This window comes from Talpa europaea (assembly GCF_964194135.1).
Source record: "Talpa europaea genome assembly, chromosome: 1".
Taxonomy (NCBI): Eukaryota; Metazoa; Chordata; class Mammalia; order Eulipotyphla; family Talpidae; genus Talpa; species Talpa europaea.
Window position 1 is genome coordinate 35488927 of NC_140073.1, and position 71596 is coordinate 35560522.

Below are 71596 nucleotides of genomic sequence, written 5' to 3' on the forward strand. Positions count from 1 at the left end.
AACAGTAGAAGTTTAATCTTACAGGGACTCGTGAACTAGTGTGACCTTAATTCCAGATACGCCTCAAAAAAAGAAAAATTCCATCCTTCCTTATTTAGAGGTTACTTCTGGTGGCACTGAGGCTAGTGAGGAATAGTGAAGAGAGAACTGAACTTGGAGTCACACCTTGGTGAAATCCTGCTCTGGTCTTCACTAGCTGTGTGACTTGGGCTAGCAACTTGAGGTCTCTGAGCCTCAGAGATCCTCACCAGGCTGTGGTGAGAGCTTGAATCAGTCATGGACAGGAAACTGCTGCTCTGGCACAGAGGTAGGAGCTGAGCGACTGGTGGAAAGGATGGATGCATGTACCAAGCAGAACAGTTGAGCAGAACAGTACGTCTGCAGCAGCTGAAGGCACAGCTCGCTAGGCCTGGGAAGAACTGCCTGGAAACTTTGTTGCATTTTCCCCAGGTTTATGTTTGCAAAGCAGGGCACTCTTCTCATGTATGAGACTCAACATGATCCCAAAACCCACTATGGGGAAATTCTGCATCCTCTTCCCTCCCTGCATTCTCTTCTCCAGGCAGTAGAACAAAAGGAAATGTGCCATCTGCTAAGCAGTATAGGCAAAGTGCTAATACTTGGCCCAGTTTAGCAGCCCTGCTCTGCCTTCACCCTCCCACACCCCCGTGTGCCCCCAGGCACCAGGACTGTGATGTGTGGGGTACGGTCTGGGAGAGTTGGATGGGCACAGAGCATCTCAATTTGCTTCAAGCCAGAGGGGGTATAGTACTGGGAAGAGACCATGGAAAAAGCCTGGTGAACTCGCCCTTGGAGGCCACAGCTGGGGAAATAAATTAGCTGCTTCTATTGCACATCTACCCGCAGAAGAGCACGCCTCTAAATCTCTTCTTCTTCCAGCAGCCTGGAGGCCGCGCCGGGCTCCCCGAGCACCATTCCCATGGACAGGCTCCTCTCCAGGTCCTCCAGCTCCTGGCGCACCTCCTCAATGAAGCCCCCATCTTCGTACTCATCGGGGACCTCCCTGGGCACCAGGCTGTCTCCGTCCTCGTCACGGCTCCCGACAAAGGCTGGCTTGCACACGTACACCAGGCTGTGGCTGGGGAGAGACGGGACTGGGCTCAGTCAAGGACTGTGTCTCCCCATGGAGGCAAACTGGGCTCTAAGTAGGGGGCATGGGGTGCAGGCCTGAAGCATAAGCACTGTCTCACTGTCACGCCACTTCCTCTAACATCCAACAGAGCCTTAGCTTCATGTCTGCGTCCTACCTTAAAGGAGATGGCTGAGGGAGGGTCAGTTCTGGAGCATGTATTATAGTTGAGGGGCGCCCTCCTCCCCATCTGCAGGCCTGACTTCCCGTGACTGTCTCTCCAGCCCAGCATTCCAGGCACAGTCCCTGAGGACGCCGGGTCTGAAGCCCCCTGCCCATCCAGGTCTCCAGGCAGGAACAGCCCTGACCACAAGGTGAAACCTAACTCCCCATCTGCTGAGACTGGGGGGAGCTTTGGGACTCATGGGACCCACGGGGAGTTCTGTCTGTCTGCCCAGTCACCTGGATCCTGCGGGGGCAGAGGGCTGAGCGGTGGTCGCTGAGAGGTTCAGTACAATATGCTTGCAGTGATCGGCCAAGTCACAGCCCTGATGCTGCGCACTGTCTCAGTGGCTAGGGATGCCACGGGCAGTGTCTCCATCCTGCTTTCCTGCCACTGCCCTGATTTCCCTCCCGCCTCTGTGCCTGCTCGGTCGCCTCCGCCAGCTTCTTCTCTGCTTGGCCCTGGGTTCCCTCCACATGCTCCCTGGGACACTCCAGTGGACACTCATGAGGCATCTGCACCCCTGGCCATACCTCCTGATCCCCAGTCCTACAACCTGACTGCTAGTGGACCCTCCATCCCAGTGACGTGAGGCTATCTCAAATTCAACCTCTTCTAAGCTGAATGTACATCTCCCCCTACTCCTGCTCCCGAGTCCTGACTGGGTGGCACTTCATGGGATCTTCTCCCCTATAGGGCGGGCAGGTGAGTCCTCACCTGTGAGGCTGGCAGAGGAGGCCACTGGCACATGGGCATCGGTCCAAAGCTCCCTCAGGCTCTAGCTCCCAGGTGATGAGATCCAGAAGCCGACTGGCGGGGTCATGGCACAGCTCGCCCTCCACGGGCAGCGGTGTGCACACAGGAAACAATAGACCTGCGAATGGCCAAGAGTCACCCCTGTGTGCCCAGCGCCATGTAGGCAGGTACCAGGGAAGGGAGCAGAGAAAAGAGGTGCAGCCTCCCGCAGGTGGAATGAGAGGTAGCAAAATGGCAGCATGGGCTCAGGAGGGAGTGAACCAGGCGGGCTGGAGCAGTTAGGGAGGACTGCCTGGAAGAAGTGGTTTGTGCTGGCTTTTGAGGTCAAAGGCCTGGGGAAATTAAGGAGATCAGTGTAGGTGCACAGCAACAACAAAGGCCTGGGGCTAGGCACAGTGGGAGAAATTGAGGGAGTGAGGGTCCCAAAGAGCCAAGGAGTGGTAGACAAAGAGGAAAAAACAGCAGGAGCTGACAAGGGCCTTGGCAGGCAGACTGATGAGTCTAACTGAAGTGAGAGACCAGGAGGGACTGGAGCTCCCAGAGGAGGGATACCTGGAGGGCCATCTTGAAGAAACCTGCTGGGGCAGCAGGGGCTGGGGGAACTAGGAAGGTGGGGGAGGCAGAGGGAATGCTTTTCAGAAGCACCTGTGGGAGGGAGCCCGGGCCATCCTCAGCAGGGAGAAGACGACCATTCACAGGAGTCAGGACTGAGGTCAGGGCCTCCCTTGTGGCCTAGAGAAGGTGGAGTGGGGTTGGAAAGGGGCTGCTGGGGTCCCACCCATCTGGGGGTGGCCCTCCTTCCCTGGACCTGTGCAGCCTGAAGGAATTTGACTATTTTAGGCATCAGCAGGGTAGGGGTAGAGAGAAACGGACAGACCGAGTGACTTCCACCCCAGACAGGGCTGAGACACCTGAGTGAGCATTTAGGAGTCTGCCCAGGATGGGGGACCCTAAAAAATAGTCTGGTTGACATGAATAGGGCCCCAGGAGGCCAGTACGGTAGAGCTGGCCCTGCATCCAGCAGGAAGCCACCCACCTCTCTGGAAGGCACAGCACAGCCCGGGTTGGCAGTCCCTCTGGTTGTCGCAGATGGTCCCGTTGCCGCCTTTGGTGGCTGTTTTCGTGCAGTGACCCCAGACGCAGAGCTGATCCCCACAGCACTCGCTGTCCCGAGTGCAGAGCTGCGGAGAGGCGGGAGACACGCTAGCCCCCCAGCTCACAGGTCCCAGAGAGCCCAGCGAGTCCCTGCCCCCCACCCCTGCCTGGGAGGTGTGGAGACACAGGGCGCTAATCTCCGTCCCCGACTGCAGAGAGCTGGAAACTGAGACCCGAGGTTGCTGGCTTCCAGTGGGAGGCAAGAAGTGAGGGGATACTGGGCTTGGTAGGATGTGAAGGGGGAGAACCCTGAGAAACGGCATCGGGGGAGTCTTGCTTCTGAGTCTTCCTACCCAACTGGAGATTTTACAAAGGACGGTGGCCGGGCCGTGCTCAGCGATGGCCCCGGGTGGGGCAGGCCGGCTAGTAAGACGCCCTCTGCTGTCTCAACTGTCGTCTTGCCGTGTGTGCTTTTTTTTTTTTTTTATAGAGGCATGTTTTTTTTAATTAATTAATTTGCTTGTTTGTTTGTATTTGTTTATACAAGCACTGGGTACAGTCAGAAGCGCGGGAGGGTGAGAGAATTCACCAGAGCCAGAGCGGGGAGCAGAGCAGGCAGAAGGACCGAAGTACACTGCTGAGGGGAGCAGCGGGCGGCAGGAGAGGTCTGTGCGCCATGTGGGACCCTCCTCCGGTGGCCGGGGAGCAGCCGGGGATCGAACCGGCGCCGCAGAGGCCGCGGGCAGCCTCGCAACCCAGCGCTCAACCGCTGCGCCACCGGGGAGGCCTTGTGTGTGCTCTTAATGTTGAGGACGGACTAAGGAAAGTCTGTAAGCCCATCTGGCTGGGTCCAAACTTCTGTCTGGTGGAGGAAGTGCCCTCGCCCCTGGCTTCACGCTTCCCTGTGGAGTGTCCCTCAGGGATGTTCTCAGGCCTCCTCCTGGCCCGTGCTCTGCCTTTTCCCTTTGGGAAGATCGGGAGCAAGATCTGGGGGACAAGGGGTGCAGGCCAGGAAGGGGAGAGGCTACGCTCTTCCTTGCTGGGAGGCTGCAGCGGTCACTGGCCATGTCTCCCGGCCTGGTCTTGCCCAGAGGAAGCGATAGGAAGCAGGCCTCTGCCTTTGTGCTCCCTCCCCTTCTCTGCCAGCCGCGGGGCCAGGGCCAAGGGGCGGTGGGGTGGCAGCAGGCCTGAGGAGGGATTCCCAGGAGAGCTTCTCTCGAGTCAGCTCCCCTGGGTGTCATGCAGAGGCTCTTCCCAGCATGGACAAAGTAGCTCCCTGAAGGGGCTTCTGGAGCCAACTGGGAGCCCCAGATCCCCTTTTCTGGGCCCCCATGGCCTGGTGTGGCAGCCCAGAAGCGCGGGCACACTCACCGCCTGCTGCTCCCGGCACTGCTGGCAGGTGTACTCGAAGCTGGCAAACTGGCAGTACCTGGCGGGCCCACAGTCCTCATCGATGATGCACTCCTGGGAGGGAAGAGCAAGCGCTTCATCAGTGAAGGCAGATCATCAAACCCACAGAGTCCTGGAAGGGCAGGCCCCATTTCATCCCGCAGTTTCCCACGGGCTGAGGGTGCTCAGGAAGGCTCCCCAGTCTCCCCCACCCCCAAGTCCTGCCAGCTCCCGTTGTTCAGCATCTCCACTCCTCCGGGCCAGGCCTCACCCACACAGCCTCCAGGAGGCCACACCCAGTTCACACAATCACCGCCTGTGTGCAGGGCTCCTTGGCACTCACCCCGGGTGGGAGCACAGAGATGTGGGCCCAGTCGGCATTGCAGAGCAGATGGATTTAATAAAAAGAGCTAATGAGTTCCAGGCTGCTGCAGCTGCAGAGCAGGGGCTGGCAGCCGGGCCCCCGGGGGCCCTGCTGAAGGGAAAGGGCCACAAAGACATGCAACTGGTGGCCGCAGTCCCTCCTGGCAGGGAGCCTTCCTCAGGGCCCCGGGTCTGGGGTCCAGGCCTGCCAGGCAAAGGCAGCTCCCACCTTCCACAGAAGGAGGGGGTTTGCCACTGGCACTGGGCCGTGTGGCTGCCAGCTTTACAGCTAGAGAAATGGGGAGTCAGTCTCCATCCACCAGAGTCCTGGGTCCCGAAGAGCGAGGACATGGGATGCGAACATTATTGTCAGGAGAGAGCTCTTCAGCTCTGCACCGCCGTCAGGGTCAGACATGGTGTAGGGTAAATAAAAGGTATCAGGTGGGGCCTCCCCTGGTGGCGCAGCGGTTGAGCGCTGGGCTGAGAAGCTGCCTGCGGCCTTTGCGGCGCCGGTTCGATCCCCGGCTGCTCCCCGGCCACTGGAGGAGGGTCCCACATGGCGCGCAGACCCGTCCTGCCGCCCGCTGCTCCCCTCAGCAGTGTACTTCGGTCCTTCTGCCTGCTCTGCTCCCCGCTCTGGCTCTGGTGAATTCTCTCACCCTCCCGCGCTTCTGACTGTACCCAGTGCTTGTATAAACAAAACAAATAAATAAATAAATCTTTAAAAAAAAGTATCAGGCTTTTCTGCTGTCCCGCCACTAGGACTGATGATAGAACCCTGCGGGCCTGAAGGCATGCCTGAGGGTGGGCACCTGGAGTAGGGTGTGGGACTATATGTACATGGGATTCAGCTGGGCTCACACTGTGCTTATAAGGGCAGCGTCACGGGGACGCCAGCAGGATGGGAGGGCGAAATGAGCAGAGAAGCAGAGGCCACGAGAGAAGGCCGGAGAGCCCAGAGGAGTGAAGACTTGCTGGGGGCTGGGAGACCCTGCCTGCTGTGTGCCTGGTCAATCCCTATAAGAAGCCTGCAAAAGCCACTGAGGGCTCCAGGACTCCTCCTTCACCCCATCTGCTCAGGTCATAGAGATCCTGCCCTGAGCCTTCCGTCCACGGCACATGGGGACTGGCGACTTCAGAGGGAAAGAAGGGCAGGAGAAGTGGGGAAGTCAAGACAAGGACAATCACTGGTGGTTCCCTCGTGCCACCACCGCCATGGACTCCTTACGCCCTGTCTTCCTCAGGATCTTCTCAGGAGACAGCAGGTAGGAACCCCTTCCCCGTGCTGCCGACAGGGAAATGGCTCAGAGAGGCCAAGGTTGTAGCGCTAGTTCTGAGTAGAGGGACTCGTTCACCACCCCTGGGGAGACCCAGGGGTCCAGATGCAGTTCAGAGGCATGTGGATGAGAAAACTAAAGCAGGAACTCTGGGTCCCAAAGAACTTTCTAAAAGGGTGTGGAGAAGGGAAAGTCCAGGGCATGCTCATCCTGAAGGCGGATGTGAAGCCAGCCCTAGGAAGACCTGGGTGGGCAGCCTCAGTGAGCTGGGCTGGTCCCCACTTCTGCTCTGTGAACAGAGGCTAATGGGTGTGGACAGGGAGACTGGGAACTGGGCCTTCCTTCTAGGGGCCCTGCAGCCAGAGCGTGAGTGCAGCCTGGGGCTAGGCAGGGGCCCTGAGCAGACAGCCTAGAATATGGGGCTCTGTCCCTGGAAAGTGGATCCTCTGGTTGAGGGTGGTGTGTGCTCTGACCAGCATGGCAGGCTGGAGGGGATGGATATATAGCCCTGTTGCAACTCCAGCCTGGGACCGATGTCCTGCCTATCACCCTTTGGAGCAGAGGTCCTACTTTGTTTACCAAGCAAGGCACATCCTACCCGGAAGACCATCGGGCCCTCTGCACACCACCTTCTGCATCTCCTCTGAAAGGTAATGGGGAGGAGGCCCAAGTCTTCAGCTAACATTGTCAACAGGTTCTTAGGATCTGCAACTTTAAGTGAAACAACAAACAGGGAAACCAATTTTACCATGGGCTAATTGATATCAACAGGAGCCAAGGTCCTATTTCTGGTCACAGAAAATACCACCAAACTTCTAGATAAAGACCCAAAGCACTTCTAAATATTCAATAATTTGTATTCATTCATTCATTTTCCAACCTGCTTATTCCACTTCGGGGTCTCAGATGGTTGGAGCCTATCCCAGCAGCTCAGGACTCAAGGCAGAATGCAACCCTGGACGGGATGGAACACCCTTCCACGGCAGGACACACACACCTACTCACTCTGCCTGGGACAATGGAGACACACGCCAGTGCACCTGACACCAACACCTTTGGGAGGTGGGAGGAAACCAGAGAACCTAGAGAAAACCAACATGCCCGCAGACAGTGGCCCAACCCAGTGACTTTGCTCACTGTCAGTAGAGCAGAGTGGCACTGGATGAAGCAAGGGTATTTGAGCGCCTGCTGCCCAAGTCACTGCCACGAGCCAGGCCCTGTGTGCACCTGCACCAGCAGCTCCAGAGGAGACAGGGCTGACACCAGAAGAATTAAAGAGCAATTTAGCTTTTTATTGTCCTTTCTCAAAAAGTATTACAGCAGAGCACACTGCCTACCAGTCAGGAAAGCGACCTACAATTGCTCTTCTCTGTTCCTAGTGGCTCTGCCCCCCACGTGGCTCTACCCGCTGCTCCAAAGGCCGTGGCAAAGAGGGGCAGCTCAGCAAGGGGGCTTCTGTAGAGTAAATTAATTAATTCTTTTTGTTTTAGGTTTCTGGCCTCTGTGACTATCTTGGTGGCCTTATTTGGTGGGATCGTGGGCACAGGGCACGAGTACCTGACTGGGGACACCTGGGCATGTGTAAGTGTGCACACCTGAGCCTAGAGGTGGGGACAAAAGCAGCGGCAGCAGTGGCAGTGAGAGGACAAGTGGTGTGACTACAGGCGAGGTGAGATCAAGAGACAACACAAGAGAAAGAACCCAGAGAAAGAGCGCGAAGATTCACTGAGGGCTGGGAGGCTTGTTGCTGCCAGCCGCCCAAGCCCTGGCTCTCCTGCCAGACCCCTGCCTTGCCAACCTACAAGGTTGCCCTACACCACCTCCCTCTCAAAAAGCTGTGTTTCTATTCCCAGCAACCCTAAAATGCCTACATGACACCACTGCTGTTTTTCTGGGTGAGAAAATCAAGACTTAGGGTGGGCAAGTTAGGGCTGTGTTGGGGGTTGGGCACTGGTTCTGTTTGACCCCAGAGCCTCTAATGGCCTGGAAAGTCCATGGGCCTGTAAGCAAACCACAAGGCACTCTTTGTCTTGGCTACCACGCCCTCCTAGACACAGACTCAACTCAGTTTAGCAGGAAGTGTCCTGCTATTTCTTCCCAAGCAGAATAGCAAGAGAATAAATGGGGAGGGCTAGTAGGCACAAGCCCCCTCTCTGAATCCTGGCTGTATATGGAAGCACTGGGATGCCAATGTGAACATGAGAAGGTCCCTACCCTCAAGGAATTTATAACTTAACTGAAAACAAACAAAAAAGGCAATCCCATAGAAAGAGAGATAAGGGCAGGAAGAGATAATAGAGAGTAACAGAAATTGTTTTGCCTCTTCACACGAAAAAGATGTTCAGCCTCTCCAATAATCAAGAAAATGCAACTCACCTGAGCAGGATATCATGCTTTCACTTAGAATGGAAACAATTTAATAGGTGCTAATATATGTGGTAGACGGAGGTCTGGCCTCCAGATGTCCATATCCTGCTGGCTGGAACCTGTGGACAACACTTGTTACGCGGCCAGGGGAGACAAGGTTGCTAATCACTGCCCTGGTGAGAACGAGAGTAGCCTGGATTATCCGGGTGCAACCAGTATGATTGTAAGGGGCTCGGGAAAATGGAGCGGGGCGGGGGGTGGGGGCGGCGCAGAAGAAGGGTCAGTGTCAGAGGCCACGAGATAGCCCACCCTGGTCACGGGTCTTGGCTGGCTTGGGAGATGGGAGGGCAGAATCTCTCAGCGCCTCCAGAAGGCAGGCAGCACAATTTGATTTCAGCCCAGTAAGACTTGTGTGGGACTTCTGTCTCCAGCACTGTAAGATGTTAAAAACTGTTTTAAAACCACGTGATGTTAAGTTATCATAGCAGCGATAGGAAACCAATAGAATATGCAATGCTGGCAGGGATTTAAGGAAATGGGCATTGCCAGATCCTCTGGGACTCTAAAATGAAATAGAGGGTTTTGGCAGACAGTAGATCTGCAACTATCACATATTTAATTGCATATATCACTTCCAGGGGACCCTCAGAAACACTTGCCCTAAGTGCAAATATCTGAAGACAGAGGTGTTTAAGCCTACAGTGTTATATTATTTGTGATCCAGAAATAGTGGGAAGTCCAATAAGCGGAAACAGATTAAAGGATTGTATAGTCATTTCAGGGGAAATGCCACGTGGCAAACCTGAAAAAGAATGAGAGAGGTGTTTGCTTTGTGATGTCCACAACACAACTGTAATAGAAACAGTAAGTGGGGGTGTGGGAGAACCCCACTTTTGCAATGCAGGATGACAATATGCAAGACAAGTGTTTGTGCCCAACAGCATCTGACTCACGGGGGGCCTGTAGCAGATATTGCTCAATGGATGGAACCACTTGTAGCTACTGAGACGAACAAACTAACCGAATGTTGACCACGAGCAATGTCTTCAGAACTGATGCAAAACACATGCACATTCCATTAATTTGGCTTCTCATTTCCCAAGAATTCCGTAGACTTGCAATTTTCACTGTACACTTCCTCTTCCAGATCTTAAATTAAAAAAATATGAGTTTAGCCCCTTTCAGCAAGCATCTCTGTGGTTCTGGAGTTTACAATCTTCAGCAGGAAAAGTGCACATTTGTCCAGAGGACTAGCTTCCCTTTCCTAAACTGGCGCCTCCATATGACAAAGCATTCCTGCAAAGCCACAGTGAAGTAATTTATTTCATTCCTAGGTATGGAAAAATCTGAAGCATGAGATCTTGCCAAAACAGTTTTGAAAAATCTAAATCCACTAAAGCTACTGGGTTCCTATGCTGATGTATTTCTGCTACTTACAAGAGCTCTGGAGGGTTAATCCAGCCTGTCTCTCCTGAAGAAAGCTCGGTATTTTGCTCTAAGAATCTGTCTGTTGTGGATGTGTGTTCCCAGCAATCCCTAGAAATGCTTTTTAAGAACTGTGATCATAATGGAAACCTTGGGCCTCCAAAGTGTGAAGAAACCCTAGAGGCCCCAAGAGCACAAACTTTGAATACTGACTGGGTGATTTAATTGCAATGTCACCTTAGGTTATTGATTCAACCTCTACAGAAAAATGAGGTTGGGAACACGGCCTGCTGCACAGGGTGTTGTCAGTGCTCTATGAATGGTAGCCATGGCAACAGAAAGCTGTGCAGCCTCAGTCCATCCAGTGGATGGAGCTTTCTCCCTCCCAAAAGCCCCTTCCCAGAAGCACCCCTGCCAGGAGGCCAGCTTGAGAGCAGAAAGACAGGTCTAAACACAGGTCTCCACCTCTGATCTCTACTCCTCAACACTTGGGGAGTTCACATCTGACTTGTCTCCACTCAGAGCATCAGAGGCCTGTACTCCAATAGGAGTAGTTTCTGGGGCAGAGGAGCCACTTATTGTCTGGAGACCAGGTCAGCAGGGTGGTGAGTTTTGGGTCTCTCCTGAGGACCCCTTAGTACCAGAAGGTAGGATCCCACCTTTCTCATGTTAAAGTCCTGAGGAACCAGTCAGGTCCTCCCACCTTGAACAGCTGTGAGGACAGGATGCGGGTTGATGCCCTGCCTCCACTCCCCACAAGCAGTCAGACCCAGAGCTGAGAAACCCATGGTTTCATTCTCTTCAATAATTCCAGTTTTACTTTACCTGTGCTCCAGGGTTATGCTCACCTTTGGGCTGATGTCTTAAAGAAGCTCAGCACCCTGAGGGACCTGAGCTGAGGAGGTGAACTTGGAAGTAAGGGGCAAGGAGGAGAGAGAGAAAACCCCAGCTGCCTCCCTGTGCAAGGGACAATGAAGTTCTGGGCTTGAGGTACCTCTTAGGCCCAGCAGACTGGAAGGAAGACTCCATACTACACTGATACGAAATTAAAAATGCACACCAGTGCAGAATATGGGGGCTGCAGGGCCCCAGGGAGCAGGTAGGTGGGATGCCACCCTGAGCTCCCACCCTCCAGAGCCTGCAAATCGACCACCGACCCTGGCCCCGCAGAGCCACCACACCCACCACTTGGCACAGTTCTCTTTAATCTCCTTGATGTGGGTTTTAATATGCTCATTGCATATCATAGGAAAGTGAGACTGAAGGTGGAGGATCTGCCCAAAGCCGGCAGCTTAGAGGTGAAGAGGGGAGTCCAGAACAGGTAGTCTAGCCCCAAGCCCAGGCTCCCTTCATGGCCTCCTGGGAAAACGGTCATATTTCTCTTCCTTCCATCACAGCTTACAGCTTAACAGGGCCTGCCTGGGACAGGAACCCGGCTCCAGGCATCCCTGAGACAGAAGGCAGGACCTTTGGGCCCAGAGCACAGCCCCTGGGAGTCTGGGCCTCAGAGTCCCTTCTGACCTGATGACAAAAGTCAGCTCATCCCTAGTCCCAGCCACACCCCATCTGGCCCCATCTCTCCCTCCCAGTCTGGTGAGGAAGTCTGATGTCCTAGAAGTCAGCCATCAGGACTGAAGCCACTCCCAGGATCTGTCTTTGTTGTCCCGAGGACGGAGTTATATTTAGAAAGCTCTGGCCAGAGGCCCCCACATCACTCTGCTCAGATGGGGGAGTTGAAGGGGATGGGGGGAGAAATGGGGCTGATGGGGACACTGGAGACTTTATCTGGCAGTCTCCCCACCCCCCTCCACCCCCACAGGAATGCCCTCCAGTCTCCCCCAACTCCTGTGCTTCCTCGTTACCGAGAAATAGTGGAAAATGGCAAACGAGTTGTGCTGCATCTTTGATTTTCCAGTTCAGAGCTGATCAGAGGAGAGAGGCTCTGAGGAGGCAGAAGTCCAAAGCAGGGGCAGCAAGGGGGGTATAGGGGTGGGGGGACATCACACGGGAGGAATGGTTGCCTTGGCCTCTGGGTATGGGGCCAGTAGGGCGTGGCTTCTTCATGGCCCTTTTTTCTCACACTGCCTGGGGGCTCAAGAATCCAGATATTCTCTGATTTTGAGGCCAGAGGAAGAGGCTACCGGTGAGTGGGGCCTCGAGGGTCTCCTCTCAGCCTGAGTCTCGGGAAGGAAGATTCAGGGGAACATAGGGGCACATGGAAACACAAGCAGGGGCGCCTCCACCGACAGACTGCTGCTGCAGCTGGAGGAGAGGGGCAGTGTGCACTGACATTCAGAAGGCACCTACTGTGTGTCTGCACCTGCTAGGGCTGGAATGGGGTCTGATCCCCACAGCACTGGGTGAAGTCAGCTGCCCACTTCACACCCCCCAGCATGTAGGCAAGTCTCCGGCATTCGGCAAGAGTCCAGGAAAGAGTGAGCCGGTGGGAATCTCTATTCTGCAGGTCAGGAAATGGAGACTTAGGGCCTAAGGTCATGGCTGGAGTTTGAAAAGATGTAAACCCAGGCCCATTAGAACCCCCAAGCCAGGGATTTTTATCAGCACACTTTCTTGCCTCCACATGATCACTTAGGGCTTGAACTGAGGCCCCTCCCCTCAAATCCTAAGTTGAAAGCCAACTCCACACCCTCGGCATGTGACCTTGTTTGCAAATAAGAAAATCAATGGGAGAAGCTCCATTTTACAGGCGAGGAGGCTGAGAGGGTGAGACAGTGATGGCAGAGGCTATGACCATCATCACACGGTGCACCCTCGCCCAACAGCCTGGGCGCTTCCGACACAGAAGCAGATGAACGCAGAGGATAGACAGCGGGAAGAGCCACCGGCAAGCCAAGGAGACAGACTGGAGCAGCAACTCAACTCGCGGTCCTCTAAAGGCACCAACGCTGCTGAGACCTTCGTTTTGGACTCCTAGCTCCAAAGCCGTGACACAACAGGTTTCTGCTGAATTGCCTGCGTTGTGGTACTGTGTTACTGGAGCCTTAGGAATCTAATACACACCCCCAACCATCCCAGAGCCTCATCTCCACCTCCCAAGCTGGGTGACCTTGGTCAAATTACTGAGCCTCTCTGTGCCTCAGTTCCCTTCTCTCTAAAATGTGGGGCCTCACACGGTTGTTGGACAGGTTAAAAGAGATAACAGGGCCTCCCTGGTGGTGCAGGGGGTTAAACAGCGCACTATGAAGCAATCTGCAGCCTCTGCAGCACGAGTTTGATCCCTGGCAGGCCAGGGAGCTACCCACATGGCGCAGTAGACCTCTCCTGTCTCAGCCGCTGCTCCCCTCAGCAGTGTATTTCAGTCAGTCTGTCTGTCCTGTTCCCCACTCTGTCTCTGGTGAATCCTCTCACCACCACTCCCTCACATCTCTGGCCTGTACCCCAGCTCTTGTATGCATAAATAAATAAATCTTAAAAAAAAGTAAAAGAGATAGCATATACACTAGTTTAGAGCACTGCCTGCTCCCCAGGTTTTAGGCCTGGGGCACACCTCTATCTGCACTGCCTCACCCACGGAGGGAAGGTTGGGTGACCTTCTGAGCTTACACCTAGGACAGTAGATCAGATCTCATTCGGTTAAAGAAAACATTCTCGACTGAAAAGCTCAGAATGTCAGGTGGAACCACGACTCTCCATCTTCATCTGCTGCACCCCAGAGCCCTCTGCTAAGGAGGATGATAGTGGAAGGAAAAAGTCACACAGAGCTGCAAGGAGGCCAGGATTGTCTCTCTGACCAAGAGGGAGGAGCGAGCATGCAAGAGTTGAGGAAAAAAAGGGAATATGAGTTCATTGCCCTGGGTGCAATGTCATCCATCATCATGTCATCCTCACTGTCCTCCAAAATCAGAGGGAGAAGCTCCATTTTACAGGTGAGGAAGCTGAGACAGTGAGATAAATTCACGTGCAAAGTCCTGGTAACAAGTGCCAGGCCAGTGCTCAAGCCAAGGGGTTTCACTTAAGCCCAACCTGGTGTCCTATGGAGAGAAAGGCAGACCCTGGGGAGGGGGCTCAGGCAGACGCAGGGAGTCTCTGGGGGAAATAAGGGGCTCCTGGCTCTGCCACCGTGGGAGGGCAGGGTCCCCTCCCCTTAATGCAAGGTGCCCGGAAGATTAGGAGAGGTGCCAAGGGGGAGGGGGAGGCAGCCTCCCTTCATTCTTGGGGATTTCCAAGTCAGATTTTCCTGTTCCTGAGAGTCCTTTTTTGACTTTAAAACCAGGTCCATGGGCCTCCCCGGTGGTGCAGTGGTTGAGCGCTGGGTTGCGAAGCTGCCCGCGGCCTCTGTGGCGCCGGTTCGATCCCCGGCTGCTTCCTGGCCACCGGAGGAGGGTCCCACATGGCGCGCAGACCTCTCTTGCCGCCCGCTGCTCCCCTCAGCAGTGTACTTCGGTCCTTCTGCCTGCTCTGCTCCCCGCTCTGGCTCTGGTGAATTCTCTCACCCTCCCGCGCTTCTGACTGTACCCAGTGCGTGTATAAATAAATAAATAAATATTAAAAAAAAAAAAAAAAACAGGTCAAACACAGGAGCCGATAAAATTCACATTTGTCTCCAGCTCAGCAGGGCACCCCCAGCCTCTTCTGGACTCTGTGCTGGAAACTTTCAGACAGCTCAGGGAGGGTGGAGGCCCCAAACCTCACCAAGGGCTCTTGTCTGACCCACCAGGCAGAGATTGCCCTATGGAAAATCCCAGGCAGCAGCCAGGAGCAAATGCCAGCTATTATTATCTTCAAGTCCCCACGTCTTCTAAATCCTAGGTCTCCTGGGGCTGCCCCTGCCAATTCTTTCTTCCCCAAGTCTTGCAGCAACACAAAGGGAAAAATCCACCCTGACTGGGCTCAGCATACCAGGTGCTCTTTTTAGCCTGGGGTCTTAAGTATAAATAATCCTGTGCTTCTCCCTTTCCTCCTACCCCCCACCCAGCATATACAACCCTCAGGCCCCCTGGAAGCCTCCTTTCTCCACCAGCCCACTGGGGAGCTAAGGGCATCACACCCCCAGTCTCCAGGGATGGGAAGAGGGTGCTCCAGACAAACACTCATTCCTCCTACAGGGATCCTGTGCGGCTGCCAGGCCACAGAGACGGTTAAGCCACACACAGAATTCCCCAACACATTCTTTTAGACTGAGTGGTATTTCCTCTGGAGAACTTGCATCCATATCTAATTCCCAAGGAAACTTCCTCGTGAGCCTGAGTTGTTGCCCCTGACTTGTTCCCAGAAGCCGTGGAGGGCGCCTGTTTCACTTTCCCCAGCACACATTTCTAGGGTCTTTGGGCCTGTGCTGCCCCATACTCCATTCCAAAGCCAGGCAGTGGGGTGGAACCACTGATCCCCCCAGGGTGCTTTCCAGACACGCCTGAACAGTTAGCACTCCAGGCAGGTACCTGCCGATGCGGGCCTCTGGTGCCTGGTGGAACTTGGGGGTGTGAAAGCACCAAAAATGTTATGGCAGCCCCTCCTGGTACCCCAGGATGAAGGGCCAGTCCTGACCCCATCCAGTATCTCCTTGCCTGGGGTTGGATGAGACTCCTTAGTTTGGGGGTTTCAAAAAGGATTGCCAGAATTAACAACAACAACAAAATACATATATATATAGGAAGCCTGGTGAAATCTGAATTTCAGATAAGTAATGTCTTAGTACAGTATTTCCTAAGTGCTGCAAAGGGCAGACCTTGACCGACTATTCTCTTAGTATTGAGTAGGGTGTTGTGTGTTTTGTCTGCCAGCTCCATCCACAAGGGAACACTCCACAGGTGTGCTTCTTGGAAGACAGAGTGGAGTTGGCTTTGGGCAGGAAGAGGACAAAAATAAGGGGCCTCTAGCCACAGGAAGAGGCGTGGCATTAAAGACATCCATGAAGATAAGCCGAGAGGCCCACGCTTTACCTTCAGGCCTCGGTGAGGATCAGAAGACCACTCAGAGTCTGCTGTCCACCAGGGGCTCTGGGCACAGAGGCAGCTTCTAAGTTTGCAGAAAGGTCACGGGATTCCCTCTGCTGATCATGATTCTAACAATGAAACAGTCCTATTGACTGATGCTTTACCATGTTTCCTGTGTGGTGGAGCTATCCTGATTCTGAAGCATGCGTTCATACGTTCATATCACCTTCACAGCAATCTACTGGGAGAGATTCCTCTTCAGGAATCTTTCTTTTATTCCTTTCTATTTCACAGATGAGGAAACTGAGGCACGAAAGCTTGTCCAAAGTCACGCAGCTAGAGAGTGGAGGGACCAGGGATGTCAAATCAGACCTGTGGTCTCCTACACCAGGTCAGACAGAAAATGGGGGCCAGGATCCAGAGTCTGCCCAGGCTGGGGACCTCCCAGGGCTTTGCCATTCTGAGACAGCCCTGCTGTCTGCCTGCAAACATTTCTCTGTGGGGCAAAAAGAACAGCAATGGAAGTAGGGGTCAGAGTCCCTAGGAAAGGTACAAATTGCTCCCATCACAGAGGGGTGTGGGCCACCCCACCTGGGGCTCCATCTGCCAGCAGCCCTCATGCCAGGGAAGTGGAGGCTGGTTGGGCTGGGCCTTGTTAGGAGCCGCCCCTCTCAGCCTTGCTACTTCAGGACCCACAGACCCTGCAGATGCTGCAAGGCCTGCAGTGCTCCCAGCCCTTGCACGCAGCACAGAAGGCCCCGGGCCTGGTCAACCTGAAGCCCCTCAAGGGACTCTGAGAAAACTGCCTCTGGCCTTGGGCAGAGAGCCAAATGCTCACCAGGTTCCCAGGAACTGAATCTGGACTGGGTCCCAGGAGCACATTGAGTGCCAGAGAGAAACAAAGCCAGCTTACTCCTTTTTGCTCCTGAGCACTGTTTGCGAGGGCCAGGAAGTTGGGGGAAAGGAGCTCACGGGAGTGAGGCCACCTCCCAGGCAGGGGAGGGCCTATCTGCCCTCACAGGTGGCCCCACTGCTCTCTGCCGAGGTCACCGCCTTTCTTAGCACGATTGTGGCAGCAAAGAGACTGTTGTGCAGCCACCAGGTCCTCTCCTTCACCAGGCTCCTTGTTGCACCCCAAGTTATCTTCCTAAAATACAAACCTGACGATATTCATCGCTAATTATAATTGTTCTGTTGATAGCTCCAGCAGAGGGGCCCTGAGATTGGAGTAATCCTATCCAACTCCTAAAGGAAGAGACAGGCTGTCTCCAGGCCCTGGGAGGGCTGACTGCTTCTGTGATAGTGGCATCATAAAGCAATGTGACAAAGGGTAGAGTGAGTGAAAAAACAAGTGTGCCCCCCGCTGACATGGGAGGGGGCGCCTGGGTTCTGTCGCTGGCGAGCACTCTGCTTTGGCTGCAGCGGGTGGCTCCTGGACTGCCCTCAATGCCAGTGACCTCTCTTGGCTTGAATTCTCTCTTTCCCCACAACCTTCAGACAACCTGCCTGGCTCCCCCAGGGCCCTGACACCAGGTAGGTCCTGAGTAGGGTCCCAACACTCTTCCCGTAGGAGAGAGATGTCCCTCACTCCTGCAAATTAATGACCTGGCATTTTGGCTTATGCATTGGCGAGGCCTGAAAGTAGTTAGCAAGAGGACTGACAATGTCCAGAATCTGGATCTGCGGGGTTCAAGGGTGCTGGATTCACTCAATGATGTGAGTTCCATGAGACCTTCACCCTGAGGACACTCTACCTTGTTACTGTTTTTCCACCTTCCCTCCCAACAAACTCTGCGTGGCAAACAGAGGCCTTCATGGCCAGTTCCCAACCTGCTTTCCAGTCTGATTTCCTAACATGCCCCCTGCCCCAAGACCTAATTTTGGTCCCTTCTTCTAGAATGCCTTCAGCTCCCTGGTCTGCCAATTCATCTTTAAGAAGCAGCACAAATATCTTCTCAGTGAACACTTTCCTGACTCTCCCCATTGGGTTGCTAGTGCCTGAATCCTTGGTGCTCACTAAGCTATATCCACCCCAGTGAGAGCTGGGTGAAGAGAGGAATACATTTGGGTTCCAAGGACTGACAGATATTTATAAGACTTGCAAAGACTCCCACAGTGAAAGTCAAGATTCAGGGTATGGGGTGAGAGGGGCTTCATGAACCCCAGTTGGCTTTTCTCTCTGAGGGTGACCCCATCCAACAGTAGCCAAGGTGACTCAAGGCTAGCCGGTCATCGGTGTTTCTAGGTAACCTAGTACGAGAAATGTCTCAGTCACCAAAGCCCCCTGAGCCCTTTAATTGAGTCACTGGCTTCTCACCAGACACCTGCAGAATCTTGGTTGAATTGTTTAAGTTTTTTATATATCCTGGATATTAATCCCTTGTCAGTTGTTAATGTGTGAATATATTCTCCCATTCAGTAGGATGTCCTTTTAATTTCTTTGCTGTGTAAAAGCCTTTTAATTTGAGGTAACCCCAACTGTTTATTTTTGCTTTTATTTCCCTTGCCATAGAGGTCCAGTCTCCAAGACTCTTTATCATTGTTGTCATGGGATGTGTTGTGTTTTCATCTATATCGTTTATTCTTGCAGGTAGTATGTCTAAGTCTTTCATCCATTTTGAATTTGTCTTTAGTGTTAGAGAAAATTCTTTTCTCTGTGGCCTTCCTCTTTTCCTAACCCCATTTATTAAAGAGACCCTGTTTTCCCCACTGGTCACAGCTGCTTTACCATAGATTAGGTATTGACATGCACATGGATTTATTTATGGACTTTTGATTCTGTTCCTCTGGCCCATGTATCAGTGCCATATTGCTTTAAATACTATTGCTTTATTGTAAAGTTTGAAGTCAGGTAACAGGAAGCCTCCATTTCTTTCCTTTCTTTTTTTTTTTTTTAAACAATTTCTTTTACTAGTCAAGGTCTTTTGTGGTTCCATATAAATTTCAATGTTTTTTCTTCAAATACCTTGAAAAACATTTTGGTATTTCCATGAGGATTGCATTAAACTTTCTTATCACTTGAGACAGGATAGCCGTTGTGATTACATTGATTCTCCCTGTCCTCATGTCACTAACTGGTTCCTGCTGTCCTTCTCATTCTGACCCTCTTCCTTCTGATATTCTTGGCTGCTCTCCAGGCCCAACAGGTTTGATGCCATTTTCCTCAGCTGGGCGATTCCCTTCACTGTTGGGAGCAGACCTAGTATTCCTGGAGTCCATGTGGTTTTCCATAGAACATCAGTCCTTGTGAAGTTGCATCTCTGGGATTGGTGACTAGAGGTGCCTCCTGTGGTCCTGGTGGGTCTCTGAGGAAGAGGCCATCCTCTAGTCCCAGACTGGAATGCATGGTGTTGGACGGGAAGTCTATGGTGAGGTCTCTATGCTTCCTCTTTGAACATAAATGCTCTGGGCAATGAAGGGTGGGCATTGGAAGATTGCTTCTGGGGAGAACTAGCAGGTATTCTGGGTTGTACTGTGTCTGAGGAGCCAAGTGAAAGGGCCTGGAAGGAGATACAGGTAGATACACATTTGGGGAATTATGACCAGCCCCCCTGGGGACAGAAGGACCCAGACTGTTCTGCCAGATCTCCTAGGAGATGCCCTGGAAGTCAGGCAGAAGGTCTACGGAAAGGCAGACTCTGACTCCTGCTTCTCACAAACCTTCAGGCACTGATCCTCAGAGCGGCATCTGCTTTACACCTTCCGGCCTCCCATCCAGACTCATCCATCTCAGAAAAATCTCTATCATCCTCCTCTTTCTCCATTTCTAGTTTAGGGTTCAAACATCTTTGTCGTACATCTTCACCTGTACCATGCATTCCTTCACCGCTGGTGCTGCCAGGCCTTGGCCACCTTGTGTGGTGCTGGTAACCAGAAGCAGAGCGCCTCTCTGTGTGGGCATCTGCCTCACGCATTTCACACTCAGCCTTCCAGGGCAGCAGAGCAGTTGCTACGGTGACGTCCTGGCCCTTTCATGTGTCAGTGGTGAGGGGAGACCGTGGCCAGTGCCAGAGGGCCACAGCCAGGATGATGCTACTAGGGACCATGGCGTGCAGGGCTTTGCGGGAATCTCTCTCCTCAGAAATCCCCCTGTACAGGCCCTGGTGATGTAAGGATTTCAAACACAGCAGTTAATGGGATTAAACTTGTCACATCCATTTCATTCATCTGCACCCAGTTAAGCCTGGTATTGTCCAGATGATTGCACATATCCTTCACCAGAGAAAAACAATAATGTGGGAGACAGAGAGAAGAATAGAGTGGGCCTCAGGGGTAGGGTATGAGTGTCTTCTTACTCTTTTTAGAAATTACAAGTTATGTAGGTTCTGAGAATGTTCTGACTACCCAGTCAGGTTTGAGTTCACCCAGGATTCTCTCTCCATCACTGGGGATGGCTAGCATTTCTCCAGTCACTCGGTTGGTTTCTTGTTTACTCTTTTCATATAAGACAGCGAGGTGACTTGACGTAGCCCAACTCCTTCACACTGTTTTCCCTTTGCCTTGGGAAGAAAGTGATGCATGTGTGTTGTCCCTACATACTCTTATTTTTTTTTTTAATTTTTTTTTCTTTTTTTATAGAGGCATGTTTTATTTATTTATTTGTTTGTTTGTTCGTTTGTTTCGTTTATACATGCACTGGGTACAGTCAGAAGCGCGGGAGGGTGAGAGAATTCACCAGAGCCAGAGCGGGGAGCAGAGCAGGCAGAAGGACCGAAGTACACTGCTGAGGGGAGCAGCGGGCGGCAGGAGAGGTCTGCACGCCATGTGGGACCCTCCTCTGGTGGCCGGGGAGCAGCCGGGGATCGAACCACCGCTGCAGAGGCTGCAGGCAGCTTCGCAACCCAGCACTCAACCGCTGCGCCACCGGGGAGGCCCCCTACATACTCTTAAACATGGACCTATACAAGGTCAAACAGCAGATCTGGGACCACCTGTGCAACTCTACATCTGAGATGGACCATAACCCCAGCATTTTCAAGACCGACCCCCCCACCCTCCACCTCCACCCCGCCAAAAGCTGGTGACCAGAATTTGTTCATGCTCCAGCTTCCTGAGAATAGCTTTTCACAGTCCTTAGGATTCAGACCACCTGGCACCACTCAGGGAAACTGTGGGTTAAGTCCATCTTCAGTGGCGAGGCTTCCATTCCAGCGAAGGCCACAGACAGACTCCTGCTGTGAGGTGAGGCCATGTCTCCATCTGAATGACTGTGAATGACTGAGAGGCCCCAGCGTGTGCACTGCCACTGACCTTTCATAAAACACGAATCTTCACCTTTTTTGCACCATGAACTCCTATGGCACTTAGTGTAGTTTATGGACCCCCTTCTCAGAATAATGCATTTAGATGAACAAAAGAAAACACACAACATTACAAAGAAAGTGATTGCTCAGAAACACAGTTATCACAATATTTTGAGGTAGTGTTTTATGGACTTATTGACTCACACACTGAATACTATGATCTCATGGTGAGTCTGACAACTAAATTTTTAAGTAGTGATGAAAGAGAATGTTATTTCAAAACATGTGCTAAAACAGTAAGACAAAATTATCTGTGATTGCTATTGTTAACACATGTGCTGCTAATAATAGCATTAGTTGCTTCCACTGAAGATAGTAGGGAAAATAAAGGTATGTTTTCTATCCCATGCGTTCTATCTGGGTTGAGAAGGTGATTCCAATGGACACCCAAAGTTACTCACCCTCCTTTAAAAAAAATTTCAAAAAAAAAAAACCTTTAAAGCAAAACAAACGAAAAGTTGTTTCTGAGCAGAAAAATAGTTACTCCAAGTCACTGCCAGGGCCGCTGATCTTCGCCCTGGGCCTTGAGTGAGTGTGCAAGCCCCTCAGCTCTGGCCCCCTTCCTGCCCTTGGCAGCAATTCTTTCTCTCCTCCCAACACTGCCCACAAAGCTCTACCACAGCGAGGACTGAAAAGGGGGCTTGTGGAATTGTTGAAGCTTTCAAGTTGAACCACTTATGTTAATGAGCCTGGAAAGGCCTTAATATGTTTCAGTTGTGGAAAAACAGATGCTTTGACCTCATTTTGCTCATAAGTGCCTGTGTCTTGCTTGGCTTCACCTTCATGGGATGGCAGGGGAGGTGGAAAACTCCAGCTCCCAGGGGAAGTCACATGCAGTGGCCTGGGCACACCTGAGTGTCCTGTCCCACTGTAGGGTAAGGTAAAAAGTGTCAGGCTTTTCTGCCCTCCCACCATTAGGATAGATGATGGAACCCTGTGGTCCTGAACGCATGCCTGATGGCGGGCACCTGGAGTAGGGTGTGGGCCTAGGTAAATGGGATTCACCTGGGCTGAGACTGGGCTTTTAAGGGCAGCGTCAGGGAGACACCAGCAGAGAGAAGAACCACGAGGAGAGCTGAGAAACAAAGACCACCAGAGAAGGCCGGAGAGCAAGAAAGAGTGAAGACTTGCTGGGGGCTGGGAGGCCTGCAAGCCTCCCGGCCCCCCAGCACTCCTGCCTGCCGTGTGCCTGGTAAACCCCAATAAAAGCCTGCAAAGCCACCCGAGGATTCCAGGACTGTCCTTTACCCCGTCTGCTGGAATCACAGAAAACCTGCCCTGTGTCATTCCTGCTGCTACACCCACCCCCTGGAGCCACCACCATCACCACAGCCCCAGGGCTGCCGGCTGAGGGTGGGCACTGAGGAACCCAGCCACACCAGCCCCCTACACGTTCACGTCCCAAGCCTGCTTCCTTCCTCCATTCTCCTTGCTGGGCAAGCCCAGGTAAGTCATTTAATATCACAGGGCCTCCATTTTCCTCATTTGTCAAAAGGGGGAGATAAAACCCAAGCAATGGTGTTGCCAGAAGTTCAAGGGTGACAAGTGTGTCCACATATGGCACAGGCCAGACGTTCCGTTACTCACAGTGACCTTCCCGCTACGAGGCAGTGGTGTAGCTAGGCGTCTGGGCTTTGGGGTGAGGCAGGCTTGTTTCCAAAACCTAGCTCTGACACTTACTAGCTGTGGAACCTTGACAAGCTGCTCTCTGCTTCCTTTAAGATGGGACTAGTGCTCAGCTTTACGTGGGTTTCGTAAGAGTGAAGGAAATCAGCTAATGTGAAATGGTCACGCAGTACCCGGCACATAGTAGGAGCACAATAAATATTAGTTCTATTTCCTCTTTTTCACTCCCCCTCATCCTGGTAAAGTACTGGCCAGAGGGGAGCAGCTCTGCTCAAGGGGGGCATTGAGGGTGGCCACTGGGGTCTCTGCTGCACAGTGTGTGTGTTCCCTGTGGGATGAAAGCCCTTGCAGACATGGCGGAGGCAACAGGGCACGGGAGTGATAGGAAAAGTCAAATCCTGGGGAAATGTGTGAGACTGAGCTCAGTGGCTGACCAGCTGGAGCCGCGGGGGACCCACCAGCTGGGGTGCAGGCCCTCCTCCATCTTTGAGCCAGGATGTCTCTCTGTGCTTACCACTGCTCACAGGGGGGCGCGGGGCGGGGGTGTCCCTCTGCCTTTTGTACCTGCTTGCTCTTCTGGGAGGCCCTGAATGATGAGACTATGGCAAATTCAGTGAGTATATTTTCCACATCGCATCACTGAAATGCGTCAGTGGCCAAGCACCTCAGCTACGGCACATGCCACCCACTTAAAATGCTCCTCTCCAGTGGTGGCCAGTCTGATGCCCGATAACAGGGAGAGTGAAAGGAAGAGGGTGAGAGATTCCACAGCTTCCTAACCACGCTCCCTGATGGTCCCGCTGACCCCAAGGGCGCTGCCATCCCAGGAGGGAAAGAGCCCTGTGTTTACTGCCAAATGGCAGTTGTTTGCGATGTTAGTTTCTCATTTTGGGTGTGGGAGGGTTTTGCTCAATGACTCTTGATATAAATAATAGGAACATAATCAGGTGATAGAAAGTTGGCTATAACCGCGTCAAATCCACCCAGAACTATGGCTGCAAACAGCCATGGCTTGTTCGATCAGAAATACAGCTTTTTATTGAAAAGGAAAAAAATTTACTTCTGGCTTCATATTCCACTTCTAACATTTGACCATCTCCCATGACATTGGGAATTGAACTTCCTTAGACGCCAGAGTCCTCATTTGTAAAATAAATCTACCCTGTGTTACAAGGATTAGAAAATAAAACATGTAAGAACACCTGGTATACAGGTCAAAAGTCAGTGATCTCTAATGAGATGAATGAATGAAGGCAAGAAAAACATGCAGAAGGTTATTTGTAAAAAAAAGAAATAAAGCTCATTTGCACACTTGCAGCCCTTCGATGAATCTTATCTTCAAAAACTTCTGCTCCTGTCTATATTCCCCAGTGTACTCTGGTCACACAGTTGGCATCATTAAATGTGTCCACCCAACGACCACCATGTCAGTGCAGATTTGCACAGAACAGATCAAGCGCCTGCCTTCTGCTCTCTGCTGGGGATGGGGCCAAGAAGAGAGGTTTCGTCCCTGAACTGGGAGGCCAGCTCTGCTTATCCTGTTTGGGTCATGACTGAATCACCAGAGAGCATTGCACCTGTCCCTGGGGATTGCCCCCACCCTGCCCCATTCTGGCTCTGTCCTGGCTCTCCCCACAGGAAGCCCTTCCACTGGTGGGAATGAAAAAATTGCCCCCTAAAAATTCTCTCCTTGGGGACCAGGAACCCCCCTGAAGACTGTGATTCTCCTAGGAAACCACAGTGAGAATTTCATAAGGGAGGATGTGGAGAGGGGATTCCCAATGGTCTAGAAAATCACATCTTTGGATCCAGAGGTGAATTTCCAGGATGCAGCCCAAGTCTGAGTACCCCCAGCCCGGGCAGTTTTCAGCTTGTGGGCTAGAGGTAGGATGGTGTATGAGAACTGCTGATTACTGACATTATTCACACCACAAGTCTCCTTACCCCCATGAAAGGGAGGCTGCCACACCTCAGAGACAAACACTGGGACCTACATTGGGAGGCACTGCCTTGTCCAAGGGCAGCAGAGATCAAGAATTTCCGTACAGCCCTTTAGCTCAAAGAGGGCTGTTGAGTCCCCAAGTGCCCTCTCTCAAGGAAACTGAGAGATGAAAAAATGTTCTACCTTGTGCTCTGCTGGTGGGAACATACAATGTGCAAGACAGTTTGTGATTCCTCAAAGAAAATACAGAATTATGATAGGATCCAGCAACTCCATTTATGGTGTATACCCCAAAGAACAGAAATCAGGGCCTCTGCCCAATCGTGTAATAGCAGCAAAACTGACAATAGCCAAGAGGTAGAGACAACTCAAGGGCCCACTGATGGATGAATGGAAACTAAATGGAATATTTTCAGACTTAAAAAGGGGAGAAATTCTGACACTTGGTACAACACGGGTGAACTTTGAGGACACCATGTTAAGTAAAAATAAGTCTGGCACAGAAAGACAAATACTGTCTGATTCCATAGACATGAGGCACCTATAAAGCAGTCAGGTTCATCGAGCAGCAAGTAGAGGATGCTTGCTAGGGGTGGGGAGGGAGATTGTGGGGCCACTGCTTCATGGGTAGAGAGGTTCAATTTGCAAGACAGCCTTCTGAGATAGGCTGTCCGTCAATGTGACACATAACAACACTGAACTGTGCTCTTAAAATGGGTTGGGATGATAATTAAATGAGGGAATGATGGAAAATGTGACCCCCTTTTTTTTTGCACAGAAGAACTGGGGTATAGGCCAGAAGTGTGGGACAGGGGGTGAGAGGATTCATCGGAGACAGAGTGGGGAGCAGAAAAGGCGGATCTACTGAAATACACTGCTGAGGGGAGCAGCGGGTGAGACAGGAGAGGTCTGCTGTACCATGTGGGTCAGCTCCCTAGCCAGGGATTGAACTCAGTCTGTAGCAGTGATAGTGCCAAGACTTAACCCTTAAGGCACCAGGGAGGCCCCTGTTGTGACCTTTGATGCCATTTTTAAAAGGCAAACTAAATGGATCCCATGAGCTTTGAGTTTTCAGAATGAAGCTAAAGGATAAGGAAGAGCAGGACCATGTATGGTACAGGCAGGAGGTGAAGGCCCACAGTGAACGTTGTCTGGGCTGATCTGTAAGGATCCTCAGGACCTAATAGCAATGGGCAGTCAGACACCTGCACGGGGAGTACTTCAGTCCCTCACACACTTAGAAACCACAGAAGCAGTTTGTTCTGCAGCCACCACCTAATGAGATTTCAAGTTCAATCACTGTCACTTATCTGGCCTGCTTACTGCCACTAAGCAAAAGCAGAGTGTTTCATTCTAAGAGTTTCCAGATTGCAAATCCTGAAGCCAGACCTTCTGCAAGACACAAGTTTTGCTGCCCAAAAGGGACTCAGACTTGAAGCTTTAGCAGACAAGCAAAATCCTGTCCCCACCAAGGTCCACCATCCAAACCACGTCTCCCTGGCTCTTTCCTTGGGGGATTGCACAGGGCCTCAATACACTGTGCATACAGTACAGGGCACATGAAAGCACTTCAGATGCATGATATGTTCCTGATTCAGCATGTGTTTCTGTTTCTTGGACTGTCAAAGCCCTTCCTGCTCTAATTCCTGCCTCTCCCCAGCTATATCTGCTGCCCCCCCCCCCCCCCAAATATATCTCCAGCTCTGGCATCCTCAACTATGTAGTGGTAGTCAAACACGTGCTTGTTTTCCCAGGCTTCTTTGACTTTGAATACTTCTCCAAGGAATGTCTTTCCTCTCCATAACTGAGAATTCCTAGTCATTGTTCAAAATACAGCTCAATTGTCACCTCTTCCAGGAAGGCGGCCAAGACATGTGAAGGGTCTGAGACTTGACTTGCAAGGCAATGAGTGAGCCTTCCATAGTTTCATGGACAAGATGAGACTCCTGGTTCAGAGATAAAGAACTTAATTTGCCGACGCCCCAGATACAGCCCGAGCCTCACGTTGGCATCAGTCTCCCTGGCCAGATTGGGGAAGCAACGTGGAGGTGTGCCCAGGTGAGTGCTGTGTGTGCAGTGGGTCACAGCCGAGGAACGCCAAGCATGGAGAACCTGAATCTTTCCTCGTGGACTGCAAGCAAGCCTGCCCTCTGCCAAGGAGGACGAGCTGTCTCTGTGTCCCAAGGCTGCTTGCTGTGCCTTGACAAGATAGTCTGGAACAAGCAGGCAATGAGTGCCTCTGCTTAAAAAAGAAGCAGAAATGACAGAGACTATGGGTTGTCTCACAGCAAAGTCTTCCTTGGCTTCCTGATCTGAGGCCCACACAGTGCTCCCTAGGAATTATGAATCCATGTTGTAATGATCTGATAATTGTTTTTTTATCACATTAAAAAAATTTATTCTTGGGCCTCCCAGGTGGCGCAGCGTTTGAGCGCTGGGTTGCGAAGCTGCCCACCTGTGTAGCGCCGGCTCCATCCCCGGCCACCAGGGGAGGGTCCCACGAGGCGCCGCCCCCTGCTCCCCTCAGCAGTGTACTTCCTCTCTGCCTGTTCTGCTCCCCACTCTGGCTCTGGTGAATTCTCTCACCCTCCCATGCTTCTGACTGTACCCAGTGCTTGTATAAATAAATAAATTTAATTAAAAAAAATTTATTCTTAAGTGAGATAACATTGGTTTATATTGTTGTTGTCACTTTGGAAGTATAGCCCTCCCGCGCCCAGGTGTCACCCCCATAGTGCCCCCTCCATCAGATCACCCACAGCCCTTTTGGCTCCCTTCTCTCATTGGTCTCAACATGCCCCACCTGCTCGCCCCCGAATGCCTTGGTTCTGTAGTCAGCTTTCAGGGGCTCATTTTCTTAGCTTGTCTTTTTCTAACTCTTTGTTTGGTTTCTCTATATTCTGCACATGAGTGATACACATCGGGATCTATCTTTCTCCCTCTGACTTATTTGTAATACTTTGGTATTAGCTGCGTGGTCTCTGATGTTAGGGACTGTCTGACATTTCTCTGCCAGACACAGAGTAACTGCTCAATGAATGTGCAGATAAATGAGTAAGTTGAGTAACTAATGTGGGGGATTTTGATAGCCATGTTGGAGTGTCATCAAATGATAGTAAAAGGCTAATATATATTGACCACTTATTCCTGCTTATTTTTTTTAAAGATATATTTTTATTTATTTATACAAGCACTGGGTACAGTCAGAAGCGTGGGAAGGTGAGAGAATTCACCAGAGCCAGAGCGGGGAGCAGAGCAGGCAGAAGGACCAAGGTACACTGCTGAGGTGAGCAGCGGGCGGCAGGAGAGGTCTGCGCGCCATGTGGGACCCTCCTCCAGTGGCCAGGGAGCAGCCGAGGATCGAACTGGCGCTGCAGAAGCTGCGGGCAGCTTAGCAGCCCAGCACTCAACTGCTGCACCACTGGGGAGGCCCTATTCCTGCTTATTCTTGTGTACTAGGCTCGGTGTGGTGTTTTTGACATGGATTATTTTTTCTTTAATTTTTGTATCCTTATGACTATATTATATAGATGGTGCTTCTCTGAATCCCACTGTGTATATAAGACCACAATTAAAGAATTTAATCAGTCACGAGGTTCATAAGCAATAGAGCAACGCTGTGAACTGGATCTGCCTGTCCCCACGCCCTTAGCCACCCCACTCATGTCCTTCTCCCACAAGGCATCTAAGCATTTGTTTGGGGTGCTGGTAGAGGTGTGGGGAGAAGCGGGGTGCCTGTTTTCTTGTGTGTTTTGGTTTTACAGGGCGGAGGTGGTAACCCCATGTCCCCATCACCTACTCCCTGGTGTGACTCACAGCCTTTAGCCACCTACTGGAACGTCACACCTTCTTAATCTGCTCTGCACCAGGGCAGACAGCCTGGAATGCAAAAATGACTTTTCTCTTTGAATAAAGGAGGAAAAGTGGAGATAAACTTGTGGAGCTGTTTGTTCCAACTTTTAATTCTCAAACAGCCTGCTCTCTTGGCCTTAATAATCCAAGAAATAAAAACAAAAAGATACAGATGGTCACTCACTGTCATGCCCACTATAGGTGACAGCTGGTGAAGCAGCCTCAGAAATGCAAAGTAAAATTAGTACATCTTTTCAGGAGGAAAATTTGGCAGTATCTCTCTAAATTTTAGAATTACCTTTGACCTGGTAATTTAATTTCTAGGATTTACAAGATGAAAATACTTGCAAAACTGTCCAGAAATATAGACATATTTACAACAAAATTGTAAAGAATTCACCAGCTTTTTTAAAACATTAAAAATACATAGAAACCTATAAAGGAAAAGTCTCTGCAAATTTCCGTTCCTTCAGAGATATCTACGATTAATGATTTAGTAGATATTTTGCCAAGCTTTTTAAGGCTAAGTTTTTTCCAAAAGTGAAGTATATTGTATATATAAACACATATTTCATATATGTACTGTTCTGCAATTGCTTGTTTTCCTACTTCATATTTTACAGCAGACCTATATCTATACCAATTTATATGACACCTACATTAAACTCATTAACCTCATAGTATTTTGATTTTGAATGTGGAATATTCATATTCTATGAATTCCTTTTGAAGGATAATTAGGTTGAGGAGAGAAGAACTTAATTTAGTTAGGGGTTTAGTTAGGGTAAAAAATAAATGACTACTTAAAAACTGCTCACCTAAACGTCAAGGAATTGGGGAAGGGAATCTTATATTTACAACAACACAAACCAATGTTACCGCAATTAAAATATAAATAGGTAATAAATAAAATTAAAAAAATCCCTCGCCTTCATCAACTTTATTTGGGATTGTTTATTCATTTCTCACAATGATCCAGAATTCTTAGATATTCACTATAATTTTGTCCTACTGGGTTAAGGCATAAGGGCCATACAGAGGGCCAGAAATCACAGTTGACTCAAAATATAAATCTAAACACAAAAATGTACCCAAATGTCTGGTCACAGGATGGTGGAACTGCAGGACTATGTCATTACTCTCAGAGCTCCAAGTCTGTTGTTGTCCACAGAAACGGGTACACAGATGCACATCCTGCCCACCTGGGCCCCGTCTAGGAACCTGTCAGCACCTGTCCATCACCTATTCTCTTGCATGACAGCCCACCCTCCCTTCTGTTGCCATCTCCATCATCCAAACCCAGGACCTATGACTCGCAAGCATGAGAACAGTGGGGTGAGTCAACCCTGCGTCAGGAGCACAGAGCTTCTGGCAAAGCGCGTGACTCAGAGGGTGAGGCAGGCGCTGGAGAACATAGCCCACGGCTGCCGCTACTTGTGTCAATAGGAAGAGGCCTGTGGAGGCCTTACACGCACCCTCCGCTTCCAGGCAAACTCTGTTCTTCATGCAGTAGGCATATGGGAACCAGGAGGGAACCAGTTCGAACCCAGTTTTGATTACCTGCCATAATAACGAGGACTTACAATAAGAGTTTTACTGCCTGAACTTACTAGTTCTTACCTGGTTTTATGTATGGGAGTTGGGAGATTATCAGCCCCATTTGATAAAGGACAGGGCTGGCCAGGGCCAGGGGTAGGGTTTGAAGTCAGGTGAGTCTCACACCTGGTTTGGACTTCCTCCTTGTCTGGAGACTGACAGGGAAGGACTAGATTTTTTTTTTTAAGATTTATTTTTATGCATGCAAGAGCTGGGGTACAGGTCAGAGATGTGGGGGGGGTGAGAGGATCCACCAGAGACAGAGTGGGGAGCAGAACAGGCAGACTGACTGAAACACACTGCTGAGGGGAGAAGCAGGCGAGACAGGAGAGGTCTGCTGTGCCATGTGAGTTGCTCCCTGGCCGGCCAGGGATGAAACTCATACTGCAGAGGCTGTGGATTGCTTCATAGTGTGGTGCTTAATCCCCTGCGCCACCAGGGAGGCCCAGGTCTAGATTTCCTTGGAAGTGGACACCAAACTTCCCTCAGCAGGGCTTTCCAGGGGACAAGGCCTTTGGGCACTGACTGTGTTTTCCTAATAGGCCCATGGCCTATTTGAAGGCATTTCCATTCAGATAAACCCATGACTTGTCATCATGGTGCCCTCTTCAATTTCCTTAAATAGACAGATTCCAGCACCAGAAATCAGGGCACAGGGAGCAAACAAAATGGTGCCCCAACTGTGTTTATCCTGTGATGAGACAAGTTGGGGCAAGGATGCCCCTGAGACTGATGGAGAAGGAGGTCATTCCACACCCTTTCTCCTCCTGCACCCTTGTTGGGTCCCTCTGGCCTTTGAAGTGATAGGATGTTCACTATTCTATGGGAAGCAGAAATATCTTTCAGAAATTCAGCCATGGCTTCCCACCTCAATTCCCCTAGACTTTAACACAAGTAACAAAGTATCCTTACAACAAACATTTGGTATATATTTATTGTAGAGAATTCAATTGTCCTTGTCCTGTTTGCTGTCAAAAGGTACTGTCCACTCTGGTCATATCCAGGGCAAGGACATCACTGACTCATGCAAGTTGCTATTCTCTGGTTGTTCTCAGTAGTGAAATTTGTCTACCTGTTTGTCACTGAAGCCTTGACCAATACCTTGGAGTTGGTTATAAATGACTGAACCTGCAAGTTCAGAAGAGAGATGTTCATCTAGAAAAATAAATAAACCTACTTTTTAAAATAACTTATTCTGGGCCTCCCCTGGTGGCGCAGGCAGTTGAGCGCCATGCTGTGAAGCTGTGCGCAGCTTCTGCAGTGCTGGTTCGATCCCGGCCAACCGGCGAGGGTCCCACATGGTGAGCAGACCTCTCCTGTCTCGCCCACTGCTCCCCTCAGCAGTGTATTTCGTCAGTCTGCCTGTTCTGTTCCCCGCTCTGTCTCCAGTGAATCCTCTCACCCTCTTGCACATCTGGCCTGTACCCTGGTTTTTGTATAAATAAATAAATAAATCTTTAAAAAAATAAAATAACTTAATCTAACATGAAACTAGAATAGACAACAAATGCATGGTGGGCTAAGCTTTGTGGCTGTGAGCTGTGTTTTCAATAGAGTATGTGTCCCTTTGAAATGGCACCTTGGTTAATTGGGCCCGATCCATCATATTTGGGGACACAGTGCTACATATAAAAGCTGCTCTTTTGGGCACAATGGCTTGTCTGCTCTTGTATCTCCCAACTGCTTTCTTCTTAACCCCCTGCACAAAAGTAGCACAGCATCAGTCCAATCCCAGCCGGTGAAGAGACAGGCTGGGGGCTCAGCACAAAAGCCTCAGGGAGCTGTCAGCCCTCATCAGCCTCACCAGTACGCTGGCTCGGGTGCAATAACAAACCTCGATGTCCTTTCAGATTTGAATGTAAAAACAGACCAATCTTGCACACACTGTGCTAAATTTTCTAGACAGGCATATAGTATTACTGTCTGTAACTTTCCATGAGCCTCCTCGGGTTACCATACATATTAATACACACAATGGCATGTGAGGAAAGGAAAATTCTGGGTGTTGGTGATGATTGTTAATTGAATTCATCTGGGAATTTTAAATTCTGAAAATTTAGTCCTTGCTTACAGTATTTTAAAGTTATGACCAGCATACGATTTTGTCCTTTGAATGGCAACTCTCCTGTTTCCCTTTAAGAGCAAGTTTCTTCAGTATGTAATGCAGTGCAGAGCCAGTTGTAAAAATTAGTCAATCACAAAACCATGGAATGGGACAGTGTGACAATGTTTGACCTTTTGCGTTCCTTTGATGTCTGTGAAGACAAATAGTCTTTACAGTTTCCTTCTTGGAAAAGTAGAGCAAATGTGTCTGTAAAGATAATTCTTGAGCCCCAGCTCAGTTGGTGCAGATAAAGGTAAGCCAAGAGCAATATGGGGAGTTGAATGGGAAATTCTGTGAGCATCTGAAACTAGATCTCATGTCTCTGACTCTTGGCAAGCCACACTGACAACCAGTGTTTCTGTCAGAAGGTAACACACCGCCATTTCTGCCACAGGATGTTCCTTTCCCAGCTGACCCGAAAAGTCCCCAGTCTGCTGTCTAAAGACCTGTAGGATCTCCCAGGCCCTGGCAGGACAAGTATCAGATACCCCAGCTCTCCTTCTAACTAATCAGATTGGAATTGGTTCTCACAGAGAAACCCAATGAGTCTTGAGCAGGAATCATGGAAACACTTGGTTGAGTCTCTACCTTCCGAGATTCCTAGATCATCTCTCCCTATTAACCCCCTGTATCCTTAGTGTGTGTAAGCAGGGCTCAGATTATGCCCTTCACAAGGAACCACGTGCATGTCTCCATCACATGGTGGACAAGGACTGTGTAGGCAGGCATGGAGTCTCGGCCTCCAAGCTGAGCCAAAGCATGGACAAGTGTTAGTACACGGGCTCAGGCACACTCAGGAGAGCAGCATAAACCTGTTGGCTGCCACACACAAGTGCAGGCTGCTGCTCCCTGACCAAGCACACTCTTGGCATACTTTGACTCTTGTCTCTCACCTGCCAGCATGGTCAGAGTCTCGATCCCCTGCCACAGGCCTCAGACCTGACATAGTCACTTCACTCTGGGCAGTGAAGGGGGAGCATGGCATGAGCCTGTTGCAGGCCACATATGCACCAGGGCCTCTAGCAGGTGCAGGAGGGCTCACCGCCAGGGCTGCTACATCTAGACTCTGGGAAGTTCCCAGGGGTCAAGGTGTATAATACACTTTTTTTTTGGGGGGGTGAGAACAAAGGCTTTTTTTCTCCCCTAATTCATAGTCCTAAGAGTTCTACTTCCCCACCCTTACTATTCAGTAGCCCCTGCTCAGGCCCTCCTCCTCACGGATACTCTAAAGCTGCTCCCTCCTATATTCTCAGACTGTCTGTTTTTGTTACGCTTTGCTCCCTTGCTACCTTTGAACGTGGTCTCTCTTTTTTCTTGATCTTAATCAAACCTCCAAGTTTCACAGGCTGTGGATGGAGAGTTTGGACAGATGACCTTGTTTGAAGGCGGGAATCCCAGGTGACCACTCATAAGGGGTACACTCATGCTTCCAGCCTATAGCTCTTTCCATGCCCCACACCTTCTACTGCCACCGGGGTCCCTTGAACGGTCACCATCATGACACACAGCTGATTGGACCTTCCCCGCCCCCCAGCCTACAGGAAACTTCTGAGTATGTGCCAAACACCAACAACCTACCACATCAGCGCCATCTCCCTAACTATCAGGGTTAGCAAGGTTCTCTCTCTGGGATAAGGCCAAAAGAGATGAGGAAAAACATCCCCCCTGAAGGTGGGGGACACATACTGCACCTCTGAGGGAAGAACTTGTAGCTGGCAGTTCGCATATGGTGCCTGGGGCAGAAAGGTTGGTGCTGCAGTCCCCCAAGGGGATGCATTTGTATTCTGACCTCATTGTGTGGCAGGCACCTGGCCCTCCTCCCCAGGCATCTGCAGTAGCCGCCTTTTTGAGAAGATGAAGTACAAGGGAGTCACCATGACTCCCACTGGGCACCAGATCTGCACCCATGTTTTCCCTCTGTGAAATGATGCCCCTCCCAACTTTAGGACTCTATAATTCTATAAGACCACCCCGAATCTGAACTAGGCAGCAGGCAGCAGGTATGACCATAGCGGGACAGAAAGGGAAGCCTTGAGAGGAGGCAACTTTCCTTAGGCCGCTAGGTTGCACTTGAGGTTTTCTTGCATTCAAACTATCTGATCTGGGCTGAGATTCTAAAAGGTATGCACAATGCCTCAGGCTTTAGGGGATTGCACAGCCTCATGTACCAGGTTCTCAGTCAATGTCCCTGGTACCAACTTGTTCCCTTTCAAGGCCGCAGAGCCATACAAATGGTAACTGGATCTAACCTCTGTGTTTCTGATACGAAGTACATGGAGGTATAATCTGACTGCATCAGTCAGTCAGGAATATAGAAACTGGAGAATCTTGGTAGAAATGAGGCAGTTGAGGTACATGAGAGTCAGTTCCCTCCTGCCCAAGGTCTAAAGTCTGGGTCACCCTAGACAGGTGCGTGTGCCTTGGGCTATCAGCGAAGGGGCGAGGACAACTCACGTGGTTCCTTTTGCCTTCTTCGTCTCCCACGGACGTAATGACTGTCTCTGAAAAGACCATTTGTCCAGTCTGGTTGTTGGTGACCTATTGTAGAGCAAGAAGGGTAAATGAGAAATAAAAGGAATTAGGAGGAAATCACACAAGTTTTGTTTAATTTCATTTTTGAAACCTGGGTTATCCAGCAAAGTGAAAGGAATGCCTGCTCCCTCCTCGCTGAGTCCCACCAGCAGCACTCTGATGGGCAGCACCCCTCCATGTGGTGAGAGGAGAGACTATGGAGTCCCCCAGTGGGTAGCTATGGAGGACAAGGTGGTGCATAGAAAACCCTCAGCACAGAGCCTGCCACCTAGCAAAAACTCACCATTAGCTATTTTTATCATTTTTCAGCTCATCATGTGAAACCCATTGTCAACTTTCTTTTCCATGATGACAGGTCTGGGAGTCTAGGTGCATGTCTTTCATGAGAAGCAAGCAGTTTTAGTGACAGTCCTGATTCTAGTGGATTTTGTTTCATCAAGTGCTTGAATCCAGTGGGAGATTTGGTCCAACAATCCTCTATCTCTTCTCTGCCTCCGATTCTGTAATCAGGAGCAGGTGTCTCAAAGCTGAGCCTGAGAATTCAGACACAGCACCCAGGTTGTTCATGAGCCCCATCAGAGGTGAAAACATGTGGACTGATGCAGAACAGAAAGGACTGTGGTTCAGAGCTGTGTTCTTTGAGCCTTAGCTGCAAACAGTCATCTAGGATGTAATCTGGAACAGTTCATTTCTTTTCTCTGATTCATAATCTCCTCACTTGTAGGTCATCTTTAAAAGTTCCTGACAACTCTAGTATCTCAGGAACATACACCCAGACATTTGCAACCATGGATCAACCATGGATCTCAGCCTCATTTGCAACCATGGATCACGACCCAGTTCTGAGGTGGTAAGGATCACATCTTCATCAACATAATTAAAATTTTTATCTATATAATTCATCTCCTCAGCACAGCACAGAGATATTGTTTCAATCCTCTATACCATATTTTTATAGGATTAACCAATGCTATATTTAAAAGAACTCTAAAGTATTATACATACCCTTTGCAGACCTTCTCAGAGCCTTTACCATACTAATGTACACCTTTATATCTCTAGGATGACAAATAGATGCAAAGTTTTCAAATATATTTCATCTCCCCAAGTGCTCCATGGAACCCACTTGAAAACTACTGTGCTGAGCTGCTAATGTAATGTTATTACAGCAAAGTAGTAATAAGATCAACTTGCTTCTGCACAGCACTTTTTAGTTGAGAATAAACTCTCATATACTCTAGATCATTTGACCCTCATAAGACGGTAGTGTAGATGTTGCTAACCCTACTTCATAATATGGTTAGTGAGGGTCATACATTTAAATAATTTTGCAAAATCACACTCACTACTGGTAGGATGCACATTTGGTATTCCGACACCTTTGAGGAGCAACTGTGAGCAGCAGCCAAACCTACTGGCTAATTCTTGTCAGAAAAGATGACTTAATATTGGTTTTGACAAGAATAAGAAAATCACTTCTGAAACAATCTCAGTCTTCAGATCAACAACACCAGGGTGTTCTGTTCAGCAGGTGACTCACTCATTTACCCCGGGGAGGGTGGATGGGTAGAGAAGAGAGCCTCTGAAGCTGGGCCCATCAGCATGCACTGGGAGAAAGGCCACGCAAAGGCTATTTCTCCTCAAGGTGATGGTTCATGAAAATTGGCAGGCGTAGACGTGCTATTACTCCAGTCAGCTCATTATGTGAGTGCTGGACTGACAGGAAGCCTCGTAGGTGAGAGCTGCCATGGCCTTGCATACAGGAGCTGAGACGAGGCCAGCGGTCAAGCACCTTTGTGCTCACAATAGAATGTCAACACTATAGCCCTTCGTGAACACGTGCACAGCAGATTCACTTTGAGAAAACACAGAAACTTCCATGGTTTGCTCTCAAAATGGTGCCAAAATTCCACTGGAGAAAACTCATAGTCAGGAAGGTTAAGGCTCTGTTTCTTTAGATTTGCCATGTTTTCTTCCTCAACTCAGATCAGGGACAAACATGCTTGCTTCTCATGCAAGATACTAGACTGAGAGACACCCAGAGATGTTGTAGGGCAGGAAAAACTTTGCTACAGAAGTTTGATTAAGTTTTTTTTTTTTTTTTTTTTTAGAGGCATGCTTTATTTATTTATTTGTTTGTTTTTGTTTATACATGCACTGGGCACAGTCAGAAGCGCGGGAGGGTGAGAGAATTCACCAGAGCCAGAGCGGGGAGCAGAGCAGGCAGAAGGACCGAAGTACACTGCTGAGGGGAGCAGCGGGCGGCAGGAGAGGTCTGCGAGCCATGTGGGACCCTCCTCCGGTGGCCGGGGTGCAGCCGGGGATCGAACCGGCGCCGCAGAGGTCGCGGGCAGCTTCGCAACCCAGCGCTCAACCACTGCGCCACCAGGGAGGCCCTGCTACAGAAGTTTGAATGGAAAACCAGAAAAAGAATGAATGTTTCGTCTGTGACAATAGAGGCTATCCCTTCTGAAAATGTCACACTTGAGTTCCTTTTAAGGGCCAGTGAAGATCTATTTATGTAACACGGTGTGTATTTCAACACTCCATGGAAGCACACATGAAACTTGGAGATGAATCCCCCAAATTCAATACTAGGAAAGGATCTCTTTAGATATTGGTTTGCTTCCTTATTTCCAAGTGATAAAAATCCCTCAACATTCCTTTGCAATTGGCCTGGCAGAAAGCTTGGAGTTCAATTTATTGCTAAAATACAAAAGCAATTTAGGTTTTTGATACACATCTTTTCCCTTTAAACAGGTCCCTCACATCCTTTGGCTTTTACCATCCTCATTTCTGCTTTGGCTTGTGTATCAAACATGTAAACAAGACTTTAGTTCGCTAGTGGGGCTGGGCGCTACAGAAAGGAGGACATGCCAACCAGGACCGCCCTTACCTTGTGAATTTCTTGGTGTACGTGGATGGTATTATTTCCAACTTTCGTCTCCGTGTTGGTCTCATTGTGATAGCTGGGAGGTAAGTTTGCCAGGTTCACTTCCGATGATGTTTTGGCAGCAGCTTCTTCTGCCTCCATCTATTAAATCAATGAACTTAATGAGTAAAATTGTTTTCTCTTAACATAAATCAGAGTCCATTGGAAATAAGAACCACTTCTCTTTTCTTCTGCAATGACAAATAATGATGGTAAAGTTAGGTATTCTTCACTGAGCACTCCCTTGGACAAAACATTGTACTAAATATTTTACATATATGATAGCCTCTGATCGCAAACCTCCCTCTGAGTGTTGAAGGTTCCCATTCTACAAAAGGGCAAACTGTTTCAGAGAGATGGGATAATAACCCAAGACTCTCAGGGAAGGGCAGAGTTAGGATCTGAATGCCTTCCCATTGAATAACCTTGGCCCCCATACAAATGCTGATAGGGTCACGCCCATCTCCCTATGGACTAATCCCTAGTCATCTGCATTCAGTTCCCTTACAAGCCAGCAGCCAACTCTCTCTCTCTGATGGTATTTTCTTTTTTAAAAGATTTGTTTTATTTCTTTATGCACACAAGAACTGGAGTGTAGGCCAGAGGTGGGGGGACAAAAGAATTCACCAGAGACAGAGTGGGGAGCAGAACAGATGGAGCTACTGAAATACGCTGCTGAGGGGAGCAGCGGGTAAGACAGGAGAGGTCTGCTGCACCATGTAGGTTAGCTCCCTGGCCAGGGATTAAACTCTTGCCCCAGTGGCTGGCATAGCTTAATAGCGCTGACTTTAACCCTTGTGCCAGGGAGGTCCTCTGAGGGTATTTTCTAGCTGCAAAAAGATGCTCAGTCTGTACAGGTCTCAAGTGCTAGGAGTTAACATACCAGGGACAATCCCTGAATACTGAGGGACTGGTTGTGGGGGTAAGCTTCCTCTCCCCTCAATGGGACGGTCTCTCTGAGGATCCCCAGAGGGTCCTAGTTGCCCCTAGAAGTAACGTGCTCATCAGTACAGCCTTTTTTGCCTTGTTCCTGGTCCATCTCACTTCCTCCTAGTGTTTCTGGGAACAATTCCCAATAATCAATTTGTTCCAAATCTGTGTCACAGGGTCTGGGGTGGGGGGTGGGGCACCCAAACTAAGCCTTAAGACTAAGGCTGTCTTAGTTTCCTGTGTCCTTGCAGGTTAAGGACACAGCTATGTCTTCTTCCCTACCCTACCTCTTGGGTATAAGAGGGACCTTTGTACTGTAGAAAGACACTGGACTAGTTTCTGGGGACCCCTTCTTCTGGCTCTTCTTGCATATGTGTCCTTCTCTGGTGTCAGGCTTTGGAGGCTACTATCCACAAATCCTCCAGTCTCTTGAGCCTCCATGACATCTTTACCAGACAGTCAGCATGTCTACACCCAGTTTCCCCTGTCAGAGTTTTCACCCCACCCTGCTCTCGATGAGCAGGCAGTTAGCAACATGAACCACTCACAGCTCTCTGGACTCAAAAGGAGGTCACATCATGGGCTGGTTGAGCCAATAAGGTACTCTCTCTAGGAATTTAAAATGAGAAGCATGAAAAAAAGTTCTGGCTGGTGGCTAGCAATTTTCTAATACTGTGTCTTTGACTCTGGACTATTTTTATTTCTTAAGACTAATCCTCAAAAAGATTTTCCCATGAAAAATAATCACTGTCTTCTATCCCCTTACAAATTAGATGAGGCCCCTTCTTTTCTGCCTCTTCCAACCAGTTTGGGGAAAGAATTCCCATGTTTTAATGTAGAACTTAAAACACTCACTCAGAAGTATGACGAAAGCCTGGTAGGCACAAAGGTTCAAATAATCAACTGAGGACTTGGTCAGTGACTATTGTGTTTGACCCTGAGACAATTGCTGCAATATTTAAAACTTAATCACTGGCTTGATAATAACAACAGTAATAATAACAACAATAACAGTAGCCCCCATGTTGGGCATCAGCTGTGTCTGAGCCCTTACACCAAAACCTTCCATGTCTCCTAGAATGTTCATAGCACCCCAGTAGAGGAAGGTGTTATGACCTCCTTTTGCAGATGAAGCAAAGGAGACTGTGAAAGGTGAAGGGACCTGCCTGAGGTCACCACGCTATTAGTACATGGCAAAGCTGGGATTAGAATTCAGGTCAGTCTAACTCCAAATTATGTGCTCTCTGCTTTCCCATGGAATTTTGCACCCCAGGAGCAGCCTATGCTTTCACTGGGGGGGACAAGAAAGTCCCACAAAAACTATTTTCAGGATGATTATGACCCTCTCTAGAAGCAAGTCTTGGCCCCACAGAACAGACAAGAAAGGTTTTCAGAAGGAGGAGGTGGCAGGATGGGGCTGGTCTCAGAGAATGTGGTGTATATCAATAGACAGGAGAGCAGAGAGGACAGTCATGGCAGCTTGGACAATAATGGGAGTGCATTGTAGGCTGGGGCAGAGGGTGCATGCAGGGCACCAGAGGCAGTGATCAGAAGACCTGAATGTGCCTGTCAGGAGAAGGATCACCGAGCAGGTTCAGGGGGGCCATTCTAAAGCAGAGGGTACTGGCCCGGTTCTCAGCCAGGAGAGTACAGCAGAGTCACACACACCCAAAATATTTTAAAAATTAAAAAAAAAATCTATTATCTCTCTCTCTATCCCTATACCTATATGCATACATCTCTATCTGTAGCTATCTCTATGGCTGTATTTATTATCATATCATCTGAATCCCTGCCCAGACCTGCCAAGCTAGAATTTCTGGGGGTGGGACCCGATATCCATGAACCTCTCAGGTGATTCTGAGGTATTCCCTTTCCACCATTTGCTCCAAGAACATCTGCTCCATGGACTGGAGATAGCAGCATATTCTGAAGACTAGCTGGGAAATACAGTTGACCCTTGAGTACAGTGGGTACAACAAGGGTCCACTTACAGCAGATCTTTTTTAGCCTCAGTTCTGCACCCACAGATTCAACCAACCCCAAAGCTGACTGGTTAAATCCTTAGCTGTATGGGGAGGCCAGCCGTACGTTGGAAGTGGAATTTTGAAAGCAATGCGGGTCTGCACCCCTCACCCCATGTTGTTCAAGGCCCAACTGTAATGTAGGGTCTAAAGAATGAAGCGAGCAGGGGACTGGGCTGAATCAGATCTACAAATAGAAATTATATCTGGGGAGGGGCCTTCCAATGAGAATCACTCCTCATATCTCTGTGCGCTGGCCACTGCATTAGGCAAGAGGTTGCCCAGCTTGTCTGCACTGTACAAAGTGCCAGGTTTCTGGAGTCAGGTGAGGCGGGGCAAGTCCTGGATCTGGCATGAAGCAGACGTGGAACCAAGGGCAAGAGACCGTATGTGTCTAAACTTCAGCCTCTTGTTTGTCAGGTGGGAATGATCCTACTTTGTTCAAAGGATCATGAAATCGAACTGCTCGGTACGGTTCCTGCCACCCAGCAAATATGTAATATATTGCTATTTCATAATATTGTCCCTTAAGAGAGCAGTTTTAGAAGTACTGGCTTGCCAGGGAATGTTTGGGTACTCGTGGAAAGAGCAGATAGTAGATGTCATGTGTTTGAAGAGTTTGCCAAAAAATGGAGAAATGGAAGGGAGCTGGGATAGGAGGCAGGAAGGGCAAGGAACATTTTTGTGTTGTTTGTTTTTTGGTAAGCAAGAGATCCTGGTGTGTTTCGTGATAGGAAATACACAGCTGGGAACGTGTAGGAGATTGGTGATGCTAGAAGAAGGGAATCTTCTAATGCTTCTTAAATTCCCATCAGAGTCTAAATCTTCCACTTTGGCATTTAAATAGCAATAGACAAATCATCCAGTCTAGAGTTTGCTTTGCTTTGAGCAGATAGCCTTTTTTCTAGAGCCTTGTCCCTCTCAGCCAGTAGTTACTTCAGTAGGCTGAGCTAATTTCTTTAATGGCACCATGGACTAGAAGTGCAGTTTACAATGGAAATTTCAACCACAACTATTACTTTCACTAGCAAGAGAAACTTAAGCCTGAAGCCATAGGAGTTATTTCATAGAGGAGGAATGTGAATGTTTAAAAATGGCATTTATGGTTGGTTGGATCTGTGGGTCTATTAAAGGGGCATGGTAGGAGAAAATGGAGAAATAAATCCAGGCTTGGTATTGGGGTTCTTCTTAGGAACAGGTGAGAGGATAAGAACATTCTAAAACAGGCCAGCTACAGATGTGGCAATGAGTGGGTGTGGAGAGGGGAGGAGGGAAGGAAGTAGTTTTTTCCTTAAAATACATTGTCTGTAACATATAGAATCATAAAACCGAATTGAACCATTTAAAGATTTACTTCCCGGCCTCCCCGGTGGCGCAGCGGTTGAGCGCTGGGTTGCGAAGCTGCCCGCGGCCACTGCGGCGCCGGTTCGATCCCCGGCTGCTCCCCGGCCACCGGAGGAGGGTCCCACATGGTGCGCAGACCTCTCCTGCCGCCTGCTGCTCCCCTCAGCAGTGTCCTTCGGTCCTTCTGCCTGCTCTGCTCCCCGCTCTGGCTCTGGTGAATTCTCTCACCCTCCCGCGCTTCTGACTGTACCCAGTGCTTGTATAAACAAAACAAACAAATAAATAAATAAATAAAACATGCCTCTATAAAAAAAAAAAAAAAAAAAAAAAAAAAAAAAGATTTACTTCCCCCAATAATGGCCCAAGTAGAGTTAACTTTGTCTTTTTTCCTGAAGCAAAATCAACAGCTTAAATCAGCTGGAATATTTAAAATGTCAGGAAGTTGCTTGAAAGCAGATTCATGATGCAACTATGTAAACAAGCAACGCATCTGGCCTTGTGATTTTTGGGCTTTCCCTGGGACAGCAAGTACATAGCAACTATCTGTGTTTGTGAGATTGAAGGAGTGCTCGGCTTCTAAAAAAATTAATACTATTAGTCACAATCCATTGAGACTCTCTATAGGAGACACTAGTGGTTCTTTGTTATTATTGATACTGCTATTATTAATATTATGATCATGATAATCATTATTTTTTATTATATAATGTCCTGTATTCCTCAGAATCCCCTCCTAAGGGGGAGACTTGCATTACACCTGTTTTACAACATCATTTTAGGTGACCAGGTAACATGCTATGTTTGCATCCTCTCATTTCATGCTCCTCTTCACCCTAAGGGTAGATGTTTTTCCATTTCCAACCCTGAATCCCACCACCAGAAAGTAGCAGGACTGGGGTGGGAGGAAGGAAAGTTGGCCCCAAGCAAGGATCTCTCTCAACCTGCTCCCACGCCCTGAGAGGAGACTCTCTGGGAAACAACTACTGGGCAGCGCAGAGTTGACTGTCAACCTCTCCCTGGGGGCCAACTTCAGCCAGTCTACCTGCACAAGCCAGGCAGAGTTCCACTTGGAGGGAGGAAGCCAGGCACAGCCAAACTGGACACCTGTACTCCAGGGAGGACACTGCTGCATGGGTCCCACTGAGCCCTAAACTGCTCTGACCAGAGAAGCCTGAGGAGTTCCCTGCTACTCCCCCATCCCGCTCTCCAGGAGCTACCCTCAGAGCCCCACGCTGCCTGGGCACAGTCCCACTGAATGAAACATGGCAGCTACCTTGCCAGTCTCCCTGGGAATCCCGGAGGCAACACTGAGGTGCCCAGATAAGGAAGGCAGATAACCTGCCCTGGAAACAGAAGGGTCACAAGCACAGTTTCTTTTGAAGAGGTAAAGTTAAGAGGCCTTGGGGCCTGTCTGACTCCTCTCCTCCTTTAATTGTTGCATATCGTGATTCTTGTGCTGTCTCGAGGATGTCCAGGTATAGGCAGCCGTACAACCGCCTCCTATCCCAGCGTGTCTTTCACTGCTAACTCCATCAGCTCTACTGTTGTTGGCAGGGAGGGGAAATAGCCTCAAAATACACAGACTAGAGCCAGCACTGGAGGCTTTGCCCAAAGGGGCTTTCAAGTTGACAGAGACGTGGAGATGGCTCATCTACAGGCCTTTCGTTGACTCCCTCGCTGGCACAGCTGGCTTCTCTCCAAAGACAGGGTGTAGCTAGAGCTGGTTTCAACCATCATCATGCCCACCCACCCCAGGGACCAGGGATAGCGCCACATCTGGACTGAGAGAGCTGAGCCAGCTTCACCTCCTGCCAGGCATCCCTGGCAATGTTTACTGAGGACAGAGCAGGATTCATCCACAACGCTTGGACTTGGAGGTGATGGGATAAAGCAGCTGTGCAAAGCTATGCAAGGTATCTGGTATTTGATAATAATAGCTGCTATCTACCATACACCTATTTTACATCAGGTACTCAAAGCATTTAATTCTCACAGGAAACTGAGTTACAAGATGTTAAGGGATTTCCCCAATGTCGCTATGACTGTGAGTGGCAGGGGAGGACTTTGAACCCGGACTGACTCCAGAGTACTCTAGGAATGAAGATGGGACAGCCGCTCAGGTCGGCCCCTCCGCCTCTCACTCACCACTCTGATCATTCTCCCTGGGATTCGGGATTCTGATTTGCCTTCTCTGCTTCCACATGGAATTTGGGAAGCCCTCACAGACTGCTAGCAAAGTTCAAGGTTCTTTGTCTCTTTGTCCCCATGCAGCAGGCATCCTAACTCTATCTTGGGAGGATGGCACAAGTTCAAAGTCCAAGGAACAAGCTAGAACTTGAGCTGCCTGAAGTTTCCTGTGCTTCTTAGCAAAACTGCTGGCATACCAGAGGCCTTGCAAGCATCCCTTACACTACGGGAAGGCAAATGCACACTTGCACGTGGTTGTAGGGTGTGGTGGGCAGCCTGCAAGGCAGGTGGTGACTCTGGTTGGTGGTGGACAGGCTCAGATCCAGTTTGGCAGGAAGACAGAACCATGTGCGAGTGGGGATCACCCTGAGCTGCCTCCAGATCACTCCCATGCTGCCCGAGGACGCTGGCCAGCGCTTGGAGCTGGGGTTCCCTCCAGCCTCCCTAGTCCCCAGTCTCGCGCTTCCCGGGCCCCCAGGGCTCACCAACCTCCTCCACGGCACTGCGCAGTTTGTGCTGCGTGTCCTCCATCAGTTCCTCAACCTCGCGGAACATCTCGTTGAGGGTGGCCTCCTCCTGCGGGTAGCTGAGAGCCGGGCCAGGCCCGATAGGAGCCGAGGTCGTCGTGGAAGCCGGCGCAGGGGCCGTGGGGACCGCCGCGGCCAGCAGCAGGCACAGCAGGGTGCCCCGGAGTCGCTGCATCGCTGCTCTGCGCCCTCCGCCGCCTGCGTCCGGGAACGCGGTCAGAGGCGCGCAGACCACCCAGTGCCTGCCCAGCAGACCAGCCCTGGGTATGAAGCGCCCCTCCACGCGGAGCCCCTCCTCCCCGCACCCACCCCTGGTTGAGACGAAATACAATCCCCTCTGGACGCAGCAGCTCCTCCAGACTGAGCAGCAACCCCTCGCTGCATCCGTCCCGCGGGTACCGACCCCCTCGGAAGCCCCACCCTTAGCCTGGAGCACAGGCCGAGCTCCACCACGGTCCCCTCATTGGAGCGAAGGACCCGCCTACGCTAATAATGCGCCCCCCCCCCCACCTCTGCTCAGTCTCAGGTTCGAGCCTGCCCCCTCCTCCACCAGATCAGCGCGCAGCCTGATCCTGCCCAGCCCCAACCCTATCCCAGCCCCCAGCCCGGCGCCGGAGCGCAGGCCCGCACCCTCCCCTCGGATGGGAACCCAGTGCGCCTCCGGCCCCTCACCCATTAGCCGAGCCAACCCCCATCCCCGCCGCCACCCTCCCCGTCTGCCGAGCTGCCCCGGGGCTGGACCTGCCTGCTGGGCTTGGTCTGGAGGCCGCCTCCGGGCTGCGGGAGCTGAGAGCACGGATGCCGCAGCGCCGGTACCCGGCGATCCCGCAGCGCGCCCCGCCCGCCCGCCCCGCTAGCCAGGCCCCCGCCCCGCGGGAGGGGCTGAGCCCCAGCCGCCGCCATTGGCCGGCTTGGCCAGCGGCGATCTCACGCCCCAGACCTGCCTCGCTGCCTCCCCAGCGACACCACAGGAAGCCGGCCCCGTCCCTGCACCCCGCTCCTCCAGGCGCACGGTCCATTGTCATCTCTGGCCTGGATTCTTGCAACCGTTTGCGGGAGGGGAGAGGGTCTTCCCGCACCCCACTTTCCTCTCTCCAAGCCGTGCTGCACCCAGCATGTAGTCCTGCAGGATAAAACCCCAGCCCTTCGCCTGCCGTCCAGGCCTGTCGCTGGGTGGGCTTGATGTACCCGCCGTGGCTGATGCACTCCAGCCATGAAAACTCACTTGTGGCTCCTGGAACAAGACCCCGGAATGGCAGCAAGCTCCTGGAGGGCGGCTCAGCAGAGTGGTTAAGGCCAGACAGTCACACCCAGACTGCCTGGTGCGATCCCAGCTCTACTCCTTAGCCCTTTGCCAATCTGGCCAATTTAGCAGATTTGTCTGCATCCCAGCTATTCCAAGCGTGACACGGAGGCTGCCGTAGTAAGCCCCCTATGTGGGAGGGCAGTGGCTGCCTGTGCAACGCTTCAGCTGTAATGACAGTGGAGTTCTGTCCTATCCACAGCAGTCTCCCAGTACCTAGAATGGGGCACTCACTGTTTGGTTTTTTTTTTTAAACATTTTTAAAAATAAGTGCATGTCTAGAACAGAGAGTACTCATACAGTTTCTGAATAAATGAGTGTTTTTTGGGTCCTCCTATTTCCTCACATTACTCTTTCTGTCGTGACCATCCCTCCTCCTCTCTGCCTGGCTCACTCCTCCCAACCTATCCCTAGTCTCCCCCTTCTGTCCTCTAGGTCACCTGACTTCCCACTATCTGCGTGGTGACCCACTGCTTCATCCCCAGAGAATGGAGATCATGGGAGGCAGGGTCTGACTTGTTCATCTTTGTGTCCTGAGACCTCAGTTATAATAAACATTTGGTCCCTAAGAAATGGAAGGACTGATCATTATATCAATAGCTATTGATATAACCAGGTATCCACACCCTTACTGAGCACTCACTGTATACCAGGAATAAGCCCTGTGAATTCTTGAACGACATCTGACAGTGGGGCTAGTTTTATTTCCCTTTTACACATAAGTAGACTTGGCTAAGATCCATAGCTAGTAAGTGGGATTTGAACCTAGGAATCTAGCACCAGAGCCTTCCCCCTTCACTGCCCAGCTCCTCTACTATATATCTGACTGGGGCATGTGGGAGCTGAGTTGGGAGTAGGGGACAATGGTTTCTGTAGGTGACCACTGAGAAAACATGTTTGGGGAGGGAGTGCAGGATATGCCGCACCAAGACATTCTGCTTAGGCAGATTGATTATTTTGAGCTGAAGGCACTTGAAGGCAGCAGATTCAAGAAGGGCTTTGCAATCTCCCCTTTTCTACCTTAAAACAGACCATAAAATTTCCCATGGGAGAGATGCCTTCCCTGGAAGAGAAGAGTATCCTTATCACCAGATACTGGAAGGAATGCCAAAGGGATCTGTGCAAACACACTTACTAAGATAACCCTTATCTCCCGCCAGTGTCCACCCCCACTCCCACATCTCTCTCAGGCACATCCTCGTAATTTATTGTCCCTAGCCCAACCTCCTTGCCTTGCCCCTTCTTCACAATTTATCTTTTGTCTAAAAGGTTTATTAGCTTTTTGTCTTGGTCACTTCCTCAGATATTTATTTTCTGGTGAAGGCACCCACGTACATGTAAAATGTTAATAAAATATGTGTGCTCCTCTCTTCTTCATTTGTGTTATGTTAGTTTAATTCTCAGGCCCAGCTAGAGACCCTAGGAGGGTGGAGGAAAAAGTTGTTCCTTCCCTACAGGAACCATGGCCATGGCCACTTTGTTACGTTCATACATTCGAGTCCACTGCAGAATGTCCATCAGAATCATAACTGGGGCTTTCTTGACATTGACACTGTGCCTACCTCGACTCTGTATGGGAGGGCTTAGAGACTCAGGGAAGTTAGGCCATCTGCCCAGAGCCAGCCAGCAGGGATGGGGCCTCCTGGAAGTAGACTTTGTGCTCTGATGCTCTCTGTGACTGCTTTTCTTTGCAAAACTCTCTGATCACTGTTTACTATCGTGACATGGGCTTCTAAGTATGTTCTTTTCAACTTTTGGGCTTCTGGGCAGGGGCCTTCTGAGAATCCAGGGAGAACCCTCTCTTTGCCAGCACCCCCTGGATAGTTGCTAAGCCTGACTCAGCTATTCACCAGTTTTGGGGGATGATTGAGCCCATGCAAGGAACCTGGAGCTGACTCTCCAGATAACGCCCTTGCCACTTCAGGCACCTCATTAGGAAGACGCTAAAGCAGAGCTGTAAGCTGCTTCCAGGAGGCACAGTAGGGCCAGGCCCAAAGTTGAATGGAGTATATTTACTGAGCAACGTGCTCTCCCTGCTGCCACATTGCGACTTAAAAGACTGGAAATTTCCCAGAATAAGACTGATTTTGTTAGACACATTTTGGGTTTGTTTGTATTTTTTAGGGTATTAGACACACTGTCTGGAAATACATAAAATTCTGAGTTCTCATCTTAAACTGGAAGGGATCTATGGAGTCATAAATGGGGGTCCTACTTCATGGTTGGGGAAGTGGCTGCAGAGTTGTTGTAAGCTGCTGAAATTCACCTAGAAAGCTGGCACCTGCACAGCAGTCTCACCTCTAGCTGTCGGCCCTCAAGAAACTCATAACCGTGTGCATGAGGAGACATGGAGAAAGAGGTTGATTGGAGCACTGTTTACAATAGCAAAAATGTAAAAATGAGATCTTAGTCTTTCTGAGCTGGAGAATGGATACACTGGGACTTGTACAAGCAATAGAACACAGCAGTTAAAGTAATGAGCAACATTTCTAGGCAACACTATGGATAAATCTTAAAAAAACACAGCGTGGAGTGGAAAAGGCAATTTGTAAGATGCTATGTGCGGGATGCTGTTCGTGCTTATTAAAAAAACACAAAACAACAGTATATATATATTTTTATGGATGCTGTAAGTATAGTAACAGATACAAAAATGTGCAGGCTGCCTGGAGTAGAAGGTGGGGGGAAGAGATGGGAAACTTCTCAGTATTTATAACATTTTCTTTCTTTGAGGAAGAGAGCCTACCAGTAGGGAGGAGTTCTAAAGAAAAGTTTCCAAATATTCACATCTGTTCAGTCATCACAGTTGATTAATTGCATGTGGGTATGTGGGTGTGTTTGTGTATTATTTTCAGTATATTTGAAATAGTTTATGAATAAAGTGAAACCAATAAAAGCAAAATGAAGCCCCTCTTTGCCCTCATCTCCTACTACCTGCAGATAAAACGGAACAAAAAACCTCTTATGGCCTGATTTCCCTTAGATATATTCTGGACACCAAAGCCCAGCCGGGGTAGCCTCCTTTCCAGGGAGATGAGAGGCGGGGTGGAGGGTCCACACCAGGCCTGGGCAGAGGGGCATTGCTCTTAATAAAGGCCCTTCTGTCTGCTTGGATGGCTAGAAGCTTTCCTCCTGGCGTGGGTGGAACCCTGCAATAATTCTGGGTAGTAGAGGGGGCTTATCTGTCAGTTGCCCCTTACTCCCCCAGGGAAGGAACAGTAGGTAAACAAGGGGTCTCCGATACACAGGGAGTATCCAGGCATTGCATCCACGTAGGGAACTATTATGCACTGATTTTGAAAACTTTAAATTTCAAATTAGCAGGATTAGGACCTCCATGGTGGTGCAAGGGGTTAAGACACAACCTATGAAGCTATCTGCAGCCACTGCAGCATGAGTTTGATCTCCAGCCAGGGAGCTACCCACATGGCATAGCAGACCTCTCCTGACTGGCCCACTGCTCCCTTCAGCAGTGTATTTCAGTCAAACTGCTCCCCACTCTGTCTCTGGTGAATCCTCTCCTCCCCTCACACTTCTGGCCTGTACCCCAGTTGTTGTATGCATAAATAAATCTTTAGGGAAAAAAAACAAATTAGCAGGATTAGTACATATTTCTCTCTTCTTTCCCTTACATCTTAAATAGGCTATACTTGAAAAATACACTTGAATATACTTGAAATATGTACTTGAAAAATAATGTGAAGAGTGACTCCGAGAGAAAGTATCCGCATGTCTATTTAGAATCTTCTTTCCCTGCCAGAATGCATGCCACGTGAGGTTGCACAGGACACCTGTCCCTATGACAACCTCCAGTCCAGCCCAGCACCTGTAGAAAGTTAGCACTTAGTTAGGATAAGCAGAACCAACGTGGATGGGGTCCCCACCCACAAGGAACCTACCACGTATGAAGAAACAGAGAAGTCAGCAGATATTGCAAAGACAGTAAACCAGTAAGGAAAACGGGCCACTGAAGGAAAGGAGGTTGAAAAACATAACGGAAGTGGACTCTGTAGCATGTCCATGAGGAGTGTCTGTTGCTGGTCCAGGTAACAGCGCTGGTGGGACTGTGAGACCATATGGTGTTCAAAAGGGTGACCTACGTCTCCCACCCCATGTGTCTGAATTAGGGAGATACACCTGGCTAAAAGTTGGCCTGTCATGTTCTTTCCTGAATTTTGAGATTAAAGACACTATTCAGTTGCTTAAGAACAGAAGCCAGCATGGGGGGAAGTGGGGTGGGGGGAGAGAGGTTGAGATTGAAGGAGAGAGACACTTGGAGAGGGAGATTCTATGAACCCAAGAGGGTGTGGGAGGAAGTGAGTGGAGGCTTGTTCCGTGATATCATTCTGGTTCTTGGTTCCAGTCTTTCATGAGTCTGTCTGAGACCCAGCTGCACCCTCTGCCCTTTAACACCATGAGATATTTGGGGATTCTCCTCATAAGCTTCCTGAATTGTTTGAGCTAGGTTAGTGACTTTCAATTACTGGCTACCAAACTGCCTTACATATCTGGGACAGGGCTGCCTGTTTTTCTTTTTTCTTTTTAAAGTTTATTTATTTATGCATACAAGAACTGGGGTACAGGTCAGAGGTGTGGGGGGTGAGAGGATTCACCAGAGACAGAGTGGGGAACAGAAAAGGCAGACTGAAATACACTGCTGAGGAGAGCAGCAGGCAAGTCAGGAGAGGTCTGCTGCGCCATGTGGGTTGCTCCCTGGCAGGGGATCGAACTCATGCTGCAGTGGCTGTGGACAGTTTCATAGGTTGTGTCTTATCCCCTTGCGCCACCAGGGAGGCCCCAGGACTGCCAGTTTTTAACTGGCAATCCTCTCTAAGGAAGGTTTGCACTAGAGGGGGTTACTCTTCCTCTCATGAGTGAGAAACACAGGGCCACCGAGGCTGCTGGGCAGGGAATTGTCAGCCTCCTCCCCTTCCTTAGTGACCCCCAACCCATAGTGTCGGCCACTAATTCCATCCAGGCTGGCCAGGTCCAGTCTGTAACTTGTGATTGTCCTGAAGAACCCAGTGCCAAGATTTTTCTGAATGGAAACTCCATCTGGCTTTGGAAAGAGTGTTCAAGTGGATTCAGATTTCCATGAGTAATAGCCACTGGATGTCCAAAGCACACATTGAATTTGCCAAGTTTCCGTGGGTGGGTGAACAAAAGACACCCAGAGGACTGTATCACCTTCAGAACACAGCACAGGGGGGTGAACCCTGAGCCCTTGTCTTGCCTGTTAATTTAACAGGTGGATGTGTGTGCTCTGCCTCATCTTGTGTGTGTTCTGAAGCGGAGGATGACCAAGGAGCCGGCGCCGGAAGAATTCATGTTACTAGGAAGTTGTGGGGAAGAATGTCTAGAAATGTGGTTCTACCTAGTGACCCCACTGCCTGGGGACAGAGAATCCCCAAGAGACTTGCTGAACCGTGCAGGGGCTGGGCCCCTCTGGGCATGCTGATTCACAGCAGGGATTATGTCAGTTAAAACTGTGTAGAACTTTACATTAACATGACTGGAATTAATATATATATATAAATTATCTCCAAATTAAAAAATAATGGTGGGCGTGGGGAGAGGTATAAAGTAGTTTGTACAAAATCTGAGCCAGGGATTCAAGCAGGTGTGTGGAACTCCTGGATCCAGACTTTGAAAGACTAGACCATCAGCTGCTCATGAGCCCATAGCATCTGGGTAGGTGGAGGCGCTGTCTGTGGTCAGCAGTGTCAGACATGGCAGCCAGCAGTGGACATCGTGGCTTTCCTACCTTCTGGATTTCTAATCTTGGATAAGCTAATTATCTCTGTAAGTGTTAGTTTTCTCATCTTTAAAAGTCTCCTTTATTAAACGAGAGCAATAAAAGGTGATTGTCAGGAACAAATCCTTGCAGGGAGACAGTTTGGAGCCTGGGCACTGGGCCCATCCAGCTCTACTTTACTCTCCAGCAGGCCCACTTTGACAAGTCTCTCCACACCAGTGTGCCCGTTTGTTCAGCTGTGTGAGCAGGACAGGAACTGCAGCCGCCTGGTGAGACTGTTATCTGGCTCACAAGACATCGCTCCATAAAGCAGTCAGCAAAGCGCCTGGCCTGTAGCAATGCAGTAATGATCAGTGATGTTAGCTGTGAGGTTACGGTCATCCTCAGCATCATCACTAGGCTCAGCCCACAAAACTCTTGCAAAGTGATCAGGGAACAGAGCTCCCTTTGTGTACGCTCAACTGGGCTCAGGGAAAGGCAGGGCAGGGGGTGGGTGTGGAGGGGAAGCTTCCACAGCAAATTTGCTTAGACCACGAAGGCTTCTGGAGGGTCTTGGTGCAGGCAGCTCTTTGCTGTTTATGAAGCAAACCTCTGATCTGTAATCAGCGCTGAGCGCTGCCAGCACAGCTGGGTCAGAAGTTCATGCAACAAGCACTCATCCATCCTGCCAGCCCTGCTGTGGCTCATGCATCACTCACACTGTGCACCCCTTTACTGCTCTCACCAGGCTCTCCCTTCCTGCCACAGGATCACCAGTCTTCTGCTGGATTAGGAGCGAGGGTCAAAGTCCCATGATTAACAAGGGAAAGACCTCCCAAGATAGGAGTTATTGGAATAGATAATGTTAAATTGTGTGTTTTCATTTTTATTCATTTTATTCACTGTCACGTGCTGTCTGTTTCTTCTTGATTTAAGCAAATCCTTGCAGTGGATCTGTTTGCCTAATATCTCTGCAAGAAGATGCTAGTTTGCATGTTTTGGAAATTCATCCCGCTGACCCTGAGGCTGTCCAGCACTGCTGAGCCTCCCTTGCAAGCATCCACCATCTTCTCGGTTCTCAAACATTAACAAGCACAGAAAGAGCTGGGGATGAGGGAATGGGTGTTAAACAGAAGATTCTGGATGGAACCTTAGGCCCTTGATGCATCTCTAACAAGTTCCTTGGTGATCCTGAGCCTGTCAGTTCAGGGATCAAAACCAAGAACCTCTATTTGTGATTGTTGAGGAAATACCAAGCTTCAGTGATCATTATAAAACCCTTACCACCCAATCCTTATCTATAGTAGTACCTACAACAGGGTTACTCACAAAGATGAAATAAACTGATCCACATAAAGTGCTTCTCATCATTCCTGGTCCTAGCTTCTCAGTAAGTCTCAGTAAGCTTTCATTATCATCGTCAACAGAGAAAAATCGTGACAAGGGAAATGTCATGCAAGAGAGAGACACTTCACTGAATTGTGGGGTAGCAATGGGGTAGCTCCCTGAGCACAGAGACCACATCTTACACCCTATAATACATTCCCAGTATGTTGCATGGAATATGGAGGCGCTTGCGAAGTATTTAAGGATGAATGGCATGAAAAATCTCTAAGATGAATGAAACTGTCACAGTATATTCCTATGGAAAGATTGTAGCAAAGTATATCCAATATGGATCCATTTTGGTAGACAGAAAAAGGGGCACTAGATGTATAAGAGCAAGTGTTTGGTTATATAACCAGAAGTAAAAGGTGGGGAGCATACCATACCATAGATGGTGCTGAATAGGGAGCCTGTCAGTATTTATTTTATTGCAGATCTCTGTATGGTTGCTATTTGTGTGCTTTTCTTATCCCATGTGCTGGGTGCATCTCTTGACTTACCTTACTCATACCTGTTTACCTAGCACCTGCGCTTGGGCATGTTTAGTGAGGGTTTAATAAGAACATATTAAAGAACTTATTTTGTAACAATTTACTAAGTTAGGGTTGGGTACATTGCTGCTGGATTGAGAAGCTTATTATTGCTTCCCACCTACACAGGAGTTTGCACTTGTTCAGGATCATACAGTTCCTTTAAATGTTCGCATTTTAAATCTAAGTGAAACACTACGTTATTAAATAGACTATCTGACCTACCCTATACCCCTCAGCATCTCAGGCACCGTGATCCTTAGAGGAGGTGGAGGGGGTAGAAATATTAGCTAAAAGAATGAACAATGCAAATGCAGCAGGGTGAAGCCCACGGTTTCCCAGTAGTTACTGTTCAATGACAGGAGGGAGAGACCGATACATCCCTGTGAGCAGTGAACTTTTCTCAGGACACCCGTCAGGGGTTTTTGCTGACGACGTGGGATTCAGCATGGTGTTTGACATGTGCAGAATCTTAATTATGTGTCTCAGGTATCAAATGTATCTAGTTCTGTATGTACAGCACATTGATTCATTCAATGACTATTTAGAGGCTTACAATGCACCTGCTCTTCCGGCTGGCCCTGAGGATATCAAAGTGACACAGCAGCATTCTCTTCTGAAGGAACAGTTTCTTGAATTCACCTTTCTTTTTTTTCAATACCTAACAGCCTCCTCCTCTATTTAAAGTTTTTAAAGTATTTTCCACTAAGCCTAGAATAAACTCAACTCTGAGTTTTTAAAAATTTATATATATTTTACATCATTGTTCATTTTTAAACAATGTTTCCTTTCATTTCTCAGGTGTCATCCCCATAGAATTCCCACCACCAATGCACCCGTGCACCATCACCACAGTCCCCTGTGCTCCCCTCTCCCTCTTTCCGATCCCTCTCCCTCCCCACCTCTGCAGAATGTCTCTGGTTTATAGTTGTCTGTTTTTGTTTTGTTGTATTGTGTTTTTTATTGTTATTATTTTTTCCCTGATGCCTTATTTGGTTCCCCTGTATTTCTCCTGTAAGTGAAACCATCGTATATTTTTCTTTTTCCTTCTGATTTATTTCACTGAGCATAATTCCTTTTAGCTCCACCCATGTTGCTGTAAATGGCATGAGTTTATCTTTTTTGATTGCTCTAGAAAGCTAGTCCTTCTCTTCCCTGATTTCCCCTCAGATTGGTGGGGTATCCACTTGCCTTTCCTAATTCATGGGGGCTTTGTGAGGATGGTGCCAGCAGTGTTGCTAAGAAGGCTGAGCTGGGGAGAGGGGTCAGGAGACAGTCACACTGCCCTGGCTGCCCCCACAATTTGAAGAGAACCTGGATCTAAGTCAGAGGAAACAGGACCTGCTTTTTGGGACTTAGATGTAAAACGAGAGCATTAAGCAGCATTTAAAAGCACTTCTCCTCCTTGGGCCTTAGCTTTCTCTCCTATGAAATCAGGCAGTGGGACCAGAGTGATGGTTTTCAAACTCTGCTCCAGAAAGTCATTCACTGAGAGAGGTTCCTCTAACCCCTCATCTGCAACCAGGGAAGTTGTATAATTTTTAAAATGTCCCTTAATTTTACATGTTTGGCTTCAATGTCAAGTTTTCTTCCCTCTCTCTGAATAAAAATAATCCTGGAGCTAAAACAAAAATCATCTGTACTGAAAAATCTTTGAAAAATCATCTGTACTGTTCTTCTGGCTCTGGATTTCGCGTCCACACATGTGTGGACCCATGTGCTGTTTGCTTAACACATCATGTGCATTCCTCTTGCAAGTATTATGTGTGCATGAGGGTCTCTGGAAATCTTTAGTCAGAGGAGGAAACCCTTTGCTTCAAATGCTGAAATAGGTTTGAGATGCAGATATGAGGAGGGGTGACAAGGGAGAGACGGGTTGTGGGACCAGCGCCACCTTGTGGTTCCCACGGGCATTTTCCTGAGCAGGGCTTGCCTGGTGATCTGCTCCTCAATGATTGATTACTTGCAACAGGAGATTCTAAAACCTCTGGGAAGGGATCCAGATCTTGCCGAGACCACAGCTCAGGTGGGAGCCCACGTCCCTGTCTGACTCAGGAGCCATGCTGTGAAAGCCACTGCCCTGCTGAGGTCCATGAAACCTACGGGGTCTGTGTGTGGTTGTTGGGGAGCTGTGGATATCATGGTGGGACAGAATCTGGATCTGGAAGCGGAGGGTAGAACCAGAGAGGAGACAGACAGGACAAACTTCACAATGACCATGGCTGAGGCCCTGCTGGGAAGAGAGGCCCTGCTGGAAGTAGGCAGGGAGAGGGCAAGCTCGTAGTCCGACACTCAGTGAAGACACAGGAAGAGGAATCGGCCCCTTCCCTCAACCCTGACCCCCTTCCAAGGCCCTCACTGCGCCCTCCAGCTCTGCATGGCTCTCCCTCCCCTCCCACCCCCCGGGGCTGCTGGGCAGATAAAAGAGCAATAAGAGGCCTAGCTTGCGCCTCATGGAAAGTCCTCAAAAGTCCACATGTCCTTCCTCACCCTCTCCCACTCTGCAGACCAGTTGGCAGACGACAGCAGAGGCAGTGCTGCCACAGACACAGCACATGTCACTCAGGAGAACATTCCCAGTTGCCTCAGTCCACAAAGCAAGAAGACGCAGGGGAGGCCACTTCTAACTCTATGTAGTATTTCACCTCCTGTACCAATGTTTCATCACTTCAAGATGCATATAATACAAAACCCAGCAATGATGTTATTTTACATTCTGTTCTGTACCAGGCCTCTAAATCTGTGTGTACCTCACACGAGCTGGAACCTTCCATTGCCTCTTGGTGTCAAGCAGTTTTGGGTACCTTCAATCCCCGGCCCTAGTGAGATCTGGAACTACTTGTGTCACTAAGTCACCCTGTAGCCTGTGACCCCTGCAAGTTGCTGCTATGAAAAGGGGGACTGGATGCTGACCTCTGAGGTTCCTTCTTGGAGAGAAGTTTCTTGACTTTAATATGAGGCCGGCTACCTGCCCTGTCACCCTCCTGGTTGATAAGAGGCTCGGCAGGGAGTCATCATGGAGAGTTCGATACCCAGCAGTGCCTTATGAATGAGAGGAAGGTCAGTCAGTCCTGACAGGTCAGTCAGGCCAGTCTCCCAACCCCTGCTTCCTGAGGATCACCAGAGGCTGTCCTGACAGGGTCCAAAGACTTACCCAGAGCTGGAGGTGCCATAGCCACTGCAACTCCAAGGAGAAGATCTCCAGGCTCTTCCGAGGGGCCTCATCCCTCTTCCCTGGGCCTGGGAATATTTTGGGAAGAAACCTGCAGGAGTGCCCCTGATTTGGAGCTAGGCAGAGATGCAGGCTCCTCCAGCACCCTGACTGAAGCCTCTGGTTGTGCTGTGGAGAGAGCTGTGAGGCCAAAGTCTGCACAGGAGACCCATTAGCCCAAAAGCCTGTGTGGTTCAGCCAGGTGTCTAAGCCTCCCCAGGGGTCCATTCCACTGAGCTCTCCCACTGGGAGAATCAAGAATCTATTCAGTTCAAGAAGCCCCGATTAGCTTTGCACTTCTTCACACAGCTCCCGGGCAGGGGGCACTGTCCCAGTGTACAAACATCTCCATGCTCCATCACTTTCTGGACTTCGGGACCCAGACTGGTTGAGTGGGAACTGATGGTCACCAGCTCCTGCAGTTTACTGATGGGGAAACTGAGGCCCAGAGAGGAGGTAGCTACCAGGTTAAAGAGCTGGTCATTGGTAGAGCTACTGACCCATCTGTCAGGGGTAGCCATGGATAAAACCAGCCCCTACTGGATGGGTGGGAGCTGCAGAAAACAAGGCCTGGGTGAGCTGGACCTTCCACCCCTTCAGCCTCAGCCCAGCTGCTTCAGCTCCAGCATCCGCCCCTACATACACCCTCTACCTTCTGGTCCCTTCACTTCCCCAGGGGATCACTCTCCTCCTCACTTAGGGCTTGGCACCCAGGCTGCTCTCTCTGTTGCAAACTCCTTTCCTGTTTCTTCTTTATGTGAAAACAACTCTTCTTACCCTCAGACACCAGCCCAGACATTATATCCTTTGCTCTGCTTCCTACAGTGATCCTCTCCTCCACCCCCATTACGACCTCCACCAAGCTTGTGACTGGGTTTCCCCCCTATCCAGGGACTGGCACAGTGTGAATGAGGTCCTGGATTCTGGAAAATTTCTACTTCAGACTCACACAGGCTGGAGCTGCCTCCTGTCTTCCTTCCCCAGCGCTGGCCACCTCACCCATTTCTCTTCATATCAATAAGTGCCCTTATCCTGCAAGAAGGGAGCTGACTCCAATGTTGTGCCCATGCCAGGGCTAGGCAAGTGACCAGACATTTTCCTATGCATGCCAGGTGGGGTTGGGGGGTCTGGATGGCCCCTGTCACTTAGCAGTGACCACTCCTCCCTTCCCAATGGCTAATGTGCACTCACAGGCACTATGCAAGGTGCCCAGGAGGTGGCGCCAAAGTGCCGCCAGCATGTTTCCATGGCCTGGGCTTCCCTCTGTACCACAGGCCCAGTCTACCTTGGGTTCTGTTGCTGTGATCTGTGTCCTGCTCTGCAACAGCTATGGAGCCACAGACTCCTTGATGGTGAAGGCCATGGAGGCTCCGTTCATTGCCACTGCCCTGTACTCAGTGAGGGCTGAGCTCTGAGTCAACTTGGTACCCCAGCCTCGGCCCAGGGCCTGGCATGGCACTGACTGTGCCATGGCAATTGAGGGGCAGGGTGCCATGCAAGAACTGACAAAGTCCTGTGCACTGGACTTTGGGGTTCCCATAGTCACAATGATAGCAGTGTCCTTGGATTAGAGGCTGGGAGCTGGTGGGCTATCATTAAGAGCTGCTGTGCCTAGAATAGGTTTATGTGACATCAACCCTCAGGGTCCTAATCCTTGGGGTGACCAGATGGAACCAGGAGGGAGGCACCCCTGAGTTAGTCGCCTCAGCAACAAGAGGCCTCAATTTTTGTATAATTATTATTTTCTATATATGTTAGACGTAAATAGGATTAGAAAGAATTTATCTGGGCCTATACTTTCCAATATGGTAACCACTTGCCACAGGTGACTATTTAAATAAATTAAAATAGAATACAACAAAAACTCAGGTCCTTAGTGACATAGCCACACTTCAGCTAGGGGCACAACATGGGCATACACGGCTAGTGCCTGCCGTATTGGACAGTGGAGAAATGAACATTCCCATCACTGTAGAAGGTTCTGTTGGATAGCACTGATCTAGAGCTAGCTCTAACCTCTTCTGGATAGGGTGTGCTTTAGAACTTCAGAAAGCTTGCTCACTGCCTTTCATGGCTGTGGTTACAAGGATAAGAAGTGGAGTGAGTCAGAGGGTCTAGGATCCAACTCTGACTACCATTTTCTTGCTCTCTCAGCTTCTGCTTTCTCATCTATGAAATGCAGAGAAGGCTGCCCAGCTCCCACAGTCACTGAGAGGATTTAGTGTGGTAGGGTAGATGAGTCACCTGCCGTGGTGGCTGGCAAGCCATTTTATAGCCTGATCATCCCCCACCCAGCTTCACCTTCTTGCATCTACTCACCCACAAGCTCTTATCTCTGGCTATACTGAGTCCAGACCTGTGTCTGGTTCCACAGCTTACTCAAAGGGAGTGCAGGGCTTGATTCTTGCCTAGAAGGAGATTGCAATCTAGGTGGGAGGGGAGATAAGAACCATGAAGCAACCTGAAAACAATTCTTAGGCGACACCCAGGGCCATCGGGAAAGGTATTTGAGGGCTGGGAGGTTTATCAGAGAAAGTCTCCTACAGGGAGGGGTGAGAGCAGAACTGGTCTGGAAGCTGTCTGGGGGTTTCGCAGTACACATCTTTGCCCGAAAGCATTTTTACTGCACAATTAATTGGCTGCAAGACAATTTTCTTTAAGAGTAAAAGAACTGGGCCTCCCCTGGTGGTGCAGGCAAGGTTGAGCGCCGCACTGTGAAGCTGTCCGCACCTCTGCAGTGCGGGTTCGATCCTGGCCAGCCGGCGAGAATCCCACATGGTGTAGCAGACCTCTTTTGTCTCGCCCGCTGCTCCCCTCACCAGTGGGTTTCAGTCAGTCTGCCTGTTCTGCTCCCCGCTCTGTCTCCGGTGAATCCTCTCACCTTCCCATGCATCTGGCCTGTACCCCAGCACTTGTATAAATGAAAAATAAATCTCAAAAAAAAAAAGAGTAAAAGAATGGCTGACAGTTTAGTTTCATTTCTTCATGACAAATCAGTCATTGCCTTCGGCTGACTTGAATGTTTTTAAGTTAGTTGCTGGTTTGGTTTCATTTTTCTGTTGATGAAATAAGAAACCAAGTCTGCAAGCTGACATGTTATCATTTTCTGGTATTATAATATCCGATCCGGCTTTATATACTCTCTGGTTTCACACTTCTGGTTGGTTTGACACCAAAAAATATCAGAGGAAAATTTGTGTAGTTCTATGAAGAGACAAAAGACTAGGAAGAAAAATACTTATGTAGGGCCCACAAAAGAAAGTCAATTGTGTGTGTGTGTGTGTGTGTGTGTGTGAAGTGCCACACATCCACCACATTTGTAAACATATTCCAATATTTTGTATTTTTCTAAATTTATTCATATTTGAATATTTTGTGTTTTATCTTTTAAATTTTGTTATTAATGGTTCATGTTTCATCAGGTCCTTTTGAACGGCTCTTTCTCTCCTTTTCTCTTTTTCCCCAAAAGATAATGTTGTGGGGTTTTTTTGCTCCTATTGCCATGAATCTATGCACACGAGAGAAGTCATATTTCCCTGTGTCCTTTCCAATGTCCCTCTTTTCTTTTCTCGTTCTTTTCTCTTTACGGCAAAACTCCGCTATGGCCAGTTGATTCTGCAGCAAACCCGGGTGCGCGCACCTGGCCGGGCTGCCCGGGGCCTGGCATGGGACGGTGGTGGCGGTGCAGAGCGGGCAGTGCTGGGGCCTCAGGGCAGCATGGACAGAGGCGGGTTCCGAGCTGGGTGAGCTGCCGCGTGGAGAGGTTTTCGCGGAGTGAGACACCCAAGGGGGTTTACTCAGACTATCACTGGGCTCTTGGAGGCCAGGCTGGGTTGCCTGAGCTTGATGAAGCAGGCGGCTGCCAGGCCTGTGGGGCCTTGAGCTGAGCAGTAGGCAGAAGGCAGGGGGAGGGTCCGGGAGAGAGCTCCTGATGTCAGGGTGACCCTCAGCGACATGTGACACCAGAGACCTTTTCCCCAGAACGGTTAACATGCCATGAGTTCAAATTGTTGGATGCTGACATGGAAACCAGAACGGCCCTCAGCTGGCCTGTGCACAAGTTCACATGTGGTTGGGGTGGGCGGTGGGTAGGCACCAATAAGAAACAGAAGGAGGAAATGCACTTACAGCATATCAACACCCTAGCCCAGCTCTTGCTGTAGTTGAGAAACAGAACAGGATGAGGGTTGAGAGTGGAGGTAGCAGTGAGCAGAGCAAGGAAACATCTACAGAGAGGCTAGATATTTTTGAGAAGCAGGGCTGAGGGCAAAATCATCAGGATTCTCCCCCCCACCATGTGCACCTGCACACACACTCACACATACACACACACACTTTACATATGCATGCTAATTGTATTCAGAAACCCTCAAGGAAACATGCGTCCACACATTGTGCAAATGCACATGTATACCCATATACAGGCACACGTCAACACACAAGTGTATATTAATAAGCTTTTCGGTAACCCTGCCTCTGGAGCTGGGGAGAAGAGGGGTTACAGTAATCAAGCCAAAAGCGTCTGCCTTCTCTGGGCACTGTTGTCTGTTTCTGATGGAGGCTTCTCCAGGCTTTGCTTGTAAACACTATTTATTTTGGAAAGTAACTTATCTGTTTTCAAATAAAAAGTTGGGACATGCAGTATTGGATTTCCCTGATCTGACATTGACCTAGAAAAATATGCTGGCAGGAACAGAAAATGTGATGCCCCACTGTGCTGGCAGGCACAAGTGAGTTTCACTCTTTTTGGCTTTCATTGCAAAGGTTAAGATACAAGTGAGAGGGGGCCAGTGCTGCCTCCCTATCTGAGCAGCCCTCTTCCTGCAGAAATTGGGGCGGGGGGAAGCAGAGATCTGTGTTTGGGAGCTTTCTACAGGCCTGTGTGCTCATGGCCTTGGAGAGTGGGCTGGGAGGGGAAATCAGAGGGATTTTGGAGGGGCAGCTTGTCATAGGGGCTAGTGACAGGCCAGCATTTGGAGAGGGAGTAGCTCCAGGATGTGCAAACTATGTATGGGGCCCAGCTATGGGAGTCCCCAGAGGTGTCACCAGAGAAATGGGTAATGCACTTTCCACTCTGGGTGAGGTTTAAAGTTATTTCCTATTTCTTGGGGGAGAAAGACTTCCAGAAAGTAATTTTCAGGCTCAGCTCCAGGTGAAGGTCATGGATTGCTACCTGGGGCCTGGACATTAATTAGGATGGATGGGGGTGAGGAGCAGGGAGCAGACCCAGGGAGCAGGGTCTCATGGTGGGAGCAGAAGCACCCATGATCTCCTTGAGGACTCTTGTGTCCTGGTTTGATTGGCATCAAAGAAAACTGAAGAAGTTACATGTCACCCATTGCCCCAGCTGGGCCAAAGAATCCCTCAGCTTAATTCTGTGCTTGTTAAGACCAGGGTTGACATTCCGCTCACCTGCCTTCTGGCCTCTTGTGAGGATGAAATGAGATCAGAAATGTAATGTGCCCAGCGAGGGCTGGCAACACAGTAAGTGCTCAAATAAATCTGAAATCATATCCTGGCTTCACCACACACCAACTGTGTGGTGCCCAGAATGCAGATAATAATAGTCTACCCCCAGAGGAGTAACTATTGGGGAGTAAATGAATTATGTTTAAAGCACTTTGAACGTGCCTGACACTTAATAAGCATGATGATTCCTTGCTATTTTAAGTATTAGTCTAAATCTTTTATAATTTCATTCACTTAGTGAGTATTTATTGAGGGGTTACTATGTGATGAATACTGTGTAGGCACTGAGAATACAATAAACAAGAGAAGAAATCCTGTGGTAGGTAGAATGGTGTCTCCTTCCCCCGCCCCACATGATATCCACATCCTAATCCCAGAATGAGTATGTTTGTTATGTTCCTGGTAACCAGAGGGTCGGGAGATTGTCTCTGATTACTGGGTGGCCTGGTGTAATTGGAAGGGTTCTTCGAAGTTGCAGAGGGATGCGGGAGAGGCTGGAGGACACGTGACAATGGAGAAGAGGTCAGAGTGATTGACCGCTGGCTTTGAAGACAGAAGCTGCTGCAAGCATGGGCCTCTAGAAGCTGGAAAAGGCCAGGAAACACATTCTCCCTGGACCCTCCAGAAAAAAGACTGCAGCTCCAGCCTTAACTGTAACCCAGAGACTTACGACCTCCAGAACTATAGGATAATAAATCTATGTTGTCTCAAGCCACTAGGTTTGTGGGAATTTGTTATAACAGCAATAGGATACTAATGCAAATGCTTCCCCATGGAGCTTGCATTCTTGTAGGGGGAGATAGATAAATAGGGAAACATAAAATGCATGGTGTGTGGGATGGGGCATTTGCTTCTCTTGCCCTGGGTGTGATGGAGCCAGGATGCTGAGCACAGATGTTGCAGTGGGAAGCAGGGGTTGGATCAGTGTGCATGGAACTTGTAAGTCAGTTGTACCCCAACTGTGGGTACCCTCCCTCCTCGTGGTCCTCTGTGTGCACATGGCTGAAGGGTAGGGACTGCTCTAACACACATAGCTAAGGCTCATGCACTCCTGAGCTGGGGAGGGGGCAAGTATGCAGTGTCTGGTCCAGGAATTGGTGAGACTGCTTCCAGAAGTCTGGGGCAATTAGCGTGTTCCCCAGATGCTCGAGGGTGGGGAGATGAGATCTTGTGATTGGTCGGAACAAGTCAGGAGTGAAAGCCAAGGCCGGTCAGCCTCCTCTGTGAGAATCTCTCTGGGTTTCTGTAATTACAAGCTCTTGATTGAGCATAATAAGGTGCACTGAGAATCTTCCCATTATGAGGCTGTAAAACAGCACTTGGGCTTGGCTTTCATCTTGCCTGGCTGCTTCCCGAAGCCTTCCTCTTTCATCTTCACGGCCTTTAATTGGTAGGTCTGAGCCCAGAGAACTACCTCAGGAGGTGGCTGAGGCCTGGGTGGATCTCCACCCCCCCCACCCCTCCCTACTCAAGTCAGTGAAGTTTCTCTCTGCTCCACCCCTTTGCTTAAAGTGAAAGAGGCAAGGAGAGCTTGAAGCGCCACAGCCAGGTGGGGTCTGCTTCTTGGGCTGCAGCTCAGAGATGCTGAATGGATGATGCCTTGCAGCTCATGTTCAGGAACTGAGGTTGTGCACTGTTCAAGGGCACTACACCTAAGGATTCACATGGAGACTCACACTAATTTATGTGAGGGCACATGGATAGCACAGAGATGCTGGGTTTCCACATGGGTAGCAGGGAAAGCCATCTCTGAGCTAAATTCACAGTGGTACTATGTATGCGCCTGCATCCTGCCTTGCCTGTGCTCCAGCTGCCTTTCGTGATCTGCCTCCTTGTGCGCTTTAATGCCCAATCCCCAGGAGCTCCAGTCTTTGAACCTGACATGGTTGCCTCACCTGGGGCAGGGACAGCAGCAGGAAGGTGTTTAAGGGTGGGAGGAGAATGGCACTGAGTGTACTCTGTGGTGTGTGCATGTCAGGGCAGGACTGGACACAGAGCAGGTTTTCTAGGATCCCATGCAGACCAGGTAAAGGAGGAGTCAGAGTCCTCAGTGACTTCTGCAGGTCTTTTATTGGGATTTACCAGGCATCCAGGCATATGGCAGGCAAGGGTGCTGGGGGGCCGGGAGGCTGGCAGGCCTCCCAGCCCCCAGCAAGTCTTCACTCTATCTGGGCTTGTTGTAGAGCAACCCCGATACAAAGCAGGGTGCCTGACTGTGGGTCCTCACCCGCGCGCTTAAAAGGACTTATCAATGCTCTACTGCAGGCACACGCGAAAGGTTAATAAAAAAAAGGTTTATTTACAAGGGAAGGGGAAATGAGGAAATGTACAGCTCAGGGAGAAAAGTGGGAGACAAAGTTTTAAATGAGTCCTACCCGATCCACCGATCTGGAATCCCAAATGGCGCTCTGAGAGCTGGCCGCCAGCCAGGAGCTGTGAAGCCAGGAGGCAAGCGACAGCGAGCCCCCCAAGGCCCACGTGTTTGGTTTTTATACCCAACCTGGCTGCTTAACTCCACCCTCAGGTCCCAGCCACCTTCCCTTTGGTGGTGATGGGATTTGTCTTTCCCAGTGTCCTGATGGCTTTAGTCTGGACTGGGAGTGGAGTCCACAAAGCCTGTATGGGATTAGCTCAGGACATCATTTCTCCTTAACAGGCTCTCCGGAGTGCTCTGCTTCTCTCTCGGTTTCTGCTGCTTCTTTCCCGGCTTCTCTTTCGGCTTCTTCTGGCATCCCTGTGACGCCGCCCTTAAAAAGCAGTCTTAGCGCAGGTGTACCCACTCCAGGTGCCCGCCATCAGGCATGCATTCAGGATCACAGGGTTCCCTCATCCATCCTGATGGCGGGAGGGCAGAAAAGCCTGATACATTTTACCTTACCCTACAGTGCACATGCAGCCAGCGAAGCTGCTTAGATTATGCAGAGATAAACTAGCTTGGGCTTTCTTTTTTTAACAAGTAGGCAGGGCGTCTTTTCCCAATTTGCATGAACATGCTCTATGAGCCACCTAGGCAGTCTTCTTTGCTACTACTGATTTGTATGGTGAGGCCTCACCCTCTGTCCCTGGGGAAGGTTGCAGTTCTCTAGTAGCTTCAGGCCTGCTTCCAGGGTCAGACTTGACCATAACTCATCTGATCTCTTCATCTTGGGCCTGGACCCAGACTGTGCCCCAACCTAGTGTGCATGGGGAGTAAACTCACTGCGTGCAGCCGACCTGCCCTCTGATTCCTCAGCCAGGGGCAAAGGCAGTGTCTGCAGGGCCACAGGCAAACAGAGAATGCAGTTGAAAAAACATTGGTGAAACAGGGAAGGAGGAGATGAAGTGTTCGCTGGGACAGCCGTTCTGGAGAGCAGAGTTGGCAATATGGATGCACAGCCTTTGACACAGTGATCTTCCCTTGGGGACTTGTGCTTAAAAGAAAGTCAAGGCTGCAGGTTTTGCCAGAAGAATGCTTGTTGAAGCATTGTTTGGTAGCAACAGTTGAAAGAATCCAAAGGTCCATCCAGAGGAATGACCCATCCCAGGCGGCCCTGGCCCTGGCAAACATCCCCAGAAAGCCATCCAAATGTTTGAAAGATGGACAATGGCTTATTTTAAAACGCCAGCAACTGTTTTTAAAGTTATGAGATGTTTGTACTCCCCAATCAAAACTTATCAAACAAATTCACCTAGCCTTTTAGACATTGTCTTTAACAGTTTGTCTTAATTTGAATTTTCCCAGAAGTTCTGAGATAAAAATCCGAGTGCAGGTAGTTTGTGAGGTGATTCCAGGAAATGCTGATAGAGGTTCAGGGAAATGAAAAAAGGAAGGAGAAAAAGCTGGAAAGGGGTGATTTGTCAAGCCAGTTACTGCTGGGATAACCAAGTTTAACTCCAAGAGGGAATGGGGGTGTAGATGGAGTGGGGTGGTGTTTATGTGTGTGTGTGTGGGGGGGGTAGTTCCTGGAAAGGGTGTACAAGGAGCCTCTTCTGAGGACCAAGGGGGCTGAGATATTTCTGCACCACTTAGCTGCCCATCAGTCGTTGGCTGTGGCTGCTCCTGGGGGTGCAGCTTCACCTCACTTCCTGCCTGACCTATGTGTGCCCAGAGAAATTTCTGAGGCCAAGTCCCAGGGGCTGTTGGCATACAAGGAAATGGTGAATGCTGAAGCATATGGTAGGGCACTGAGAGTCTGACATGTTCTTGGTTTTGTATGTTTTTTCAGATTCTTTTCTCTAGCAATTGAACTTATGTGTGGCAACTCAATTTACAGAGAGTTCATTTTGAGAATTTCTCCCTTGATTTCTTAGTCACAGTGTAGTAATTATTAGCATCAATATTTCTACATTTTCATTTTATATCTTAAAAAATAACTCAGTAAGTTAATAAAAGCAGGAAAAAAAAAAGACAGTGAAAAAAGAAATGGAAATCCAGAGAGGTTAAGTAACTTGTTCAAGGACACGCAGCCATGATGTTGCAAAGCTTGACAGTGTGGCTCTGGAGTATTTGCCCAGCAATGCCCGGGAGACCTCTAGATATGTGCTTTCAGCTGAACATGGCACATAACAGGGAATTGAAGGGTGTCAGAAATACTGCTCAAAAATGTAGATTTTTCGGGGCCTCACCGGTGGCGCAGTGGTTGAGCGCTGGGTTGCGAGGCTGCCCGCGGCCTCTGCGGCACCGGTTCGATCCCCGGCTGCTCCCCGGCCACCGGAGGAGGGTCCCACATGGCGCGCAGACCTCTCCTGCCGCCCGCTGCTCCCCTCAGCAGTGTACTTCGGTCCTTCTGCCTGCTCTGCTCCCCGCTCTGGCTCTGGTGAATTCTCTCACCCTCCCGCGCTTCTGACTGTACCCAATGCTTGTATAAATAAAAACAAACAAACAAATAAATAAAACATGCCTCTATAAAAAATTTTTAAAAAATGTAGATTTTTCAAATTTGAATGTCTCAACACTTGGGTGGTACAGAATGTTCATGGCTATAGCAGGCACAAATTTTAATCTATTAACTCAGTTGGAATAGAAATCTATGTTTCATATTTTCCATTGCCTAAAGTGACTTATATTTTAAGATACATCTCCCTGAATGAAGAAAGTTATTCTAAGTCAGAGAGGGGGACCGCCTTGACCTTGTCCCCAGGCTAATGAGGGTGCTGATGATATTGGGGGAAAACTCCCTGGGAGGATGTTCTACACTGAGAAGGCCTCTTTGCTGTTTGTTGGGGTTACTTGGGTACACTGTACCCCTGGTCAGTCCTCTTTGGGGACACTGGCTGAGCAGTACTGGGAGCCGCTCAGCCGAAGGGGCATTGCCCTAATGCCTGACCACACTGAAAGCAAAGGCCCAGTTTCCCTATTTTCTGAGATGGATTCCTACATATGCCCGCTTTCATATACCCCCACCACACCCCCGCACAAATGATTGGATGTTGCGCCTGGAAGGGGGGAGTACTAAATAGGCCCCACTCACCCCTTGCTCTCTCTCCTCTAGTTCTCCTCCTGTCAAAGAAGCCTGTCACTTATTTATTTTTTTTTAAGAGTAAGGAAAAAAAGCCCTCTGTTCTCATGGCTGTTTACATCCATTTCCAGTATTTTATCCATCCCAGATTAATTTCTATTTTCACTGTTCCAGTTGTTCATTGCTGCATAAAAAATTGCCCCAAAACTTTGCGGTATAACACATTTTATTTTGTTTAGGATTGCCAGATAAAATACAACAGATATTATAAGTACTGTTAATGTTTTATCTTTTTTTAAAAAAAAAGATTTATTTATTTATGCAGAGCCGGGGTACAGGCCAGATGTGTGAGAGGGTGAGAGGATTCACCAGAGACAGAGCGGGGAATAGAACAGGCAGACTGACTGAAATACACTGCTGAGGGGAGCAGTGGGTGAGACAGGAGAGGTCTGCCGTGCCATGAGGGACCCTCGCCTGCCAGCCAGCCGGGTTCGAACCAGCACTGCAGAGGCTGCGGACAGCTTCACAGTGCGGCGCTCAACGGCCTGCCCCACCAGGGAAGGCCCCTAAATGGTTTATCTTTAAAATTAAAAACAAATAAAATTTATCTTTCAATACTCTGCGAATAAAAATTTAACCCCAGTTAAATTTGGATTTTAGACCAACGATGTGTAATTTTTTAGTGCAAATCCTGTGTAATATTTTGGACATACTTTAATAACTAAAAAATTCACTCTTGCTCTGAAATACAAACTTAAGTGAATGTCTGTGGTTTCATTTGCTCTGTCTAGCAACCCTATTTGATCATGGTATTGTGGGTCAGGTGTCTGAGAAGGGTTTGGCAGAGCTAAAGTAGCCACTTCCTGCTGGGTTTTCATGTCTGGTACCTGGCTGCTCCCTGGCCTTGGTCTTCTGCTGTCCTCCCAGGAAGTCTCAACCTCCAGGGCTTTGCCACAGAGTTAAGGAGTCTCAGAGAATGGCATCTTCAGGGAAGTCAGACTTTTTTTACACAGAGGCTCTGGGTTCTCACTCCAGGAGCAGGAAACAGAAGCTGCCAGTCTCCTAAGACTGGGGCCTGGTGACTGGCACAGTGTCATTTTTGCTGGATTCCATTGGTCCAGCAGCCACAGAGCCCACCCGGCAGGAGGCCACACAGACCCAGCTCTTAATGGGAGCAGAAACAAAGAGTTTGCAGACGTCTTTAATCTATCACACCTACTAGGAAGGAATAGATTTTCTGCCACCCCAAAGCTTGAACAGCATCTGTGTTCTCTCTTACATCATCTCTTTTCTGAAGCAATGACAGCAGCTCGGGTAACTGCTGTCTGATGGGGAGAAAGGTCCTGGAAAAAGAGAACATTCAGAGGGGTAGGGGAATCTTGACTGATTTTTCAAAATGTCAGTCCTCTTTGCAGCTCAAAAACTGGATAGGATTGAATACTATATAGTGATCCAGAAAGATATTCATAAAATGCTAAGTATAAAAATCAGGGCATAAAATGTGTTTACACATTTTCTGTTTTTCTTAAAACATTACTATATAAATTTTGGGTAGCTATATGCAAAGTTATTAGCAGTAGTTTAAAAGGGGGGATTCTGGAACATTTTAATTTTTCTGCTATGTGCAATGAAAATATATTACTTTTATTTTAGTAAGGAGTTTATCACAAAATAAAACAAAAGAGAATCCACTGTCCTCTGAATTACTAACCAGTTTGATCTTTGTACATATTCTCTTGCGCATCTAGCATGTAGCAGTTATAGTTCTAGCCCCTGGGAATTCTCCCATGCACAAGCCAGACCAGGTCTTCCCTGGGGCCTTTGGGGAAAGCAAGGCCCCTGCTGACACCTTGATTTTGGACTTGTAGCCTTCAGAACCTGAGAGAATGAATTTCTGTTGTTTGAAGTCACCCAGGTTACGATGGTATGTTACCTCGGCCGAGGGGGGAAATAATGCAACACCTCGATTCCTTGAACTTTATTAACCAGTGATGTAGATTTCCACTTTGGAAATAGGCAGTTTAATCGCCCCCCACTGTACACAAGGGGAAACTGAGATTCTGTGAAGATCAGCAGCTGGCCCCAGGCCCCGTGAAATAGAGCTTCTAGAACAAAGCCTGGACTCACTCTGGCCTCTCTGTCCCTAGTGTTTGACTTTCTCCATGATGTCGACAGACAGCTGCATCCTGTAGGCCTGTGTTTCCAGTGCTTTCTATTAAATCTCATGCATCTGTTTCCAAGGTCATATTGCTCCCTTTCTGTCTATCATCCTGCGGTGACAGAGAAACCCCCTCTGGGGGCCTCTCCATGGCAGGAGCTCCCCTGCTGCCTGGCTAAAGAGGAGGGAAGAATCCTTGCATCAGGTCCTGTCCTATTCCTGCCTCTTGACAGGCAGATGAGTCCATGCTGGGAGGAATAGGACTCAGACAGCTGCCTCCGGCTACGCTCACTTGCATGTATCTGCAACTGCTGATGGGCCCTCCACCTTATTTCGTGGAGGCCAGGCTGTGCCCTCCGTGGCCTATAGGCTCTTCTGAGCAGGAAAGGAGGGCCCTGCCATTGCTTTCCTTTCTTTAAACAACTTCCTCCTGCTTTTAAAATTAATACATGCTTTTCTGGGACAACAGAAAAGACAATGAAAGAAGAAAACACGTGTGTGTTCCCCCATAGGGTAACTTGCAGCATGGCAACTGACTCCCTGAGCGTGAGGACAGCGTGAGGATGTCCAAACAGAAGCCACCGGCTTTCTGTAACCTAGACTCGAAGGTGACAGTCCATTGTTTGCAGCCTGGTCTATTCACAGAAGTCGTCACTAGGTGCAGCCCACTGCCATGGGCAGGGAATGAACACCAGGAGGCAGGGATCGTGGATTGTTGGGGACCATTTATAAGGCCACTACAATGTCCTTCTTGTTTGTTTTCTGTTTTCCTTATGAATTTGGTGGCAAATCTTTATCTGACGAGGCAGGGGCTCCTTTCTAGAGTTTAGATTCCACTGAGTCAGCGCCTCTCTATGGGTGGGAACTGCTGCTCGTGGTGTGCCCAATCTTTTGAAAACTCCATAGGTCATTCTAACAGGAGCCAGTGTTGAAGTCAATGGCAAGACAAAATATTAGTGACTCTTTCCCATATGGATCTCAACTGTGCATAATTCTTGAAAGAATGTTTTCTTCCTCAAATTCAGACAGTTCCTGACTTAGGATGGTTCCATTTATGGCTTTCAGTGGGAGAGCATGCTCATTCAATAGATAACGTACTCCCAGTTTTGAATTGTTATCTTTTCCCCAAGGAGTGCTGCAGGTAAGATGATCTTTTGTGACATTGGGTGGTAGCAGTTCCCCCTACCACTCCATCACTGGGGGTAAACTGTCTTCAGTAAATTGCATCAGGAATTTAACACTTTATTATAAAATAGGCTTTTGTGTTACGTGATTTTGTCCAGCTGTAGGCTAATGGAGGTATTCTGAGCAGGCTTGCGGTTACTTGGGCTATATGTACTGTGATGTTCAGTAGGTTAAGTGTAGAATGTGTATTTTTTTGACTTACGACATTTTCAATTTACTATGGGGTTGTTAGGAATAACCCCGTTCCCAATGACCCTATTGTAAATCCAGGAAGATCTCTTGTCTTGAACACAAGTGTGGACTCAGTTCCCACAGTGGAGTGGCCATTTCTGTCTCTTTACTCTTGGGGAGCTGTGTTTGAGGGTCCCTTTACAGGCAGAGTCCCATAGTCTGGCCTGGCAATT

The 71596-nt window shown here is 49.4% G+C and overlaps 1 protein-coding gene across 1 annotated transcript; it reads right to left on the minus strand.

The window, feature by feature from the left end:
- Positions 1-879: 879 nt before the first annotated feature.
- Positions 880-44953, minus strand: DKK3 (dickkopf WNT signaling pathway inhibitor 3; the record flags this gene model as incomplete). The annotated part of the gene is made up of 7 exons (XM_084242561.1): positions 880-1099; positions 2031-2187; positions 3106-3250; positions 4536-4628; positions 34757-34840; positions 37731-37868; positions 44741-44953. The coding sequence occupies 7 exons, from the start codon at positions 44951-44953 to the stop codon at positions 880-882; spliced, it is 1050 nt and encodes a 349-aa protein (XP_084098687.1).
- Between the last annotated feature and the right edge of the window lie 26643 nt (positions 44954-71596).